Here is a 65939-nt window from a genome sequence, read left to right on the forward strand (position 1 = left end):
TTAGAGTTTTACAGTGAAGAGTTTAATGATATCTACAAGGTTCATGGAATCTCAAGACATAGGACTGTCAGGCACACCCCATAGTAGAATGGACTTGCTGAGAGGATGAACAAAACTCTTCTTGAAAAGGCTCGTTGCATGCTCCTACAAGCCAAAATGTCCAAAGTATTTTGGGCTGAAGCAGTTTACACTGCTGCTCATTTTGCCAATCGATCTCCAGCATCGGCGATTGACTTTAAGACTCCGAATGAGGTATGGTCAGGTGAACCCTCTAACTATTTATACTTACGAGTATTTGGGTATCCAGCTTATTATCATGTTAATGAAGGAAAGCTTAAACCAAGGGCTAAGAAGGCCATATTCGTAGGGTAAGTGGATGGAGTAAAAAGGTACAAACTTTGGTGTTTATCTCTACTCAAATTTATAGTTAGTACAGATGTTACCTTTGATGAATCCTCTATACGTGATCCTCGTAAAGTTTCCGTGGAGTTTTCAGCAAACAAGAACAACGAGCAGGTAGAGCTTCTGGTGGAGCTTACCAAGGAAAAGGGTCAAGAGACTCAGATTAAAGATGAGTCAAAAGATGTAGATCTTGAAGAACTTGTTGTCAATGAACCATACACAATTGCTAAGAGAAGGGAGAAGAGGCAGATACGAATACCGGAATGCCTTATAGATCAAGCAAACTTGATTGCATATGCATTCGTAGCTGCAGAAGAAAAGATTAAGGATCTGTAGCCCTCCTCGTATGTTGAAGCAACTTCTTGCAAGGATGCTTCACAATGGCAGTTAGCCATGACTGAAGAGATAGAGTCTTTTCACAAGAATCAGACATGGGTGTTAGTGAAAGGGCAAAAGGGGAAGAGGACAGTTGGATGCTGATAGTTATGCTGTAACTTATTTTGATAGTTATGTCGTAACTTATTTTGATAGTTATGCCGTAACTTATTTTGTTTTGATGATTTGACAAAAATGTATAAAGAACCATATGCACTAACAAGGAAGTTGAGGGAATATTATTGCTTAGTTATTTCAGACTCTGGGAGAGAATCAAGTGAGAGACCAGGCAAGGGATCAGGTCCTTGTTCGTACGAAGGTCAACATTACAGCTGTAAAGTTGTTGACACACACACACCGATACAGCAGAGCAACAGTGGAGTTGATGTGTCCTGATATGTCCTGTCACTCTCATCTTAACTCTCCTCTTATAAAAGCAATATATTCCAAGGAGAAAACCATTCTTGCACAAAAATGTAGATCTCAAGTGCAAGTCTCCTCTCTCCAAAGGGTGTACAAGAACAAGGCGTTAGCAGATCCAAGGACCTGTTCTCTACAACTGAAGATGTGTTGAGTCCAGGATTGTTAGGTCTTTTGTTTTTATTTACTATAAACTGTAAACCTACTCTTCTCTTAAAGGAAGTTGTGTGTAGGTGTCTTAAAATTCTCAAGCTTGCTTCTACAAGCTCTTGAGTGGTACACTAGGCTATATCTAGTCTAAGTGTATTAGTGGATGAGTGTCTAGAGTCAGTGACAGGTAGAATTCTCAAAGGTTGCCTTTGAGTGGTACACTAGGCTAGAGTTAGTCTAGGTGTATTAGTGTCCTTAGCTAGAGTTGGCTGAGTGGAGTTTCTTACAATCGGTGTATTGTAAGGGTGGAGGGACTATGAGAGTTAGTTCCTAGGTTGCTACTATTGCACGGGTGAGGAGTTATGGGAGTTAATTCCTAGTTGTAATAGTTGTAATATGATGTTGCTCGGTTAGTGGAGTTGAATTTCTACTGGTGTAGGTCGTGGTTATTAATCCCTTGAGCAAGGAGTTTTCCACGGTAAAATCTTGTCTTCTTTGCTTACTGCATTGCATAAGGGAACTGGTACTCAACCAGATCTCTTCATATTGTGTTTGGTGGACGCATAGCCTACAACAGATGCACATGGGTTTACAGAAAAAAAGAGGGAATTCCTAAAGTGGAAGATGCTAGATTCAAGGCGAGATTGGTTGCAAAGGGTTTCAGTCAAAAGGAGGGAGTTGACTACAATAAGATTTTCTCTCCAATCATGAAGCATAGCTCAATTCGCGTACTACTAGCATCGGTTGCACAATTTGACTTGGAGCTTTAACAGCTTGATGTTAAAACTGTTTTCTTATGTGGTGATCTAGAAGAGACAATCTATATGGATCAACTTGAAGGTTTCCTAGCTGAGGGAAAAGAAGATCACATATGCCAACTGAAGAAGTCTTTGTATGGTTTGGAGCAATCCCCTAGACAATGGTACCAGAGGTTTGATGCATTCATGACTACACATGAATTCTCAAAGAGTGCATTTGATAGCTATGTGTATCACAAGAAGATGTCTGGTAACTCAATGTTTTATTTACTGTTGTATGTTGATGAAATGCTTATTACTGCTAACTACATTACAGAGATAAATGCTTTGAAGAAACTGTTGAGTAAGGAATTTGACATGAAGGATTTGGGAGCTGCAAAGAAAATCCTTGGTATGGAGATTTCAAAAGAAGGGTGTTGTACATCTTTCTCAAAAGAGGTACATCGAATGGGTTCTCGAGAGATTCAATATGCATACGTGCAAGCCTGTAAGTACACCGTTAGCTCCTCATTTAACCTTTCAGAGTTACAAATGCCTCAGTTCGAGGATGAGGTGGAGCATATGTCAAAGGTTTCTTATGCCAACGCAGTTGGTAGCATTATGTATGCTATGGTATGAACACATCCAGATATTGCTCAATCTGTAAAAATAGTAAGCAGATACATATCCAACCCAAGAAAGAGGCATTAGGAAGCTGTCAAGTGGATATTGAGATATCTCAAGGGCGTTTCTGATGTTGTTTTGACCTTTCGAAAAGGTGGTGGAGGTATTTCAATTCTTGGTTATGTGGATTCTGACTATGCATAGGATCTTGACAGAAGGAGGTCCACAACTGGATACATCCTTACTCTTGTTGGCAGTGCCGTTAGTTGGAAATCAACTCTGCAGTCGATTATCGCTTTGTCTACGATAGAAGCAGAATACATGGCAGCAGCGAAGGAGGTTAAAGAAGCTATCTGGTCGAAAGGTTTGGTGGCAGAATTAAGGTTCAGCAGGAATCAACTCTAGATGCGATAGTCAGATTGCTATTCATCTGATTAAAAATCAGAGATTTCATGAGTGCACTATTGATGTGAGATTCCATTTTATTCGAGATGTAGTTGAAGAGGGAACTATCAACGTCGTGAAGGTTATCATAGACGATAACGCTGCAGACATGTCGACCAAGATAGTCTCGCTCGCTACGTTTGCATACTGCAAGGACTTGGTGGGAGTACACATCAACTGATGCAACTCCGAGAGAACAGTTGTTAGGTGGAGGTGGTATGTTCAACAATGGTTTAATTCTTTTTGTTTCTTGCAACGGGATTTTCCAGTAAGCTTAGAAGTTTTGGCCAGAGTTGTTAATACGCATGCTCCGAACGCAAACCAAGGTGGAGATTTAAAGAGTTGGTTTTTGTTATGTAGAAAACTCATGTGCCAATTTTAGTTGTATGACTTTCTATTGCTTGGATCCAAAGAATGCTCAATTACTTGGAGCCAAATGATGCATTGCTTGGAGCAAAAGGATGCTAAGATATGGAGGATAATTGAAATGTCCATGTAGCACACTTGGAGCCCAAGTCATTGTTTGCCTATAAAAGAAGAGGCAATTCTTCTTTGTTTATAATCCCAAAAATATATAAATCTTTTGTAGTGAGCAGAGAGTTCAGAGAGAAATTCCCTTAGATGTAATTGGGATCTCTCCCCTTTCTTTGTTAATAATATAAAGACAATTGTTCTCTGGTGGACATAGGATCATTTTGATCCGAACTACGTTAAATCTTGTATTCTTTCTTTTACGTTTCTGCTAACAACTTTGTAAACGACTTCTTCCTACTTTCTCCTTAAAATAAGACTAAAAAGGAAAGAAAAAAAAAGCTTCAGAAATACCAAAAGAAAATAAAACTTCAGACTACTTTCTCTTTAGGTAAGCTCAAACTTATCTCTAATCATCCTTTTCGGATTTGCGCAGATATGAAGGGTGAGCTATTGATTTATATAAATTACATATTTTTAGCTCGGACCTTATATATATGTTAAAAAATTACTACTATATAAATATAAATGATTAACTTTGAACCCAATAAAATTAAATGACTTTGAACTCAATAAAATTAAATCATGAGCGCCCCCCGGGTAATTTTCATGCAATACAGCAAATAAATAGTTGCATAAATTCAAACAAATCGATCTAGTTGTCCTCCTTGATTTTACACATTCTGATAATTTTCTTTTCTACTACCATGTTCAAGAATGCAATTCATATGATAATCTGAAGAAACCATACAGAGTTCAATACGTAGAAGATACAAGAGGTGTTTCGTATAATTACTAGTCGCTTATAGATGCATCTTCATCTTCTTTTGGTTTGTTTTTAAGGCATCTTTGTACCTTCTTCTTGTCGGTATAACAAAAACATTACAGTATCTATTATTTTAAAAACAAAAATAAGTAGTGAAAAACAAAAGATAACCAATCCAAAAATTCCAATTAAATAGAGAAGCATAAACATATTCGAGATCTACCTTTTTTTCTTCTTTGTTTTTTCAGTAAGGGTCCTTTTGGACATAAATTTCATTTCCTTTTTTAAAAGTTTTTTTTTTCTTCAAAAACCTGTTTAGTTTTATATTGATCAGTCAAAAAAAAAAAAATCAAGTGAAAAAAAAATATTCTCTCACAAAGCCCGATACTTTTTTCAAGTGAAATGCATGCTCACCACAATTTTAATTAGTAGGTGTTTAACCATAGATTTCAAATATTTTTAACTTTGTTTGGAATATATCAAGTTGGAGCCAGAGAGAAGTTTTGTTTGGTTATGCTTTTTATGAAGAATATTTGGAACAAATGTTCATGTTTAAATATACTTAAATACAACTTTAAAAGTTAAATGTGAATTAAAAAATAGGTTATGAGCTGTTTTTCAATTTTGAAACACAATTTTAAGTTAGATTTAGAATTTCTCAGGCCAAACACTAATTTTTAAAAAAAGTAAAAAAATATTCTGAAAAAATGAATAATTTTTATTGCCAACGGATCCTTAACGTTCAAATAACCATTTTTAAGTACGACAAGTTCCATTCTTTTTACTAATTTAAACTTTAGTTCCATCCGCCAGCAGAGCCTAATTTCATTCTCCCTTGAGAATTGAGACCCTAGCTATAAAAACCTAGTTTCAGACAATGCCATGTGAACATAAACTCTTGGTTTTCAAACCCTAAAACAATTACTGCTAACTTAAAACAAAAAGCAGGGAACATTGCCTGTATATATTAGAGGGAAAATAAATTTTGCCTGATATATAATGTACTAATAAAAGTAAGTAAAATTAGAAATAAGAAGAAAAAGGTAAGGGACACCATAGTAAGAGAAACAATTTCTGAGCGCCGCCAGTGTAATCATTCAGAGAGATATTGTTTGGGGTGGTGAAAAAAGCTTTTCAAGTTCCCCATAAAATCTTCTTTATTCCTTTGAAGAAAAATTAGCAATTTGGATCTGTCATCTTCCATTTTCTTGCCCGCAAATCCCGACTTATTGCTTTTGTGTTGGATTCTGACTTTTTTGATGGTGACCCCTTCTCTATTTTTTCATTATTTTGTTTTGAACTTAAATTATTATATAGCATTTACTCCCTTCGTTCCAAAAAATTTATCTTCTTTTGACTTAACATAAAATTTAAAAAATAAAGGAAAATTTTTAAAATGTGTGATTCAAAATAAGCCTTAAATATTTGTGTGATTATAAATCATCTCATAAAGTTAAATTGTTTTAAATATAGAAAGGGAATAATTTTTTTGGGACAAACTAAAAAGAAAAATAGGACAATCTTTTTGGGACAGAGGGAGTACTAGATAATTTTTACACCATCAAAGTATTTTAATGATTATAACAAATCGTCTATTTTTTCATAAATTAGCAAAATTAGATTTACTATGGATAGTTTACCTATAGTTGTGGAGTAATAGTTTATCGCGAATGTGAAAAAATCACTACTCCTCTGGTTCATTTTACTTGCCATAGTTACAAAAAATACTTTGTCCAAAAAGCTTGTCATTTGAGAAAATCAAGATAGAATTATAATTACTTTTTTACCTTTATCTTTATTTTAATAATTATGGAGAGAAATTAATGTAATGAAAAAAATAGTAGCATTAAATTGACATCAAAGTGTAATTTAATCTAATTATGCTTTTAACTAATATTTTCTTAAGGAAGGATCGTGCAAAAGACAAAACATGACAAGTAAAATGAATTAGAAATAAATTTTACTAGTTACTAAAAGAAATTTATCTTTTATACATCTCACGTAGAGAGAAAACCCCCTCAGTGTAAACGAGGGATAATTATCCCATGGGTTTAGTTTAATGCTGGCCCAAATTTATTTAGTATCAATGAATAGAAGATAAATATCTTTTTATTTTGACACCTCTTCTAATTTTTCAGGAACTTCGGTTCTCCAATTTTTTTTTTTATCCGAGCGCCAGCTTTGCCATGCCATTTTATCTCACGGCTTCGTCAGCATGGAGATTAATGAGTTAAATTGTCATTGATTAGTTACATTATGTAATAATTTATCTTTTTTAAAAAAGAAGAATTTTGAAGAGGATTCTTGAAATAACAGTAAAGTTATTTTCGTGTAATTTATTACAGGTTCAAACCATGAAATCAATCACTGATGTAAAACTATCTGTATTATATCCCTCTTTGGGATATGATCATTCCCTAACACTACGTGTATACGAGATGCTTTTATGCTTAATTTCTATAGTACAGGCTATTCATTTGTTTGTTTGCTTCTTTTAGTTGATGAAGACGTTCTTAGTTTCATAAGAGAGATAGAGGCGGAGCCAGGATTTGAAGTTTGTAGGTTCGAGATTATAATTCGTTTAAGGTATTGGGTTCTAAAATCACAATTTATACATATTCAACGAATTTTTTAAGACAAATACAGAATTTGAACCAAAGTTACTGAGTTCGGCCGAACCCGCAAACCGTATGGTGGCTCCGCCCCTGAAGAGAGGACAATATGTAATAAATTCCGGTGAATATCTTTTGCAATTGGTAGAAAGTTAAGTATCAATCAAATTGAAGCAATGTTAAAACGCCACATCTCGACGACTGTATCTTCTGTTTTGCCTCTATACCTTTTTTTTATTATTATTTTTATCTTCGCCTTGGAAATAGTTCAAAGAAATTACTGCACCGCGCTTTTAGCTGTCACATTCTACCAACTAATTTTTGGAACGTCGTTGAACCATTATTACTTAGTACAAATTATGGGTTGGTATGAATTTCTACATACCAGTTGGGCTTCATTTCATATCACTCGGGTTCAATTAATAGGTATATATTTAGTTTATTCAATTTTTAATACAAATAAATAATGTTGTTTCCTAGAGTATTTTTTTATATTTGCTAAAATAAAATGTGTGCCTGAAAATTAATTGGAGTTACACGCTAATTAATTTATTAGCGACTTCTCCAATGGACAATGCTGCATTGTTAATTGTTTGACATTCCATACATGCTGCATTGTTAATTGTTTGACATTCCATACATGCTGCATTGTTAATTGTTTGACATTCCATACACGCTGCATGCTTTAATAAAAAAATTAGATGCCTAGAAAACAATTGATGATTTTAATTTTTTTAAATTACATTAAGATCAAGGAAAGGAAAAGGGGAGAAAGAAAAATAATAAGAGTTGAACTCATACTTATTATTTGAATTTCTTTCATCAATTTCATTAGATTGATATGTTTATCCTTTTTGTGGGTACATTCTTGAATTTATCACGTACACTGTGTATATGCAAATTGACACTTTCTGTTTTCCACAACGAAAAAGGAGGTTAAATTAGCCAAACTAATGGTGCCTTAATTTTCTGAATCTTTTTTTTTTTGGAAGTTTAGGTGCATGGAAATAGCTGGTAATTTAAAATTTAGTGGAAGTGTTGAGATGTAATTTAATCAAATAATTAGAAAGTATGATATTTTTAATAAGTTAACTTTTAATTGAGATGATCACATATTTTAATATGATAAGAGCATTTAGAGGTCATCGGATAACTATAATAATTACTACACCCCCCTCCCCCAAACATTCTAGCGGTTGTGCCGCTCTGCCACTACCATGTACTGACGCATCTTAAGTTCTATTAATATAATATATCTTGTAAAAAAAAAAAAAAAAAAGAGGCCACTTGATTGAGTTTTCCGGCCATCCATTATTAAAAAGGAAGAATCACGTGATTGGCTTAAAAAAAAAATCGAGTCCGAGGAAGAAATGATCACACACTTCAATACATAAATCGATCATCCAAATGACATTTAAAAAAAAAAAAACATCCAAATGACATTGTACTCTGGCAAGATCAACGAGTGTTTGAAATAAGCCTGTCAACCGGTTTGGGTTAACCGGTTTGAACGGGTAATCGGAACCGGAACCGGTTTACCGGTTCTGGTTAATCGTTTAATACATACCAGTCCGGTTTTAATTTTTTGGGATCGGAACCGGACTGGTTAAACCGGTCAAAATTAAAAAAAAAAAAATGTAGCCGTTGGAACAGTGGGCTGGACCGTTGGCCAACGGTCCATTGCAAAAATGGTTGTTGGCAAACGGTTCCAAACTCCCCTTTTGCCCCCCCCCCCCCCCCCCCAAACTTTTTTTTAACACTTTAACCCATCCCCCACCCCTATATAAACTCCTTTCCATTTCCATTTTAATCCACACCAATTCACTCTTCTCTTTCTCTTAATCTCTCAAATCTCAATTATAGTTACTTTGCAACAATTAGCCACTTTAAATTTCTCTCAATTAAATATTATAAAGTCTTATTCTAGTTTCAATTATTAATTTAGCAATTATAATATTGTTGGTGGAGTTGGTGATTTTGCAACAATCCGAAGTAGCTTTGGTGGATTTGCAATTCTGGCCGCCTTCACTTTGTTGGAAATTAGTCCGGCAATTTGGTACCTTCGTTCCAACTCTATCTTTATTTTTCGCTATTTAATTTACGCAATTTAATTCTAGCAATTTAATTTGTTGCAATTTATTTTCTTGTGATTTATTTGAATGTGATTTAAATTAATTCTATTTAATAATGACGAAGAGATTTAGACGTGGTGTCGGTAGTAGTGGTATTATTAGGGGTGGGTTTAATGAGGAAACATTTGTGAACGAAACACCTAATTTAGGTATTGATGTTGGTGGAAATAATCCACTTTTAGATCATGAGGCAATGCAACAACATTATACTGACACTTTTAATGAAATTGATGATGATGACGAAACACAAGCCCCCGAAAATCCCATAGGAAATACAGGTCCTACACAATTACATACACAAGACAAACCGCCTACAACTCGTAAGTCAACCGCTAACATCTGGGGATTTATGACTAAGAATAAGGAAAGACAAACAGCTCCATGCAATATATGTAAACAAGAATTTGTTTTTAAGCAACAAACTAGTAAGGATGGTGGAACGGGTACACTAACGAATCATACGAAAAGTAGACATAAGGATGTTTGGGGAGAGCAAACGGGTTCAAATTTAGGGGGTATTCAAATGACGATAGACCCACGAACCGGTAAAATTTTTAAGTATAATAAGAAAAAAAAAGTGTGTAGAAATAGCTAAAATGACTGCTTTTGATGCTCTACCATTTTCCTTTCCTTCGGTTTGGAGTTTGTTACTTATATTCAACGTTGTTATAATCCGTTATTTGAGAGTATTCCTAGAAGTACTTGTAGAGCGGATGTTATAAATTTGTATAAAAAATATAGATTTTATTTGCGTCATGTATTTAATTCTTTAAATTGTAATGTTTCTCTTACCGCCGATTTGGGTCTTAGTCTTAACAAGTTGGATTTTTTTGCTATTACATTTCATTGGGTTGATGATAATTGGGTGATGCAAAAAAAAAAAAATTATAGCTTTTTATATGATGAAGGGAAAGGTCGTCACGATGAAATTTTTTTAGCGGATTCAATGTCTATATGAGATTTTTTAACATTTATAGAAAAACACTTTGTCTTGCTTTAGATAATGCTTCTAATAATACAAAGGCGGTTGATCTTTTAAAAAGGGAATTAAACCCTCCGCTAAAAAATATTTTTCATGTGAGATGTAGTTGTTACATTTTAAACTTGATTGTTAAATATGGTCTTGAGTGTTTTGAAGATTCTATTCAAAAAGTTAAAAATGCGGTTGCGTTTCTTTTTTGTAATGCTAATAGGGCAAAACTGAGAGATTTTAAGAATTCTTGTGTGGAGAATGGCCTTAGACCTAGGAAAATCCAAGTAGAAGTTAAGACTAGGTGGAACTACACTTACATTATGTTACAACAAGCATATGAGTATAGGATTCCCATACAACAAGTTCACAACCATTTTAATATGAATAATGATGATTGGTTAAATATTACCGATTGGGAAGATGTTAAGGAATGTGTTAAACTCTTACAAAATTTTTATAATGCAACTCTTGCTTTTTCTAGACAATTTTATCCCACGGTAACCGAAATTTTAGCCTACTTAGGTGAAATAGCTAGAGTTTTACAAGAGTATAAAAATAAATCCGGTTATCAAGCGGCTATTTTTAATATGACAACAAAATTTAAGAAGTATTTTTTTCCCATCCCAACTTTATTTATATTGGGTTCTCTTTTTAAATCCTTGTTTAAAAATGTCTTATACTAGAGCATTGGTTAATCAAATTTATATCTTTTTAAAAGTTGAAGAGGAAGTTGAACCATCTTTAGCTGAAGCCGAGCTCGCTATTGATGCCGAGTTTAGAAAAGTTTTTAGTCATTATTCTAATTTGGAAGAAAATGCTACACCCGTTGCTCCATGCCCTACTACTTCTCAAAGTAGCAAAAAGGGCTTGTCGGATTTAAAAGTTTTACATTCACATCCAACTCCTTCTTCTAATACAAACTTTGATGAATATCACCTTTATTTGATGCAGCAAAATGTGGATATCGACCAATTAGATGATTTGGACGTCTTAGCATGGTGGAAGAAATACAAGGCGAGTCATCCGATACTTTCAAGAATGGCTGGAGATATCCTTACGGTTCAAATGTCAACCGTGGCTTCGGAGAGTGCATTTAGCCAAGAAAGACAACAAATTGGAGACCATAGACACTCATTATTCGGATTTAGCATGCAAGTACTAGTGTGCATTCGCGATTGCATTAGATGGGAGCGACGCAACCAAAACTTAGAAGCGGTGGAAGGCGAAGAGGAAGAGATTGAAGATTTGATAGCAAGTGGAGCAGACCAAATGGAAGACTTTGAAGATATCTCCATGACCGAATATGATATGGCGGATATTAACCAAATGATTGACAATTTTTTATTTTATTATTCTACTATTTCTTTGCAACTCATGTATTATTTACAAGTTAAAAAAAACTACAACTTGCAAATAAATGTTATCCATGAATGAATAAAATATATGACTCATTGAGTTTTCTTCTATTTACTTGTGTTCATATTTTTACTTATATTAAGTTAGGAATATACCTAAAATATACTAAGAATATACTTATAATATACATCTACTTAAATTAAAAACTAAAAAGTTATATACTTAAAAAATAACTAAAATATACTTAATTTATAAAATAGGAATTTATAAACTTAGAAAAAACTTAAGCTATAAATAACTTAAGTTATAATACATATAACTTAAACACACACACACACACACACACACACACACACACACACACACACACATATATATATATATATATATAATTTATATAACCTAAGTATATTGATATATATAAGTATATTCTTAGTATATTTTAGGTATATGTAGTATAACTTAAGCATATAACTTAATATATATATATATATATATATATATATACGTATATGTTGTTAGTCAGTAAATATATAAATTTTACTTATAAACTTATATAACATATGTAAATATACCTACAATATACTAATAAATACTATTATATATATATATATATATACTATACAAAAAAAAAGGAGAGGTTTTGTAACGTTTTGGATCGGACCGATTCGGTTTCTAGTTTGAAACCAGTAAATCAAAACTGGTGGCCGATTCCGGTTTTTAGACCCAAAACCGGCCGGTTTACTAACCGGTTACCGGTTCGGTCCGGTCCAAATCGGTTGTCAGGCTTAGTTTGAAATTTCCCAAGAAAGTAGGGACCTTATATTCAAATCAATAATATAGTTTAACCGATTATAGTGAATCTAGTTTTCCCCCCTACATTGCCCATCCATCATTACTATTAAAAAGTTAGTTGTAGTTAAGTTTAAATAATCTAAGCTATAAAAGTCCTTTACGTTACTCTTCTAACTATCATGTAATTTTTGATAAATCAAATTCATTAAACTACTCATATTATTTTCAACTTTGATATGTTGTTTTTCTTTATCAAATAAATTTTAAGCTAACTATTTAGAGTACTACTATAATTGATATATACATCATAGTAATATTTTGAGCGTTTACTGTTATATTTTTTGTCAAATATATTCAACAGTATTCAACCATAAGTAACTATTTACACCAGTAGCTGATTGGACTCTAGACTAGAGTCAGGTCATAATAAAAATAACCAATATTTTAAACTATGACATGTTCTGTTGTAATGTCTTATCCCAATTTCTTACCTTGTAGACGGGATACAAATTGAGCAGTTTCATCCAGTTCATAAACTTATTTTTCAATAGGAGTTGAGAAGAGAGAATAGTTCACAGAATCGGACATATATACCTCTACTGTTACGTAGAGTAGGCCAAAGACAATGTAAATGGAAAATACTCTAGATAGTTTCCCATGTTAAAAACAAGTCAATAAATACTGTTATATAAAATGAAATCAAGTTTAATTAGTACTCCCTCCGTTCATTTTTACTTGTTCACTATATAATTTTTCATTTTTCTTCGTTATTTTTAGCCTTAATATTAATTACTTATTCCCAAATTATTATTTTTTAAAGGATATGCAAAGTCCAAACTGAAGAAGTAAAAGTAAACTGATGGATTAACATTATGCACTGTACCCGTAAGAATTATACTCATTTAACACGTAAAAGGTTATTATAAGTAACTTTATTTAATACTACTAACACTGATTGGTAAACTTGAATTACAATTAGTAACATTTATTACGCTATGAGTGTATATCTATAAATTTAATTTAAATCGAATTTGGTAAAGGGAAAAAGATACAGTAGTTCCTTTGTAGAGTACTAGCTGTAGTATTTACTTTCTATTTAATGCCCGTGGGAACGCGTAAATTCTCCTTTATAGATGCAACCCGCAACACAATGCCATTATAAATACAAGCTCAAGTCCAGAGTCCCCATACATTCTCTTCTGCAAAACAACCTTGTCCCCAGAAAAACAATATTCTCTACAGAGTTTTTTCTTTTTTGCATTGTTTTCGCATCATTTTAAAAAAGATGGAAGATGCCATGAGGAGACTTAATCAAGAATCTGATCATCTCCCTCTTCAAAACACCACAAACTCTACTACTACTAAAAGATCATCATGTGCCACAAACAAAAGATCACTCAAAGACGGTGGTGGTTCCTCCGTCGGCACCGTGAGGTACCGTGGAGTCCGCCGCCGTCCATGGGGACGTTACGCGGCGGAGATACGTGACCCACAGTCTAAAGAAAGAAGGTGGCTTGGTACTTTTGACACTGCTGAAGAAGCTGCTTGTGCTTATGATTGTGCAGCTAGAGCTATGCGTGGTGTTAAAGCTCGAACTAATTTTGTTTACCCTCCTCCTAATTCTATTGCTCAACCTACTTCTACTAACGATGGTTTTCTTAATATTCCTTCGTTTAACTATACTAGTTTTAAGCAGGGTTCTAATACTCTCAAGGACTTGTCGAATAGACAGTTGTTTCACTCGACTTATAGTTCCACTAGTCCTTATGGCAGGGGTGTCAATGGTACGGTTAGTTCAACGTGTCAGAAAAGCAATGATTCTTCTTCTTTAAACATGCTATTCTTTCGCGAACTTCTCAACTCAAATTCCTCCAACAACAATACTTCTTCCTTTTCGTCAAACATTGGTTACTTGAACACAAATACTATGCCTAATTTGTATGAACAACTGCCAAATTTCATGTTCAATCGCAATACTACTAGTGGCTCTTCTTTTTTACCCACTAACAATGTTGTTATTCCCAGCTCATCCGTTATGACTACTGTGCCAAAATTCGAAAATGTTGTTCATAGTACAGTCAGCAGTACTACTTGTATAGATGATTCTACAGGCATGGATTTTTTTCCATCTGAGCCATCTGATTCTGGATTACTAGAAGAGGCCTTAAATGGTTTTTTCCCGAAGCCCAAGTCCATCAAGTCAGAGCCATTGTCTTACTCTTCTAATGTTTCTACTATAGGAGAATTATCTGGACTACTTCCTAATTTTCCACAGCAGATTAACGATGGTTTAAACAGTGATTTTGGATTTTCATCACAAACGACGTCATCTTTTCCAGTGTGTAATCAAGATTATTTTCCAGCAAATCTTCAGGTGTCACCAGGAGACAACATGATGGGAGACATATTTCAGTATCCAGACCTTCTCAGTATATTTGCAGCTAAGCTGCAAAATGCTTGAACTTTTAACTGCATGTTGCAGGACTCTATCTAAGCTAGTGATCTAACGTACTGGTTTCTGTTGTATGGTACTTTAATATTGTTGACAAGAAAGTTTTTATGTTGCTAGTATTATCTGGATGTAAGCTGTTTCCAGTTTAAAAAATTAGGGTTTTGAAGAGAAAAAAACAAAGCAGAAGAAAGTAGCTGTTGAATTGTACAACTTTGAAGTTGTATGTATTAGTGTTACTTTAAGGTTTATTAAGAATTATAGCAGTGTATTATTTTCTTGATATGTTCGTTCAGTATTTTTTTTCCTTTGCCATTGTTCTAGTAGCTGCGGACTTTGAATCTATTGAGAATGTTTTTCGTGGTTCCGCTTGCCACTTGGCTCATATTATACATTTTTTTTCTTTTAGTTAAACCTATTTCTGCTTAAATATTTTATGATGATTTGCGGATTTTACGTAAGTATAGTATTGGTTTTTCAAGTGTTGTTAGACTCTTTGGTGGTAGACAAATACACGTGTGATGATGCTTATTTAAGTTAATATATAAATTTTATTTTATTACAACCATAAAAAAAGTAGAAGAGGGGATTCGTTATATTTTTGACCAGATCTGCGTTTTTGGGAGTTTAATCCGCTGGGTATTGGGAAGGTGGTCGGGGTGGGAAGATTTTCTTTTCTGTAGGATGGATGTAAAGTTTATTGGGTGTAAAGTGTGAAAGGAGATGGCATAAAATGTGTTTGTTCGAACAAAAAAAAAAAAATCCGTTGGGTTGACTTTCAGTTGCCAAATACTCCCTGCAGATTAAAAAAAATAAAAAAAAAATAGTTCATTTAATCATTTACACCATCCTTAACAAAATACTAATTTCTAGATAAAAATAATTTTTTTGATTAAATTATTTCTAATTAAATAAATATTGCAAATTGATCATATATAATATTTAATAGGGATAAATATTAAAAAATCAAAATTAATTTTTTTTAATTTGATAAGTGAAAATTTTTTTAACTCAAGAAAAAAGGTAAAGTGGACTTTTTTTTAATCCGGAAGGAATACTGTACTTCATGTCTTTTTCTTTTTCTTACAATTAATTTTGTATTCCTATCTTTGGGATCATGGGCTTTTGGTGTGTGTTCATCTTGTCATGTTCTTGTTTCGCCGGAAAGTCACCTTTTAAAAAGGAAAAAATACCGCTCCCTTGGTTTAAAAAATAATATAAAGGGTTTAGAGTAGGAATATCAAATTTTCTAACATTTTATATCTTTTCAAAGTAAGATATGCAAAACAACAATAGTTACACTTTATTTCTCAATTTGAGATCAATTATATGAATTTTCATAAATATTTAACTTTAAGAACAATAATTAAACTTTAGTCTCGCAATTTGAAACCGATTGTATAAAGTCTCATTGACATTGAGTTAGAATTATCGGCATATCTAGTAGTGTTAAGTACTCACTTCCTTCATTTTCACTTGTTCATTATATTAAAAATAGGTGTCCATTTTTATTCGTTCAATTAGAAAAATCAAAAGCTAATTTATTATTTTATATTTATATTATTCTTATTATTAAGTATTATTCATTTTCCAACATTTAGAGGACTTATTATTGAGTGAAATAAAAAAAAATATTTTATTTATTATTTTTAAATGTTGTGTCAATTCAAACAGGAACAAGTAAACACGGACGACGGAGGGATTACTATTTTATGAATAATTAACAACGACAGAATTCAAAGCATCTTATTTATTCTCAAGATTGAATGCGAATAGCTCAGGACCATTAAAAATTGATTAACTAATTAGCTTTATCTGACACGAAGCATGCACACGGCGAAAGTGGATCAACTGCTAAGTCGCAGATCTAGACCTCCATTCATAATCATCTGTTTTAATCAATTGATTACCCTATAATTAATATATGCATTGAGGTCATGTTAAATTAAGTCACTGTAGTAACAACCAAGTACTAGCAGTAATTAATAATTCACATTTGAAACTATAATGTCACAAATTCTACTTTTAAAATAGAGTTGATATCAATCAAAGAAGAAATCATGAGATGTCATCATGGTAAATAATTGGTTGGTAGAACAGCGGATTAATTATGGTCCCTAATCTTTCTATAAATGTTAACATGATAGTATGCCATTATACACCTTCCGTTCACTTTTACTTGTCTAGTATTCTAAAAATACATTTTTCACTTTTAGTTTATTAAGATAAGACAATTTTTTTTTCTGTTTTACCCATAGTATTAAGTACTCATTTCAAATCAATTTCCAAGTCTATTAAAACAATACACCAATTAATATGGGTATTATGGTAACTTATACACTTCATTTATTATTTCTTAAGGGGTAGGCAAAGTTCATAGTGGACAAGCAAAGGTGAAGGGAGGGAGTTTAAGGGAAATTCTCGCTGTGCTTGTTCTACTTGATCTTAATGCGTGAGTTTAAAATAGAAAAAAAGAACTTGGTGACCGTTTTTGGTGAAAACAATAATGTTACTAAACAATGGAATTGGCTGTGGATGAGATCGAATTGGTTGATTTATAATCGAATGATGGTATTTAGCTGAGTCCGGCGCCAAAATGGCACTTTTTTGGACGTTGAAGACAAAAATGGTATGTCTTTTTTTTTTTATACCAAAAGGGGCATTTCGTTGGTTATTCAACGAAATGTTAACCCCATTTAACATTTTCCGTCAAATGTTAAAAAAAAAAAAATGCATTTCGTAACATAGTTGGCGAAATGCAATATTTTTTTTATTTTTGTTTTTAACATTTGACACCAGCTAACATTTTGGTGTCAAATGTACAAAAAAAAAAAATTGCATTTCGTTACATACCTGGCGTGTTATTTTTTTAATCCTTTATTTTGAATATAAATCTAATTCAATTAGATAAAAACATAGTTAAAAGATATAGGAGAAAGAGTAGTTGTAAATTGGTGAAAGAGTAGTTGTAAATTGGTGAAACTTTAGATAGTCATAACTTTGCGCTCGGATATCCGATTTATGCTATTTTTTTTTTTTGATTTTGCATATTTTTTCGAGATCTAGCCGTGCAAACGGTCGTAAGGCGGTTTGGCCAGGCCGATTTTCTAGAAAACCTCTTTTTTCCCTTCCAATTTTAATTTCCCCCCAAATTGGCGGGAAATTTTCAGTTTTCTTTACTTATAATATGATGATGCGCAATAGACTTCAACATAAAAATTTCGGAGTAATGTAGCTGTGAATGTCAATTTCACTTATGTGGTTTCAATTTTTGAAAATAAAGCTGACTAATTTTCTCGACATATAAAGTTCTATAATAACCTTACAAAAATATAACACTTAAACCTAAAGTTTCCAAAACTACTGCAGTAAAATATTGCTTTATACAAAAAATAATCTGTAACGTGTGTTTTTTTTCTAAGTTTCCTAAAATAAAATTATGAAAATATAAATTTTTGATGCAATTTTATTCTACTATACCCAATTTTTTTTTTTTTTTTGTTTTTTTAGAAACCTAGCGAAATACAAAAATAAAATAAAAATTGTATTGCATTTCGTTACATAAATGGCGAAATGCAATAACACAGTAAAAACAAAAATTGCATTTCGCCATGTATGTAACGAAATGCAATGCAATTTTTTTTTTTGTTTTTGTATTTCGCTAGGTTTTCTAACTAAAAAAAAAAAAATTGCATTGCATTTCGTTACATCCATGGCGAAATGCAATAACACAGTAAAAAAAAAATTGCATTTCGCCATGTATGTAACGAAATGCAATGCAATTTTTTTTTTTTTAGTTAGAAAACCTAGCGAAATACAAAAAAAAAAAAAAAAAAATTGCATTGCATTTCGTTACATACATGGCGAAATGCAATTTTTGTTTTTACTGTGTTATTGCATTTCACCATTTATGTAACGAAATGCAATACAATTTTTTTTTTTTTTTGTATTTCGCTAGGTTTCTAAAAAAAACAATTGGGTATAGTAGAATAAAATTGCATCAAAAATTTATATTTTCATAATTTTATTTTAGGAAACTTAGAAAAAAAACACACGTTACAGATTATTTTTTGTATAAAGCAATATTTTACTGCAGTAGTTTTGGAAACTTTAGGTTTAAGTGTTATATTTTTGTAAGGTTATTATAGAACTTTATATGTCGAGAAAATTAGTCAGCTTTATTTTCAAAAATTGAAACCACATAAGTGAAATTGACATTCACAGCTACATCACTCCGAAATTTTTATGTTGAAGTCTATTGCGCATCATCATATTATAAGTAAAGAAAACTGAAAATTTCCCGCCAATTTGGGGGGAAATTAAAATTGGAAGGGAAAAAAGAGGTTTTCTAGAAAATCGGCCTGGCCAAACCGCCTTACGGCCGTTTGCACGGCTAGATCTCGAAAAAATATGCAAAATAAAAAAAAAAATAGCATAAATCGGATATCCGAGCGCAAAGTTATGACTGTCTAAAGTTTCACCAATTTACAACTACTCTTTCACCAATTTACAACTACTCTTTCTCCTATATCTTTTAACTATGTTTTTATCTAATTGAATTAGATTTATATTCAAAATAAAGGATTAAAAAAATAACACGCCAGGTATGTAACGAAATGCAATTTTTTTTTTTAACGTTTGACACCAGCTAACATTTTGGTGTCAAATGTACAAAAAAAAAAAAAAATTGCATTTCGCCAGGTATGTGGCGAAATGCAATTTTTTTTTTTAAAAAACATTTGACACCAGCTAACATTTTGGTGTCAAATGTTAAAAAATAAAATAAAAAAAATATTGCATTTCGCCAACTATGTTACGAAATGCATTTTTTTTTTTTTTAACATTTGACGGAAAATGTTAAATGGGGTTAACATTTCGTTGGATAACCAACGAAATGCCCCTTTTGGTATAAAAAAAAGAAGACATACCATTTTTGTCTTCAACGTCCAAAAAGGTGCCATTTTAGCGCCGGACTCGTATTTAGCTCAGCTATTTTTAGGTATAAATCCCGTTTCTTGTTTAAATGAGAAAAAACAAATACAATTATGAGCAGAATTTACTTAATAAAATTAATTCTGTATTTAATATAAAAATTCTTGGATTTCTAGATGCATCCCAATGTAAGACATTCAATTTGGAAGACTAATCGTACCGAATTTATATGTGGTCGACGAACAATAATTTAATGACACAATTTTTGCACAAGTCCAATGGGTGCAAAAATGACATAATTTAAAGCGATTAATTAGTCAAAGGGGTCCACATAAGCCTTTTAGTATAAAGATATACGTGATAATGCGAAAATAGGAGAAGAAAGAATTCGAAGGACGGAAGAAGGATTAGGTGATCTATATATAAATACTTACTCGCTGTGTTAAAAAAAATTTGTTACTAGCGTTTTATATTTACATTACTTTAAATAATTTAATTTTAATATTAAGAAGCTAAAGTCAGAATAGATATCACTTAATTAACAGAGTTTAAGTTTCATATATAGTGTAAGTAAGTTTACACAAAAAAGTCATATTTGCCCATAGGTAATCAGTTTTATTTCGAAAATTATGAATCCGACATATTTAGATGGCTTATCTGTAAATATTCTTTGAATGATTTAATATTATAAAAATTATTTAAATTGCTTAAACTCTAAGCAATAAATGTATATATACATAATACATGTCTTGCATTTATTAATTTGTTATAAACATCGGGCATGAATAAATTTTTACTTGCAAATCACCGATGCTTTCGTAACAAAGTAGTCAAAACATTTTTATCGTTTTTGACTAAGTAGGCGTTTGGCATAGGATTTTGGGAGCCTGATTTCAAATCATCGTTTATTTATGAATTTGCACAAAATTTTAATTTCAACTTTATATCATGATTTCAATTCCAAAATTTCTCAAAAGTTGGATTTGAGATTCCAAATTGTGATTTCAAATTTTTTTAAATGTAAAACGTGACTCATATGTTTATATTTTGTAAAAAAAAAAAAAAAAGATCCATATTGTAGATATATTTTATAAATGTAAAACTTGACTCAAAGTGATAATGTTGGATCATCTGCTAGATCATTTTACCGGTACATGCATGCTCGACTTGAATAGCTTGTCCGTACCATGAGAGAGGATTATATTAAATAGTAGTTACACTGCAACGTATGTTCAATTTTTCTTTTCATTGAACTAAAATTCGATAAATATATGTTGTATTTTTAAAAAGTACTTTTGGTGGGGTTTTTTTTTTTTTTTTGGTGTAATTTGCGCCTCAAGGAGGCACTGCCTTTTATTTCATCAAAAAAGAGAGTTGGTTACAAAAGCAGAGGTTAAGCAGTAAGCTAAACCCTGAAGCTTAAGCCTAATGGATATAGGGAGAAAACATTACAATTAAAAAAATTTCCAAAAAAAAACTTTGTTATGAATTATGATTTGCTCATGTGGTAAGATTCAATAAGAAATTATTTTTTTACCCTTCCTCCTTAGGAGTTCCCTTGGTGACTCAAACTCACAACCGTCGGGTTGGAGGCGGAGGGTGCCTATTGTATGAGCAAGCCCTCTTGTCAACTTAAGAAATTCAAATTGCATGTCCAAACAAAACTTCAATTTCAACTTCAAATCAACCTGATTTTAAATTATGTTCAAACAAAACTTAAACTTCAAATCAACCTGATTTCTAATCATATCCAAATTGAGCCTAAGAGAAATGAATACAAAGATCCTGAAAATATACACCCATGCACTCAACGTACACTTCCTTTCAACCAACTGATCAACTCATATAAGCTTATTCTATTTAATATTCTTTTGAATTTACATGTAATTTGATTTTACATTTTATGGCCTGATAATTATCATTTATTTCACGTTTCAAAATTTGTCTCAAAACACTTTCAACCGACTCAACGTAATAACTTATTCAAATAACAACCATGCAATGCATGACAAGCTAGATATATTTTATTGGAATCGACGGATAATTTATGCTTCTAATTTCCTTTTACTTTAAAAAAATAGTAATTAGATCTCATCCAACCTATACTTTCCAAGTATTAAACTCCACTAACATTGAGATTATTTTTCCCTTCTATTACACAAGGGCTCGAATTTAGTCTACACCTTTTGTGTGAGATACACGCAATAGTATCAATAGACTATATGCCTCAAAATCGAGATTGTTTCCAGAGTGAAGCATTCATATATTTGTCCGTCAGGGCAATTTAGATGCTCTACAAGCATCATTGCATGTATTAATATATTAGTATATCGGTTTGTGACGACGAAAAATAAAAATAGAGAGAATACTGTATCGTTGCACCCATATTTCTTTTCTATAGGCAAATGTGGCAAGTGTTAATTGCTTGATCATATTCATGGATGTATCTAAGTGGTCTTAATGAACATGATTAGAGGTAAATTACGGCAGTAACTCCTGGGCCAAGGGAAATCAGTTGTAACAGGTAAATTAAAGTTGGGTGGATATAGCTAGTGGAGTGAAACAAGCTAAAAATCAGTAAAGCAAGCTGTAAGTTGGAGACAATATTCATTAGGATGCAAAATAATGTGACCTACATGACCTCAGCATAGGCAAATAATTTTCCAAGTACCACGTACTCAACAGCTCTTTAATACACTTGTAATATTGAAGAGAAATATGGAGTATATTTCCCAATATAACCAATACTACATTGAATGCACTCATAGTAATGCATGCTAGGGGAAATTTAGGAACTGCTTGTGCTGCCATCCCAAGAGGTGACACTTAGAAACCCTCTTACATCATTGTGTTGTAACTTGTAAGTTGTACATGCTATTAGAATTTGGGTAGTGGTACACATATAATATTATTATATGTATACACATGTACGTGTTATCACTATATAACATTATACTATATCATTGTTTTCGATTAAATGTTGGTAGATGTATGGAATTAAATAAATTGCTGCTTGGATTTAGTGATATAGTTGGGTACTTCAGTTATGTTCCAACAATACAGTTGCTGAGGCTTTTGTCCCTCTTTAATTTTGCAAGCTGTGACATAATGCTGAGATATTATTATACATACAGATATACTAGTTGGCCATACGAAGTACTGACAAGAAAAGCCATGGAGACAATATTATGTTGAGATTTCTTCTTCACCATTCATATTGTCATGTGTGTCGTCATCTGTCGAGAACTTTTCGATGGGGTCTTCGTATTCATTAAGAATCCACCAGATAACTGAACATCACTGATGATTGTGTTCCATGATTTAATACCCTGACAAATACCATTAGGTTGCAAACGCGAGAAAATACATTTCCACATCTACTAAGTAGGCGTTTGGCCATGCGATTTGGATTCATAATTTCATATTTTGATTTCATATCAGTATCTGTTTATGAACTATGCAAAATATTTCAACTTCATGTCATGATTTCAAATTTCAAATTTCAAATTCTCCAAAAAGTAGGATTTGAGATTTCAATATTTTTTAAATGTAAAACTTGAGCCTTAAGTTTCTATTTTAATTTGTAAAAGAAGATCCATAAGTTGGTAGATATATTTTTTAAATGTATACTTGACACAAAGTAACAATGTTGGTTCGTCTTCTTAGTCATTTGATCAGAAATGCATGTTTGGCGTGAAGAGAATGCTCGTACCATGTGGGAAGATTATATTAAAGAGTAATTACACTACAACTCATGTTTAATTCTCCTTTTTATTGAACTAAAGTTCGATCAATAGATGTTGTATTTTTTTCAAAATGTCTTCTAGTAGCGTATTAACTTTGTTATGAACTATGAGGTGCTCATTTGATAAGATTGTACGAGAAAAAAAAATATACAACTTAAGAAATCCAAATTGCATGTCCAAACAAGACTTCAACTTCAAATCAACCTGATTCCAAATCATGATTTTAAATCATGTCCAAACGAGGCCTTAAAACAAGCTGAAATTGTGTTATTAGGTGTAAAATTTATTTGTTCTGCTATTAGATGCTCTGAAAGTACAAGAGGGGGTGAATCCCTTTTTTTCTTGGTCAACTAGACTCATGGTTAGTCGACTCTAGTTAGGCAATAAGAAAATTGCAGCAAATAACATAATGTAAATTGCAGAAAAAGTGACGGGCGATATCTTATACTGGTTCGAATTTAATGTGAATTCTAGTCCAGTCCTTTGATTGCAAGAGGGCTATCTTTGTAAGCTCCTTGAAGTTGTCATGGACTATGCATCATTATAAATAAAGACCGATACAATTAAGAGTACGACATCATTTGAGGCCAACAACTTAGCAACATTATTAACGGAATTGAGAAAGAGTTTAAAAAGTAGTTAATTATTGGACGGCTCAGATTAAAAGGTGATCAAGGGTGGAGATTGCATCAAGGCTCATATATAAAAAGCTGACATCATAGATGGAGAGGGCATCTGAAATCTAGTATTTTCCCATTCTTCTGTCGTGTTCTTCCTCTTCTAAATTTCTATTCTCTCTCTTCTCATCTTTCTCAAATCCTACTCTTCTATCAATCCTATCCTCTCTTCCATTTCTCAAATGATATAGTGTTGTTGCATAAGTTCTAAATCGTGTCCTAAGCTTCAATTTGAATTCCATTTTCAGGTATGTTGTTGAATCTGGCTGGAGGTTGCTGAGCTGAATTGGATTTCTTTTTTTAGTTGTACTAAGTTATAGTTCAAGTTTAGACTATTATTTAATGTTGGTTGAGTTAGTATTGCACTGTTTTCCCAATTTTAGTTGTAATCTGACTAAGTTGAGTTGAGTAATATTGGTGTGTGGTTCCTAAATTGTTTATTTTCAATTAAGTTCATTACATTTGGTATCAGAGCATCAACTTTGATTATACCTGTGAAGATGACTGGGATTGAAGCTACTAGATCAAAACAAGGTAAAGAACTCTTTAAGAAACTAGAAAGGCAAATTCAGGCTAATGAAGTAGAAACTGATCTGAAATTTGGGGCTATTGATGATAAACTCAGTAATATGGGAGCAGCTCATTCTGAGATGAAACAATTGCTAGAAGAAACCACCATAGCTCTTAAATGATTGTTTAATAGGATCAGTGGGAAGACAAGTACTGATTAGGTGGAGAGTAGCAGGGGGGATGGGTTGTTACCCAGGCCTAAGTCAGCTGAGGTTCTAGAACTGAACACTAATGAAAATGGGGGATACCACCATCCAAAACTACAGCTTCCCACGTACAGTAGAGGGGAGCCTAGAGCATGGATTAGGAGGTATGAGAGGTATTTTGCTGTGTTCAAGATCACTGACCTAGTTAAGAAGTTAGAAAGGGCTACCTTGCACTTAGAGGGTGATGCTGAAGCTGGATACTTCTCATTCACTCTCACTAGAAGGCAAGTGAAGTGAGATGAATTCTATGAAGAACTGATCCTTAGGTATGATGAAGAGGGCAGTGAAAGAGGGGTGAATGAGTTTAAAATACTAGTTCAAACATCAACTGTGAATGCATACTTACAGAAGTTTGAGGATCCCAGAGCCTTAGCGTTGATGAGAAATTCAAGGTTACCAGAGGATTTCATATTGGTTTGTTTCATTGGGGGGACTCAAGGAAGAGATCAGTGAGACAGTATTATTGTATGAACCCTATACATTGACACAAGTTGTGTCTTGTGCAAGGAAGCAAGAGAGGATTATAAATGCTAGAGAAAATAGGAGCAAATGGTTACATAAGGGTGATGTTGTTCCCACATCAAATAGGAACAATGACAGGAGCACTTCCACTAAAATGAAGCCTTCTGATATTAGTAACAGACCAGAGATAAGACCAGATTATAAGAAAATCCTAGGGGCATGTTGGAGGTGTGAAAGGTACCATCCAGTTCATGTGTGCAAGGATAAACAATTAAACACCATTACTGCTGAGGAGGAAGTTCAAGTTCCCAAAGAGCAAGAAGGGACTCAGAAGATTGAACTACTGCCTCAAGAACACGAGCAAGAAGAGGTGGAAGAAGAAGAGGTATGCTTAAATTCAATGTCAGGCACCCTTGTGCCAAACACATTCAAATTGAGAGGTCACATTAAGAAAAGGACATTTCTAATACTAGTAGACTCAGACAGCATACATAGTTTCTTGGACAGTCAAACTACAAAGGAATTGGGACTGGTTTCTCAGGTTGACACACCTTTGAGAGTTACTGTAGCAAATGGACAGCAAATGTATAACCACTATAGTGTTACCCAAGTCCAATGGAAAGCTAGTGGGATAGAGTTCAATGATGAGTTCAGACTGCTTAATTTAGGAAGTTGTGACATGGTGTTAGGTGGTGATTGGATGAAAGCACACACTCCAGTCACTTTTGACTATGATCTTTATGTTTTGAGAATCAAACAGAAGGGCAAGATGGTGACACTAAAGGAAGACACTGGTCAAGGTGAGATGCAACAAATAGCAGCTAGAACTATAGGCAAGCTAATTAAGAAGGGTCAAGCACTCATTGCACACCTGTTCACAATGGGATGAGTACACAGTGGAGAATAAGAGACTATTCCTTCAAAGGTAAACCATGTACTTAGTGATTTTGCAGGGGTGTTTGAGTAGCCTAAAACTCTACCACCAGCTAGAGATTATGACCATACCATCCCCATAATACCTGGTGCAAAACCAGTATCACTCAGACCTTATAGATACAACCACTACTAAAAGACTGAGCTAGAAAAACAAGTATCAGAAATGCTGCAACTGGGCATCATTTAACCTAGTCATTCTCCTTATTCCTCTCTTGTATTGTTGGTAAAAAAGAATGATGGAAGTTGGAGGTTCTGTATTGACTACAGAGAACTCAATAAGATCACTATTAAAGACAAGTTTCCTATCCCTATAGTGGATGACTTGTTGGATGAACTAGGAGGCTCTGATATTTCTCCAAGTTGGATTTGAGAGCAGGCTACCACCAAATTAGAATGAATCCTGAAGATATTCCAAAAACTGGTTTTAGAACCCATCATGGGCATTTTGAATTTAAGGTGATGCTCTTTGGACTCACAAATGCACCAGCAACATTTCAGGCAGTCATGAACTCCCTGTTTGGTGATTACTTGATGAGGTTCATAGTAGTATTTTTTTAATGATATTTTGGTATACAGTAAAACCTTGGAGGAACACATTGAACAGCTAAAGCTCACTCTCAATATATTGCAGCAAAACCAACTATTTGCTAAGAGATCAAGGTGTACTTTTGCCAAGTCCCAAATAGAGTATCTGGGGCACTTCATTACATCTGAAGGGGTCACTACAAATCTAGGGAAAATAGAAGCAATGCGGAACTGGCCAAGGCCCAAGAATCTTAAAGGATTGAGAGGATTCCTGGGGTTGACAGGCTATTAAAGAAGATTTATCAAGAATTATGGTAACATAAGCAAACCCTTGACCACACTATTGAAAAAGAACTCCTTCTTTTGGGATAATGGAGCTGAAGAAGCTTTTGAACAACTCAAATTAGCTATGAGTACTGCACCTATACTAACTATGCCAGATTATACCAAAACTTTTGTTGTTGAGACTGATGCAAGTCATAAGGGGGTTGGTGCTGTCCTCACCCAAGATAACAAACCTATAGCATTTTACAGCAAAGCACTAGCACCAAAACACTTGGGTAAATCTGTCTATGAGAATTCATGGTTGTGCTAGTAGCTTGGACAAATAGAGGCATTACATACAGTGAGGACACTTTATAATTAACACTGATCATTTCAGTCTAAAGTACCTAATGGAGCCAAAGGTGACAACAACCATTCAGCAAAAAGGACTTACCAAGTTGCTTGGTCTAGACTATGAAATTCAATATAGGAAAGGGGTTGAGAACAGGGTTGGAGATGCTCTTTCTAGAGTAACAGAAGATAGTGGAGAAATTAATGCCATCTCTGGTGTGCAACCAAGTTGGATGCAAGATATAGAGAGCAGTTATAACAATGATGATCATACACTGAACTTAATCTGTCACGACTCGGCTGGGGGCCATGACGGGTACTCGGGGCTGACCACCGAGCACCACTCATTCTACTACTCATCATACTCATTAAGCGTACATTCATTAATCTCACACTTCTATTCATAGGAAAAATCATTTTTCATTTGGAAACATAAATACTTTTATACACATAAGCCCTTCGGCTATCAAAATAATATACATACAACAATAACATCGTGAGACCATGCTACCCACACATACGTATCTACGAGCCTCTACTAGAGTACTAGACATATGGATGGGACAGGACCCCGTCGTGCCCAAAACATATATGTACATAAAATAGTAAATCAATGGCACCTCTGGAATAATGGAGTGCTCTTAAAAGTCTGCTTATCGGCTTCTATAAATCTGGGTCTCCTCCCTGCTTACCTGTGGGCATGAACACAACGTCCAAAGAAAACGGACGTCAGTACGAATATTGTATTGAGTATGTAAGGCATGAATGAAATGAACATATTAGAGAAATCATAATACATAAGGTGAAGATATAACCTGCGTAACTCTTAAGGGTGGATACCTTTCATGCCTATCTCATATATAATCACAGTACATGTATCATCGTAGCGCATACATCATCGTATCATACATATATATATCATAGTACCATAGCTGCTCATACACATTAAACATTATCCGTATTCGGCCACGTAGTGGCTCGACAATATCACATACATGTCTCTCGGGCTTTTCATACATTTAAATACATAGTAGTATCGTACCCGACTATATAGGTTCGGTGTCTTACGTACCCAGCTATAATAATACCTGGTGTTATACGTGCCTAGCCCTACCAAGGCTCAGTGTTGTCCGTGCCTGGCCCTACCAAGGCTCAGTGATATCCGTACCCGGCCCTACCAAGGCTCAGTGGTATTCCGTACCCAACTGCAGTGGTACGCGCGCATCATCGTATATATATATATATATATATATATATATATATATATATATATATATATATATATATATATATATATATTCTATCCGGCCATATAAGCTCGAGGTTTCATAATAGCCATACATAGGCACATATACATAAAAGCCCATAAATATCTTTAGCGTCATCACTATTATCATCGTCATCATTATCATCATCACTATCAACATCGTCGTCGTTATCATCGCATATATCTCATAAACTTATCATAACTTTTCATAGAGCGTGTATTTGAATTTAAAGACAATCTATGAAAATCGTATCATATTCGTAGCATGAACTTCGTAAAAATATCGCATGATAGACTTTATAATCTCTAACTTAGGATCATCATTATCATCATTGTATCTATGGCATATATCTTACCTTTATCTCATATGGAATCCCCTATGAACATAGACTCGTAACTTTTTCGAAACATTGGTCATAGGACATGCATTAGAGCTTATAGACAATCTATAACAATGTCGGGGTGACATAAGGTCGAGAACCCCCGATTACATTATGGAGTAATCATATTCATCGTATCTCACCTTGAAGGAACTAACATTTTAAGGTGAGTGTACACCATGAACAACATCAAGGGATCGTAAGTAAGATCATTAACTTCGTGAACATCATATATTGCTTTATAATCTCTAGGCTTATACTTACCATCATCATTTTCGTATTCATGACACATTTCTCATCTTTATCTCATAAGAAGCTCTTTATCAATGTTGACGCATAGTTCCCGGAATGTAAGAAAGTCATGGAGAGGTAGGGAAACAATATCATAGGAATCATATAAGGATCATTAGCTTCGTAGGGATATCGTATCATGAGCTTTAGGACTTCTAGGCTTAGATTCATCATCGGTATTGTCATGCTCGTAACGTATCTCTTTTATTTATCTCGTATGAAGCTCTTTATACTCGTAGATTCATAATTCCCGATATGTAGGAAGATCATGGAAAGATGGGAGGATTCATACCATAAGAGTCATGCCTTAGAAAGAAAGGACTAGCCTTACATACCTCTTTCGTTTAACAATTTCCATCGCTTGATTGTTCTCGTTCAATGCTCACGTTTCTACCTTCAAGAGTATTCGCATTCACATTAGCTAATCGATTATATGAACGTGCTTACTAAAGCTAGAGAAAATTGGGCAGCATTTCCTTTGTTTATACAACCTTCCCCATATTGCATATCAACTCCCAAACATTTATAATAGCATTCACAATATCATAACCAACAATATTCATTCATCTACATTACTCTCATTTCACAATTCCACTTCAATTCATCCATAATCATGGTCATAGTATACTAGTAAGTTTTCTCACATATAATGCTTATCCCATGTTCTTAAGATCATTTATAACGTAACCATATCACAATACATCAAGAATCATGACTCAATTCAAGCTATTACTCAAAATGACACTATTCCCACATTCATGACCCATCTTTCTATATTCTTCTACAATCCAAGTGTTTCAACTTTCAAATACCTTAAACAACATGGAAATACCATAAATCTTACCTTAGATGGTGTAGGAATGAACCTTGGGTGGAAACGCCTCACTTGAGCAAAACCCTAGTTTCACCTTCACTTGGATTCCTTGCCTTGGATGAACTTTAATGGGTTTCTTACACTTGATTTCCGTGGTTTGATGTAGTTGATCACTAATATCCCTTGAATTCTTGTGGGAGAAGTGTAGAGAGATGTTTTAGAGAGAAGGGGAGTGAAAGGGGAAATGAAATGAAATGAACTTGGTCCCTTATTAAATACACAAAATCTGTCCCGACATGAACATACGGACCAACATACGGTCCGAATCTTTTATACGGGCCGTATGTCTGACCGTATGTTTGGTCCAGTGAAGGTTTCCAATCTGGGCTAAATATACGGCCTAACATACGGCCAGTATAATTTATACGACCAGTATGTTGGGCCGTATAATGCCCAGCTATTCCAATTTCGTTCTCATCGACTCGTCTGATCTCCAATCCTTATGGAACCTTCTTAACACTTGTTTATCACCTCATTAACAATCTAAGGGACGTTATAACTCTTCTCCAAAGCATCATTAACTCGTTACTCATAAATCCTTTTCGATACATAACGTATGCCTTGCCTCTCTTAACAACTTCCGTCTCCTACTTCACATGTCTTTGAAATCTCATTTAGAATTATCAAATGTTATTTCTTACTTATCAAAACGTCGTATACGTCGCGCCCTTCGTCAGTCTATTCACTGTGCATGAACGGAAAATTTTCCGAGGTGTAACATAATCACTAGCCTTTCTGTAAATGCAGCTGCTCATGACGATTATATTTATTCAGCAGGAGTCTTGAGGTTCAAAGAGAAGACTTATGTAGGAAGAACTACTGCTCTCAGGCAACAGATCTTACACACCATGTATTCCTCAGCTTTGGGTGGTCACTCAGGCCAACAAGGTACACTAATCAAGAGATTACAACTATATTTCTTTTGGCCTGCTATGAAGAAGGATGTGCAAATAATAATGTCCTCTTGTGACATTTGTCAAATGAGCAAAGATAAAAATGTAGCTGATCCAGGATTACTACAACCTTTAGAAATCTCATAGCAGGCTTGGAGTGATATTAGCCTTGATTTTATTGAGGACTACCAAAATCACAAGGTAAGGATGTGATACTAGTGGTGATTGATAAGTTCACAAAGTAGGCACATTTCCTTAACTTTACAATATCCTTATATAGCTATTCAAGTAGCAGACCTATTCATCAAGGAAATCTATAAACTTCATGGGTTCCCAAATTCTACGGTATCTGACAGAGATAAGGTATTCACCAGTGCTTTTTGGCAGCATCTTTTCAAAGCAGTTGGTACTACATTGTATATGAGTTCAGCTTAATGCTGAGACTGATGGTTAAACTGAAAGGTTAAACAGGTGTCTTGAAAGTTACTTGAGAGCCATGACAATGAACAAACCCAAGGAATATTCAAACTGGCTTCACTTGGCTGAATGGTGGTACAACAAAAACTACCATACAGCCTTACAGAGTACTCCCTTCCATGCTTTATATGGGTATGATCCTCCTCAACTCCCACTAGGTCCTGTGCTTGACACTCCTGTTCAGTCTGTGCAAGATTTGATTCAACATAGAGTGCAGTTTCAACAAGTATTAAGGGATCATCTCATACAAGCACAAGCAAGAATGAAGTGGTATGCTAATTAGAAGAGATCAGAGAGACAGTTACAAGTTGGTGATTGGGTTTACCTCAAGCTACAGCCCTCTACAGCCCTATAGACAGACTTCCATAGCACTGAGGAGGAACCTCAAGTTGTATCCCAAGTACTATGGTCCCTACTTATTTGAACAAAAGGTGGGGAGTGTTGCTTACAAGTTAAAATTGCCTAACACTGCATTAATACATCCAGTGTAGGTCCTAATGTCACTCCTGAGCTACAGTTGTCCTTGGTTGGGTCTGATGGTCAAATGGTAGCTCAAGCAGCATTGATACTCCAAATAAGGATGGTGAAAGAGAACAATGCAGCTGCAGTCAAGGTCTTGATTCAACGGGAGAACCTTGCCCCAAAAGAAGCAACTTGGGAGGATTGGTCATTCATCAAAGCTCAGCTTCCTGAGTTTGTACAGAAGCTTCAACAACATTCTTGAGGACAAGAATATTTTGAAGGTGGGTGGAATGTCATGGACTATGCATTATTATAAATATAGACCGATACAATTAAGAGTATGACATCGTTTGAGGCCAGCAACTTAGCAGCATTATTAATGGGATTAAGGAAGAGTTTAAAAAGTAGTTAACTATTGGACGCCTCAGATTAAAAGGTGATCAAGGGACGAGATTGCATCAAGGCTCAGATATAAAAGGCTCACATCACAGATGGAGAGGGCATGTGAATTCTGGTATTTTCCCATTCTTCTCTCGTGTTCTTCCTCTCCTAAATTTCTATTCTCTCTCTTCTCATCTTTCTCAAATCCTCTTCTCTTCTATCAATCTTATCCTCTCTTCCATTTCTCAAATGATTTAGTGTTGTTGCATAAGTTCTAGATCATGTCCTAAACTTCAATTTGAATTCCATTTTCAGGTATGTTGTCGAATCTGGCTGGAGGTTGCTGAGCTGAATTGGATTTCTTTTTTTAGTTGTACTGAATTATAGTTCAAGTTTAGACTGTTATTTACAGTTGGTTGAGTTAGTATTGCACTGTTTTCCCAATTTCAGTTGTAATCTGACTAAGTTGAGTTGAGTAATATTGGTGTGTGGTTGCTAAATTGTTTATTTTCAATTAAGTTCATTACGGAAGTCTTGTGTACAAATTTCTTTATGGTATTTCTGATTTCCACTTTCTGACTAGTTTGTATTTTTTTTCCTCTTTAATTTGTATGTTGATACAAGGTTTGTCCCACCTGCTTCTTCTCTCTCTCCCACTCTTTTTTTCTTTTTTTTTCTTTTTCTGACAAAGTAAATTACTCTACAAATTACAATACTTTGCTAAGAGCAATACACGGATTGTGATTTGCTGGGTAGGTAATTGTATATCTCTTTAGTAATTTGGTCTTGACGTGTATAAATACTTGTAACTTATCCATTGAGGTAGATCTTGTGATTGATATGATTCGAACAAACATGACAACCCAAAGTATTTGATACTTGTAAGAACTTTATTTGATAGAGTTCTTTTCAAGAATAATATTGGAGTTTTTGTCTGTAGTTGCTTCCTTTTTCAGTTATGTTGTTCTTTGATTGCTTCCTCGTAATTTGTGGCTTCAACCCCCCGTTCCCCTTTGCTTGCTAGGTATAGGAATTGATTTTTTTTTTCCCCTTTTTTTGGCGTCAGTATAGTATGGCACAAGCTTGGATGTTCTCGTGGTGTGTTCCTTGATTTCCTCGGCAGAATCTTGCTTCCCTTTTGTGTAACCTCTTGATTTCGCAGATCCTTCTTTGATTGATCTAGTTTCCTTTTCGCTCTTCCTCTTCAATCTTTTGTTACTTTCTTTGTGTGTGCTTTGTGCGTGATCTTTGTTTTCCTTTTTCGCTCTTCACCTTTTGTATGTGGTGCAATGCATAAAATTACAATTAGATGTATTGTTATCATTAAAAGTGAGTTCTAACAATCTCCCCCTTTTTTGTGATGACAATCAGGGGCAGAGCCAGCTCTTCGGGTGTGGGTTCGGCCGAACCCAGTAGCTTTTGTTCGAATCATATATTTGTATTAATTTTTTTGTCAAATATATATAAATTATTAATTAAGAATCCAGTAATTTTAAAGAATTAGAATCCCGAACTCACAAGCTTGGAATCCTGGCTCTGCCTCTATAAAAATATGATGGTGAGCAAATGACTTCACTGAATCAGCTCTCCCCCTAAAGTTGTTCCCCCTTTTTGGCATCAATCAAAAAGGGCAAAGTACATGTTTAACTAGTGAGAGAGATATGTAAGAGTATAGTCAAATAGCATAGAACTAGGCAGTTATCAAGTAGTCAAGTAGAACAGAGTAGGGCAATTATTAGGCAGTTAATCCAGAAGATACAAAAAAATAAAACACTGCAGTCAACTGGACCCAGGTCTATGCAAAAAACAGTTATAGAGTTTAAGCATTCCATTAACATAGCCAAACTAAAGCTTAGATAAAAAGTAGATGAGAGTCTTGAAACATTGTCTTTCAAGTTCTCAATTCGGTAAGTGATTGAGGTTGATATGTCGTCAATGTGAATATGAATGTTCTTTAGCAATTTGGCAATGTCCTTGGCGTTTGCTTCAGGTGTGAGGTGTGTTGCACCCTATTTTAAACTGGTTAAAATAATTGACAACTTATGACTCTATTCCCGGATATAGAAAAAGTTCAAAGTCGTCACGTCATATTTTAAGGTATATTAGGAACCTATACGTCATGTAATCTCTAACTCTATTAGTTTGCTAAACTATTGAAATTCTAGGTAAAGGTTTCTACTTATTATATAGGATCGGTATTAGGTCTCCCTTAGAAGGGTTTTACTTCTTCTATAGGAAAGGTATTAGGTCTTCCTTAAAATTTATCTCACATAGTTACCTGAATTAGTCTAAATATGTGGGTTGAAAAGGGAAGGAGGAGGGGGGGATGGATGAAGAAAATAACATTAGAGTTAATAAAGTATAAAGGGGTAAGTTATATATTTGCCGAAAATTAAAAAGTATATATGAAATATACATATGGTGTATACATGTGTGATTAATGAAATAAATAAAAGGTTAGGGGAAATAATAATATGCTTGAAAACTTTTAAGGTAAGAAGCTCTCAGCTTCAGATTTTCCATCAAACGTATCCCTTTTGAACTAACAGTCCAATTATGTATGGATCTTCTCACTCCCCTTTGGTAAAATTTGAAAAACTAATGTAGACAATGAAATTTTAAGATGGTATATAAAATATATACATTGTAGACTATATGTAAATATATACCTCATTTTGATCTTGATCTTTTAAAACTAATAACTTGGGCCAAGTAGCTTGGCCTTAGAAGAAGGGGATGGATCTTCTCACTCCCCTTTGGTAAAATTTGAAAAACTAATGTAGACAATGAAATTTTAAGATGGTATATAATAAATATACATTGTAGACTATATGTAAATATATACCTCATTTTGATCTTGATCTTTTAAAACTAATAACTTGGGCCAAGTAGCTTGGCCTTAGAAGAAGGGGAAAAGAACATCAATTCCCACCATACCTACAATAATTATCCTTTCATGCCTTCATTATTTTCATACCCCTAAAACTATTTACTCTTTCTACAATTGTAGCTTTTATAGGTAATTGCCTATTTTTTCTTTTTTTCTTTTTTCTATATCGCTACTTTTTTTCCCCCTCCCCCCTCCTTTTTTGGTCATTTATTTTTTTCTTAAATCATATTTTTTTTTTCATCATAATCTGATTCCATATTTAATTCCAGCTCCTTTCTTTTGTTTTTTTTTTTATATTTTTTTATTTATGTATTTCATGTTTCTTTTTTAATTTCATTTATTTCTTTTCTTTTTTATCTCCATAATCTAATTTCATTCACCTTTTTTGCTATTTTTATTTATTCTTCTTTTTAAATTTTTGGTGATTTTCATTTACTTTTTTCTCCTTTTCTAAATTCATTTTTTTCAAATTATTTTTTATTTATTTTCATAATCTAATTCTTCATACCTTTTGGCTCCTTATTTTTATTTTTTATATCAATAAAAACAATAACTAAAATATAATATTTTTATTTATTTTTTATGTCACACCCCAACCTTGGTAAGGTGTGACTGACACTCGACACCCTACGGCAACCGAGCGAACCAACTGTAACTCACATTTTCTGTATCTCGAAGACAACATAAGACCAAGGTACTATAAGCCCTAGGAGCACAAGCCCAAAAGATAACATACTTACGTCTTCAAACTAAGCTCGAGTGCATGTGCTGGTAAGGCTATCCATAATAATGATACAACATAGTACAAGTCGTGATAATTATAAGATATCTAACTGTGCATATCTGTCTACGAGCCTCTACAGGAGTACATGACATAAAATGGCCGGAACAGAGCCCCGCCATACCCATGCAAATGCATATGTAGCCATGCTGACTCACAGGGCAACTCCGAAGCAGTGCCACGACTCTGCCTGCTGAGCTGGTATCCTTACTGAAAGATCCGTCAAGCTGTATTTCAAGATCTGCGGGCATGAAACGCAGCGCCCCCAACAAAGGGACGTCAGTACGAGTAATGTACTGAGTATGCAAGGCGGAAAGTGAAACAAATAGTCATATACTAAAGATGAGAAGAATAAGAATCAACCTAACATTTCTGAATTACCGATGGAAATCTAGCATGTGTATACATACCTCTTCATCTTCTTGCGATCTTTACTAGGTCTGTATACCCTACCATAGTCCTGGTTACCTTATCATCAAACGTTATCTGGATGTGTTGCGGTGTGCAACCCGATCCATATATGATACATGTCTCTCTCTACACCTTCGCATGCTTAACCATACCTATGTACAGTACTGTGCCTTTATCTTTCTAATCATCCTATACTAACTGCCCAACTGATCAGTGGTAACTGCCCGACCGGCTGCAGTCCGGTGGTAATCGCCCGTCCGATTATCGCCCAACGGTAGAGCGCAACTACTCGACCGATCAGCGGTAACTGCCCGACCGGCCGTAGCACCGTGGTAACTGCCCGACTGGCTGCAGTCCAGTGGTAAATATATATATCTGCCCAACTGGCCGTAGCACGGTGGTAATAACTGCCCAACCAGCCGTAGCCTGGTGGTAAACACATATCTGCCCAACCGGCCATAGCCTGGTGGTAACATCTGCCCGACTGGTCGTAGACCAGTGGTAATTATAATCAACATCATAACTAAACATCTACTAGTAATCTCTATGCCCTTCCCGTGGTCATCACTTAACCGTAGGGTCTACATAATCACATAAAACTTATAAGCACAACTCAGGTCATTAGTACTTCTTCCCGCTTGACTAACCATTAACCAAGTCTTAAGATACAACCTAAACCTCTCTTCGAACAGTAAATACCTCATTAGAGATCCTCTGCTAGCACTCTATTCATGTCTTATAAAACATTCCTTAAGACACCTTCCTAAACTCGTTGGACTGTTGGAACTATCGTCATCGCTATCTCTCACCTTGAAGGAACAAGTATCGTAAGGTGAGATCAATCACAATGAATAATTCCAAAGGTCATGAATAAGCTCAATAATATCATAAGGATCATGAGATTCATAGGCTTCTAGCATTTGTGGAAGCAACGATATTATGGATATAGTATAAAGGTTTACAACAAGGAATCATGCCTTTAGAAAGAAAAGTTTAGCCTTAACATACCTGAAATCTTGCTTCTTAACCTTTCCACTTATCTCCTGACTTGTAATCTACATATAAAATTGTTCATACTATTATTAGGCTCACCATCATACACTTGTCTTAAGCCTTTAATTAAAATCCCTTTAGAATCTGCCGAAATTCGGGCAGCATCTCCCCTGTTTATATGTCTAACCCGAAATCTCAATTCAGCAACCAATAACAACAACAACAATACCAACATCAACAACAATATTATCAGCACCAAAATATTCCATAAAACATCCTACGCGATGTTTGTCCAATTTCTCAACCAACAACTTTATTATACAACTATTTCATTACTCTATCTTCGTAAATAAACCAAAAGTAATATTAATAAGGAGAGATTCATACCCTATTTTTGTTAAAACAGCGATATCTTTAATATCCACCTTGAATCCACCGCAAGACCATACTAGAATCACATCTATGCATTTATCCGAGCTTCGATTAATACTCCGTCACTTAAAAATTGCTTACTTTTTGTTTCCCTCTCTCTCTCTCTTCAAAAATCTGGAAATTTCTAGGCTAAATTTGGTGAAAAAAAGGGGGTTCTTACCTTTTTTATAGAGGTCAAATTCGGGTCGGGTACTGTAGCATTTTACTGTAGCAAGTCGATTACTGTAGCAGTGCTGTAGCACGCGTTTCTGCTCTGTCAGCTGAACTTGTAACGTCCATAATTCTCTACTCCGATGTCCTATCGACGAGAGATTTATTGCGTTGGAAACTAGACTCGACGAACTTCATTTTGGGCTTTTGTTTCACCTTAAAACACTTCATATGCTAAGAGATATTCGTCCCCCAAGTTGGACCAAAATTGCTCCTCATATTTTCTCCAAAGTCCGACAAACTTAATTTCTTTGATTCACTTGCCCGCCAATCCTTTCATAGCTTACTATATGAACTTAAATCCTTATAACCATAAGTTAAACACATATAAGCTCACACACCTCCTGAAAGGTAGCTCGAATCTCGACATACGAAACTACGGGGTGTAACATTTTATTTTTATATATCTCAAAAAATAATTTATTCTAGCATATAGTAGATTAAATAAATGGTATCATATAAAAATAAAAAATATTATATTTATATCATACGCTGATAGGGTATCACAGGGATTGATTCATTCGCTCAAGAAAAACAAAGCTCAATCCTTTATGATAACCACATGGTATATATCATATATTGATAAGGTATCATAGAGATTGGTTCATTCGTTCAAGAAAAATACAACTCAATTCTCTATGATACTCACATAGTATATATCATATACTGACAGGATATCATAGAAGATAGATTCATTCCTTCAGAAGATACTACTCAGTACTTTATGATACCCACATGACATACCATAAATTGTCACGGTATCATAGAGGATTGGTTCATTCCTTCAAGAAAAACACAACTCAATCATCTATAATATCCATATGGTATATATGTCATATACTAATAGGGTATCATGGATAAATGACCCACGTGATATATCATATGTTGACAAGATATCATAGAGGACCGACTTATTCTTCAAACAAAGAGCTTAATCGTCTATGATACTCACATGGTATATATCATATACTCATATGATATCATAGGGGTTGGTTCATTTGTTCAAGAAAAACACAACTCAATTTTCTATGATACCCACATGATATATATCATACACTAATGGGGTATCACAGAAATTAGTTCAATCCTTTAAGAAAAACACAACTCAATCCTCCATGATACTCACATAGTATATATCATATATTGATAGGGTATCATAAAGAACTGATTCATTTCTTAAAGGCAAAATACATCAAATGCACCCAAACTATACCTGAAAAGTCGAGTTCACACTTTAACAATTCGGGCGACCTATTACACCCTTAATCATGTAAAAAGTGAATTTAATACTACCTTGATACACATATAACCAGTTGCATAAAGGGAGGTGTGACACACTCGTTGCCACATCAGTGACATGTCAACACCACGTTGGATATCTTTTAAATTTTAATTTTATGTTATTTTCCTTTTATTTATTCATTTAATTTTCTTTTGTTAATTATATTTACATTAATTAATTCTTAATTAACCATAAAACCCTCCCATAATTACATCTTCTCCATCATTAAACCATCTCACCACCTCATTTCACTAGAGCCACCATATCCGCCACCACCAAATTTGCCACCACCCATATCACCACCACCATATCCGCCACTACCACCACAATCAATTTCACCACCACCATATCCATCACCACCGTCAAACCCACCATCAAACCCACCACCACAAAATAAAAAAAATTAACCATAAATTCCACCACCCACGACCAAATCAACCATTAAATCGCTTCACAACTACTGCCACTATAAGAAATTGCAAACAATCACCACAATTCAAGATCCACAACTAAATTCACCACTGAAATTACATCACCACCATCCAAAATTCAATTTTGTTCCCCTTTTTTTGCAATAAAATTAAGTTTTATTCACCATAGGTTGTGCTTGTGGGTGGATTAGGATCAAATGTGCATTGAAAATTTGGCGTTTGGACAATTATTCCTCCGCCGACGCTTGGAATCAGTGAGCTGCAAGCTCTTTTTATTTTTATTTTTTATGAAGACTTGCAAGCTCCATTATTCACTGTTATAAATATTCTCCACAATTATCTCTTAACTATAAATCTCGACTCTTTTAATCTTCCACATCAAGAGAAAAAGAATCTTCCTTGTATTTTATCTATCTAGTCCAAATCCAGACCTACTGTCTCGTTTTAGGTAGGTAGACGAAGGGTTTGGAGGTGGCGTGAAGGTGGAAGAGAAGAGGGAGGCGGTATAGTGGAGATTAAATAATGAAGAAGAAGGGTTTGGCGCTGGGGGTTGGAGGCGGCGTGAAGGTGAAGGAGAAGAGGGTTGGTAGTGATGAAATGGAGGAGGACATGAAAATAAAATCAGTTTTTATTAATTTCTTTTTTTTACTACTTCACTCTCCTATTATTTAAATATAATTTGTATTCGTGTCACATCAGCTTCTAGGGTGGTATTAAATTCATTTATATGATGTTCGGATGTATAATAGGTCGCTTGTATAGTTTAAATGTGATATCGACATTTTCGATATAATTTAAGATCATTTGATGTATTTTGCCTTTATTAAACAAAAAAAAAAAAAAAAACTCCTCAATCCTATATGATACATACGGACAAGTTCATTCCTTCAAAAGAAAAAAAAAATTAAACAATAGAGTTTAAGCTTATTTTGATATTTTATTTTCGTTTAAGCATATTTTATTGATATTTTATTTTTGTTTAAGCAAATTTTATGTGTAAAAAAATATAAGAAATAGAGTTATATTTAAGATATAAATTAAATTATTATCATTTTGCGAAAGATTTTTTTCATATAGAAATATATTTTCTATTAGTTTAGATTTTAATAAATAAGCTAGTGACTTTAGTAATTATTTTTAATTATTTTTTTAATATTTTTATAAGACTAAATATAATTAACTAATACTTATCTTTAGAACTAGTAGGAAAGCACGGGCCCAACATTAAAAGCCGTTGGCCCTTGTATGTCCTAAAATTTATTAACCAAGTGACGTGAAGCTTCTCAATAACGAATTGTTGTTTCACTCCAATAAATTTCAGAAAGTTTAGAACTTGCTATATAGTTATTTATGATTTTCCTGGTTAATGTAACTCTTAACAATAGGTTTATTGGATCCTAAATAACAAACATATGAATTCAACCACCAAAGACAGCTATTATCTCATTTAGTTTGTCCAATAAACATTTGAGAAGGCTGATCGAACTGAAAATTATATCTCTTTCAAATAAATAATGAAGTACAACTTAAGAAGATGGGCTATCTAAAAGACTTTGACAGGCGTTGGTGGAAGACCTTTCCTCGGAAGTGCAATTTTCCAATGATACCAATCTCTTAAGAGAAAACAACAGTATACAATCAGACACCAATGGAGTAAATGTTAAGAGGGCTAAAGAGCCCCATAAAAAAGGGGGAAGACAACATGCAATCAGAGAAGTTTTTGCAGATCCCCAATATCTTCAGTCACGACAATCATAACCATCACCACCTGTACAGCTTTCATAACAGTCATAACGTAATTTTTTTCTCCTTGAGTTCACTACTGGGTTTATTGAACTCTTCTCTAGTTTTTAGAACGTTTCCAGTAGTTTTATGCTATATATATATATATCAAGTGCTAGCAGCTAAATTAGCACCTTCAGTAACTAATCATGTAATAAAACAATGGAACTTTACTAAATCCAACTAATAGCTACACAAACATGGCATTTGGTCACCAAAAGAAAGAAGAAAAAGGAGATCAGAGCCTCCTACCTGAACATACAAATGCATTATTAAATGTGGCATCCTCTGCTCAAAATATATGAAAGGGATCGCCAAACATCTAAATCATTAACACTAACAAAGATTCACATATCATGTAAATTTAGAGTAAAATATAATTAAAATATACCACATTTTTTAAACTGAAAATAGCTTTCAAGTGTCAACAATTTCAAAATTTCCATTCTGTACAAAAAAATAATAATTAAAGCTCATATATTATCTCCAATATCAGAATTCTTCATATCATGCTTCAGGTGCTTTCCTAATATTTGTCGTTCTTTTCTAATATAGAGAATGCAATTACTTTATCACATACTATTGATAAATATCTCCATCAATAAATAAGGTAGAACGCCAGAGAAAAAATGTCAAACATTAAAAGCTAAATGCATTAGATATCAACATACCATCATATCATAGACAACAGGTTTAGATTTAAGGCATCGGGAAATTCTTGTGATTCCAGTAAGTGGTTTCGATAGTCGATCAAAGAGATCTTTGCACCTCTGCGCCATATATGGCAACTGTTAGTGCGGCGGTAGAGGATAACTAATAACAGAAACCCAAAAATCATAAAATGTTAGGAGTAATTAGAGGATAGCTCCTTAGTTTTTATTATCCAAATAAGTAACCCTCACCTCAATCAATTCAAGTAGTTAGCTTGAGCAGCTTTAACAATTTCCTCTTTGTTTATCAGCCACGATAAAGATATCAACACTCTTGAAACCAGTTCAAGATAGATCAACAAAAGAACACAGGAATCTCTTTTTTCTTAGCCTGCTGGTAAATTAGAATTTTTTTAGTAGTTTTTTGGTGACATAGTTCAGACCTCAGATTTCTCTCCTCTGTTCCTTTTTTCAGTGTTGCTCTTGACTGCTCCATGTAATTACACGCTGTAACCAAAAAGAGGAAAACAATCAAAGAGATAATAGGAACGTGATATTTGATTAGCATTGAAGCGTGGGTCTCATCTTAAAGCTGTACATCGAAAACTAAAAGGAGCCCCCACAAAGATCTTCATATTCATGCCTGCATATAAGACATTTCTTCATAGCTATTGATCCAGAGTACGATATAAATTATAACTATCCCAAGTGTCTAGCTAAGGTTTTCAAACATATGGTTGTAGAAAACCACATTGAGCCGCATGAGCTTTGTAATGCTACTATGCATCATCTAAACAGCCACAACCAGAGCCTATCTCAGCTAGAGTCAGAATGTCCATCACATGTGTTTATAAATCATGGGTTGAGCCAATGAAAAACCTTTTCCTGAATGGCCTAAATTTGTCAAGACCTTTTCTTTACCAGTAACGTTCTCAAATCTTTAAATATTAGCAGTAGTTCAGAATCACCATCACATTTTCTCATCTTAATGTAAGTTCTCGCGTTAAATGATTCGGTTGTACGCACTACAATGTTAATCCCCAAACAACAGTTCATCTCAAGTGGTTACAAAGTGAAAAAAGATAGTAGTACTGGTTAGTTCTTACTGTAATACCAGAAGAGATGCATGAGAAGAAAAATGTACCAGTAATCTAAACCTACGATGTAATATAGAATGTCGAATAAAACAAAATTTATGTGGCAATTAGGGTCCATCACCTTCCACAGACATCGTTGTCACTACTATAAGGTCCATGAGAAACTGGATAAGAAAAAGCAATCAGCAGAAGCTTTCCACAAGAAACCATTTTTCGAATCCTGATTGTGCAATTTCTAGGAACTGAATAACAGGGGAATGTATAACTGTAATGCTTTATCATCTAAAAGATGAACAATGGCAGTGTCTATAAATACATGCAATTAATATTATCATAGATCAAGAATATAGCTTTGATTTGCACAAATTAGTAATGTATGCTTGTCCGTGTTCTCGACTTCTAATTTTTCAGAATATCAATAGGTGTTTAGCATACATTAGATATTAAAATGGGATAGGAACAACACCAGGTCCTTTTTTGGTGTAGCAAGATAGATATATTTGATAAGTAGCAATTGTGTCAAAAGTTCCTCTTGATAAATGTAAATCACGTTAGATGGACTGCTTCTTTTTTCATTTCTGAAACGACTATCATTTTGAGGACGCTAATTGCCTCTAAGATGAAGGTCTTCTTTTCAAACTAATTTAAGTATTGTACGTGTCCATAATCTGTTTCTCCCAAATTCCAGCAGGTCTAATATGTTAGGAGTACTAAATAAGTCAAGATATCGCCATTACAATGAAGCTCTTCTAAATCACTCACCTATGAGGGTCGAATCACCTGCATAAAATGAAAGTGAAGAACTGCAAAATATAACCTAGGAAAATAATCTTCAATCTTTCTGATGCACTAAGGTTTAAATATCAAATATGTATGAGGAATTTTATTTTTGATGAAGTAAGACGATAATATGTATGAGGAAATTTAGACCAAATTACTGATATATATGAAGAAATTCCAATACCAAACTACTGAAAAAAAACATATATCCATCAAAAGAATAGGACATGTTATATACCCAGCAAATAGCGATTACCAACAAAGAAAGTGCAACAAACAAATAAAAATTGCAATGAAAAACTCACCAGAACGAAGTGAACACCGCAAATCCAATAGGCAATGGTGCCAACATCTGCATATTAATTAGACGAATAGTCCAATTAAAAAACACTAATTTCAACGTCAATACATCAAACACAAAATATTATTAGTACTAATTAGTAGCAGCAGTACTTACAAGGACATGAGAATCTCGGGCACTACGTTTAGCTCAATTATTGGCACTGTCGTTTTCCAATAATTGAGACCACAGATAGGGAACTGCGAACTTACTCGAGGAAAATGATTACTGATGGAACTTCTATTTGAAACCTGGCTTCTTCTCTGCTTTGTCGGATTTTACAATAACCACGGAGAACTCGATTAACAAAAACAAACACATGCATGGATTTCGTAGCACAAGTTGGAAGCGTAGAACCCCAAACCTGCCTTTTTCACACTATCGAAGATCATCAAAAGAAAAAAATCACAAATGGAAAGAGTGACGAATAGAGAGAAACAACTCAGAAACATATAAATTCAACATTGAAAGACCGAACAGGTCCAATAGAAGTAATGTACCTTTGGGTTGCCGGAGCCCGGATGATAGATTTCTACGTTAGAACACCTACTCAAAAAATCATTCCCACCAGAAAAAGAATGACTAAAAAATTATTTAGGACTTGAGGCATATTGTCAAACATCTTCGCTGCATCAAAGTTCTTCCCCTTTTATTGCTATTTTTCTTTGTGATTGTAAATTCAGTGTATTTCCATAGAGAGTTTAACAAACAACCACAAGCATGTATGAAATTCAGTAAGAAATCGTTAACGCAGAGTGAAGATCATATATGTAGAAATCAAAAAACAAAAATCACACACGATTCACTAAACTAAAATGAAAAATAAAGGAAAATCGCAATGAGAATAAGGAGGAAGGCAGATTGTAGATGAAAATTTTCTTAAGAAGATAGAATCACATGTTTATACGCTTATGAGAAAATAACAGAGAAAGAACTTCGCAAAATTAAAAAAAAAAAAATGCTCTGAAAAACGGAAACCAAAATGTAGAAATGTTAAAATGAATCCAATATTCAAGGACAAAAGCAGTAGCAAGCAAAGCAAATGCATAACATTATTTAGAGAAAGAAAAAAGATAGTTGTTCAATATCTAGGATAACAACCAAGTCAAGCAATGGCCAAAAAGAAATATTATACACCAACTAATGGAGAAGAAATGAAAGAGAAATAGAACAAATCAAAAAAATAAGGCAGAGAGAAGATGGTACCTTACGTGTAACTCTTCAATGGGGAAGACAAATTAACAGAAAAGAAGTAGCTAGAAGTGAAAGTGTAAGAGCCCGTTTGGATGGGCTTAAAAAAAGTGACTTTTATGTGTAAAGTGCTTTTAGAACTTTTAAGTGCTGAAAGTTATTTTTATAAATAAACAGTTGAGTGTTTGGATAAAAGTGCTTATGCTGAAAATAAGTTGTTGATGTGTTTGGTAAATAAGTGCTGTAAGCACTTATTTTCTGTCAAAATGACTGAAATACCCTTAAAGCTGTTAATACCATAATAAGTTGATTTCAAAGATTTTTAAACTCTAAAGTTGATTCAAATCAAAAGTAATTTATATTTTAAAATCACTTCTACTATAAAATGTTTATTTAAGTTAATTTTTTATAAATACATATTACTTAAGGGGGGTGCATGAGCTAGATTTGTTCTGAAGTTTAACCTAGTGAATCAAGAAGGCTAGGTTTGTGCTATAAGATGCAAAGATGAGATACTGGGAAGGCTTGGTAAATTTACTTGTGCAAATTCGTACAAACATTTATTTGCCATTTTGCTTCTTTCACCATTTGCCCCTTTTATTTTATCTGGTGTTCTTCATTTTATTTGTTTCACTTGTTCTTTTAGCTTTCATTATTCCACTTCAATTCACACTAATGGAGAAATGTTCCATTGCTCAAGTGTTTTAAGGAACTAAAAAACGCTATACACGCAGAAAAATTAAGGCGTTTCTACTTGAAATATAACACAGGTGGTGATTTTGCATCAACACATTTTCAAATGTTACTTCAGTATGTCAAAAACAAACTCACAACAAACTAACAGAAAATATATATTTTCACATGAGAAAATGTTCACCTCATTTTGCAAATGAAACAGAGGATCCAAAAAGGGGGAAAAAAGAAGGAAACACTCAATACCGATCCACTGCACAATGACTGGGAGTATTGCCAATACACATTACAAATATGTATCTCATTTGGATACTACAGTTGAAAATCCGAGATCCACTTCCTGAAGCATCTTCATCTTAAAAGCAAAACTTCTTCTTTTTCTGCAGAACAAGGCATGGATGCAAATTAGCAACAAAACACAAATTATGAAACCACGCGAATACACCAACTTAATAGCACAAAGAGGAAAGTGCACTCACGTTTCTATTCAGAAATCTTGTTTTCTCATAGTAGTTTTTCTTATAGGCAAGTAAAAGAAGTTACATATTATGGTAAAAATTTCAATTCCTAATTAGGCTAGGTCCTACACTGATGATGTTCAAATACCAGGCAATAACAAGAACTCACTTGGAACTTGGCAGCTTCTTGACCATCGATGTAAGCGAGAAGTTCTTCTTGCCTCATCAAAGCCTCATGTAATGCCTGTTCAACCAGAAACAAGCATTAGAAGAAGGAGTTATCGACTCAAGACCAACGGAAAAAAAAGTTTGTAACATGGAAAAAAACTGTTACTTTCAACAATCCAATTACATTTAATAAAATGCTTATGCTGCCATTCACAACATACAATTTTATCTCCCACTGGCAAAAGCAAACCAGACCACCCCAAACCCTTTCTTCCCTCTCCTTATCTACTTACTATTCCTTTAGGCCTCAACAAACAGTTCAAAGCACAACGTTTATAAGAAACTAAATGCCACAACAAAATTGACCTCGACAAACAGTTCAAAGCACAAAGTTTATATACAACTAAATGCCACAACAAAATTTTAAATTGCAAACTACGTTACTTAAACCCATATGTTAGTCAGCAGATATGTAAACAGAATTGACAGTTGCACAATCATATAAACAGAAAAGATGCACATTAACATGCTCATAAACTGCTACCTTCTTGGTTGCAATTAACTCAGCTTCTAGGGCATCTACTCGGCACACAGCTGCATTTAGCAATTCCGCTTTCTCATAAGGCATCTCAGATGGCTTTTCTTGAAGTGTATTTACTTTGTCTTCAAGTTCACCCAGTCTCTTGAGAACAACGGAGAGCAGTTGAGTTTCTGTAAAAGCTGGAGTGGGTGAAGGGGGTCGAAACTCCTCTTTAGGGCTAGCATCAAAATTAAGTCTTGAACAGGTTGGTCCTCAACAGTCGATGCACCTTGAAGTTTCTTGGTAACACGGCATGTAAGTGAGCGGAAAAGCATCAACACAGTCATGAAGAAGGCCATAAGAAGTCCAAATACTCGAGCATGAAGACCTTCTACATGCTTTTGGGAGTCTGCTGGTGGAAGCATCACTGGAAAAGGTAAATAGAGATGGAAATCATGTCAATAAAAATTGAAATGTTTATCCAGCGCGCAGGCAGCAGCCGCAGGCGGAGCACGCAGGCAGCAGCGCAGGCGCAGTGCGCAGGCAGCAGCGCGCAGGCGGAGCGCAGGCAGCAGCAATAAAAGAAAAAAAGAAAGACATATAGAAAAATGTGAGAGATGTACCTTAATTTTTCGCTCCCACCAATCATCATCTGCCATAATTGTATTTTTCGTGGCATCCCATCCTAAACCTGTCTCCCCTCTCATCAACTTCTTAAAAAGAATCCAATCTTTTTTCATGTTATCCCAATGATTTTTCATTTGTTTTTTTATCATAGTTTCTTCCCGTGGCTTTGTTGAATTCTTCAACAACATTATTCCATCCATCTCTATTTAAATGAGTGTGTGGTCTACGTCCTTGTCTAATCTCATTTTCACACAAATCTACAAATTTAATGTTGGCATCATCATCCCACTTAGCATTACTTCGTGCTTTACTAGTTTCCGGCATGATTGAATGTAAACAATCTGAAGAAAGGAGAAATAAACGTTCATGAACTCTGCCACATCATAATGTTGGCAGCATGGATTATCGCGTTTAAAACTAGTGCTACTTCTCTGTTAATATCACCTTACTATTTTGTGTTAAAGATTGCATATGCATCTTGATTCTTCAAAGACCAATAAAGCTTCAAACTAATAGTCAAATTAAGCTGTCATTATTCTGCACCTCCACATAAGCTTAAGTCCAAAAGGCAGTTGAGCTATCTGTGTCATCCTCTTAAGCAATCCATTCAGAATTGGTCTTTTTCTCTGTATTCACTTAAACTTTTCTGAATTAAAAACCTTTAAAATAAATCACCGATAAATTGGTACAATGGTACAGCATTAGTGATACCATTTCAGCAATAACTAGGATTTTTCCTAATGTGTCTTTAACAGACAAAACACCAAACTTCTCTATAATAGTGACCAAAAGGAACACTTTAAAACCAACAAAAGAAGAAGCAGCGAAGAAGCAATTTCTTCGAAACCAGCGAACTTAGATACTAAAATCAAAACACAAAATCAGTGATTAACAACGAGCTTAACATCAAGGATTCTACTGAGAGATTCAGCGTAGAAAAAACACAAGTATGCAGAAAAAATTCACACGCAAGATGAAATAAAGCTAAATTACAATTTGTAGAGAAAAATCAAAGAATAAGGAAGAAGAATACCTAGATCAGTAGAAACTTGAAGAACTCAAGCTATTTTCAACATTGATTTTTACAACTTTACATTTTTTAAGAACCCAACGATTTGGGGAAATTTCTAGAGAGAGAAAGAGAGTGTGGGAGTGAAGAAAGTTTTGGGTTTTGTAGAAGATGAAGAACACAGATCGTGGAGGCTGCTATGTTGTAGAAGATGATGAAGAGGCTGCGTTGTTGGAGAATGAAATGAAAACAGATGGTGAATTTTAGGGCTTGCTAGGAGGGTATTTTGAGAATTAAAATAAAATATAAGGGATATAAAAGTAATTTTCATGGTCAACGAAAATGGCTTTAAGCCCTTCCAAAAAAAAAGTTAGGAATCCTAACTTTTCATTTTTGGGCAACTTTAAGCACTTTATGGCTTAAATTTAGCATTAGCCAAACACTACAATAAGCTAAAAAGGGCTTATAAGTTGGTTTGACCAACTTATAAGCCCATGCAAACGGGCTCTAAGTCACTTGGCTTATGAAGGGGCCTCAATTGAAGAACGAAATTACTAAAATGCCCACGAATAACATTCATTATTACAAAATTGCCCTTGTTCGTCCAACTGTCATTTCTAATATAGAGAGACCAGAGGGGCGTGACCTGTGCTTACATTTTACGTTTTAAAGCGATAGATGTTCCAATATAGAGAGACTAGAGGGGCGCGGCCCGTGCTTACATTTTATGTTTTAAAGCGATAGATGCTTTGCAGTCATTCGGTGAACGATAGCAATAAAGAATTTGATGAAAAACAAAATAACATCAGTAATGTCTAGTAACATCTATTGGTATTGGACTTATCCAATCAAATTCAAAACAAACATTCCATTATAAGTGATTATCACTTTAAAGTACAAAAAAAGAAATTCACCGATAGAGAACAAAAGCTAAATGATTTCATTTCCTTGAAGATAACTTTATTCTTCACCTTCAAATGAACCACAACAGCAAAGCATCCAACTTCAAATGAGCAGACCTGGAAATCATATAGCAATGGCATGAATGAGCGAACAAATAAATAAGTAAATTGGACTAATCACAATGACACTGATAGGTTGTTAAGTGGAGTGCCTTTAGCAGGAAGAATAGGAGCAGATCAAGGGCTGGAAATGCATTTTTATCTAAAGCCTGTTTGGACCACAAAGTTCAAAAATCTTCCTTTCTTTCTTAAACTCCATGCCTAGTCAAATGGTGCCACATAAATTGAAACAGAGGGAGTAATAGTTATTCCAATACAAAGAAAGCTAAGAAACCACACTGCATAAGGATGACTTGACAACTATGTCATCTTCAATTTTCGCAAAAGAAATCAGTTATTTACAAACAAAAGCATTCAAGCATTATGTTGACATCCATAGTATCAATCATATTGACCAAACTTTTATATGATAAATCTCAAGCACTATAGGTACCACATTTGTTTTTCTTCTTTTTATAATACACTTAAGCTACTAATTTGTATACCAGAAAAAAATGAGGAGAAGAAACAAAGAAATTGAAACAAAGAGAGAACAAAGAGCAATATTGACTTACTTTCTGAACCTCCAATGCAAGATCTTCCATGATTTGTTGTGAGTCACAGCCAACCCATGAAACAATAAAGCATATCTGTTACATGCCGGTACAACTTCATGAGCTTTGTTAAGCTGTTGTGACATAGTTAAACTTTCATAGCTACTATCTTTGCCAGCTTGAGAACATCCATCATTTGACCGCAAAGCATCCGTCGCTTTAAAATGTAAGTAAATTCGAATAGCGAGCTTCAAACTTTCCCCTCTCAGATTTGTATATATGTTGACTAATCTTGGTACAATGAATTAAGAAGTAGTAAACTATAAGGTTCGTGTAGTAACTCTGACAGTTGAATATCAAGTCACACAAAGAAAACATGAAAAACGTGAAAAAGATGATTCCCAACTAAATTAAGAACCAAAAAACAGAGAATTAATCATGAATAACTTGAGAAGATGAGCAAAGGTTCCAAAATCAACAACATCGAAGGCTTACCTTAGCCACCAACAATCAAATATAGATAAATGCACATGCAAACCAATATACCAAGCCAACAGAATTTAAAGAATAGTGAAAGTGGAGAATGATATCTTAAAAGTGGGCACTGGGTTGAGGGGGAATAGAGAAATCAAAGATGAGATCAGTGGTATATGGGTGATGAAAGGACAACCGAGCCGTTGTGGACACTTGGGGACTTAAACAATGAACACGCAAAAGGTACACCTGTTTGTCCTTGCTCAGAGTACAATTTAAGTTGCTTCGGTACAAATTTTTAGTGCTGCGTTCATTCTCCTTTTCTTTTTACATTGCCTTCCTGTTAGCGTCCAAATACACAATAGAAGACACAGCCCAACGTGAGTCAGACTCAGTTGGTTTTCAGATCCTCCAAAAATACATTACTTTTAAAACAATGTAGGCAATTAAGAAAATTTGCAGTAAAGCTATTAGCATCTACCATGCTTAGTATAAGGAGAATGAAATCAATGAAAGAACAAAAGCAAAAATCAGTTAAAACACAGTAGTGTACTCATATAGTAGGTTCTTATTGGCACTTGAAAGAGCACAGTTAACATTGCTATATTGAACCAAAAAATCTATCTATAACTGCAGTGTAGAAGCGGTTTTCATCAGAGCACCATAAGAAACATCTTGAATGGACTATTATATATTTCAGTAGCATAAAAGAACAGTTAGTTATTTGTGATGTGGCAAGTGAAACAGACGTAAAAATTGTTTTTTTTTTTTTTGAAAATGAACAGACGTAAAAATTGTAGATGAAGTTAATTCCAAGGATGACTTGTCGGCCGTGAACCCTAAGACGAAAACAGAGGTACAAAGCATTTACGTTAATTTGTTATAAACTGATCACATATATCAAAGGAATATCCACTTACCTTGCAACAATATGGCAAGAACCACTCCAAGAAAATGAAGATAAATCATCATTCATCGGGTAAAACCAACCTAGTATTAGTACATGCTAATCATATCAAGAAAATTGCCAGCCTAATACAAAATTTTCATGAACAACAGAAAAGATTTTATACTTTAAACTGTCAAGTAATAGTGCAAAGAGTTCTATCAAAATAGCTAATACCTCAAGAAGAGAAGTGGTTTCCTCTTACCCGGGAGTGTCATCAAAATTTCTCGAAAGGTATTTGTCGTGGCCATCTCATTAGAGCATGCACCATCGTCAGTGTTGGGACAAATACATCAACCAGAAGATGGGAAAGAAATCAAATAGATAAATAGAAAATGGTAGAATAAATTGATTAATAGAGTAAATGACAACTCCCTAAATTTGGAATGACAAATCGAATATAACAAAATATATAAATGAGAAAGAAGGACCCTTTTGTCTATCTTAACCTCTCATGCCTTCATTTTCTAGAAGCTTCGCCTTTTGTTCTCTGCCTAAGCCGAATAGCATCTACATCCATGCTCAACCTGAAAAGAAGTGCAAAGACATATAAGTCTTAATATTGGAGCTAAAGCACTCAAAGAACATCAAAATTAGTACTAGACATAAATAGAAAGTGGAGAGGTCTACAATAAAAGGTTATCAAGTAGTAGAATGGGGATTGCAGGTGGAATACGAAGAAGACTACGCATATCAAATAAAGATCGAAAGGACCCCCAAAAAAAAAAAAGAATACGAAGGTCAAAACGAACAGTAGCTCGAGTTAATTGTGGTAATAATGTTACAGTTGTGGCACTGTAGGCATCAAATACAAACTCTACTGCAACCTGGATGAGATCATCAAATAATGAGGCAACTCTCGTTAAAACTACCTTTTCATCCTACAATGTTAAGAAGTAAACACAAGACAACCTGAAATGAGTTAAGCTCATACATTCTGCTTCTCATTCTCTAATATCACATAACCAAATACAACACCATAAAAATAAATTCGTCCAGAGTAAACTAAAACAAATGTTAGGTAGGATTAAACAATAGCTCGCTAAATTTTTGTTCAGCAAAAAAAACATATCGACATTCTTCATGAGTTAAATGAGGGACAACTTGAGTGCCAGATTGACGGTTTCAAGGAAAAGAAATCAAGGCATAACCTTAGAAAATGAAGGGACCAGCATAAGTAATGGCAAATATTCTCGAGAATGGTGGTGCTAATTTCTGAAAAAGTCACTCCCCTGTTCTCTGTTTTAAGAAAACTCCATGTACACAATGATATAAAAATAAAAATAACAATAAAATTATTACCATTACAAATCATGTTGAAGGGGTCAAGCCCCATCAAAAGAGCCCACGGAGTAGGATGAAGATTTGATGGCATGCTTCTGTTTGGCATTATACCCAAAAGAGGAACTAACATATACCCTGCAAATGGGGCACAAAGTGAGTACAGTAACCAGACAAAGAATGCAAAAAAAAATCTCATAAAAAAAGAGCTCCCACTTTAAAGATGACCACAACAAAGAGAAACTATCCGTAAAATAAAGAACAATATTTTTACACTAAAAGTACCATTTTACACAACCAAAATCAGAAACAAAAAACAGGCACCTAGATATTAGTTTCCAAACATTCATATCAAAATCAGATAGAATTCTAGACATGCAAGTAGAAATTCTACAAAAGAATAGAAAAACAAACACAACTAAGGCTAGAATATAACGAAGCTTCATTTTAACAGTTTTAGTTAGGAAAATACAGTAGAATCTATATACGAATCCCTAGAACACCAAAAAACTGCACTACTATTAATGCGAAGCTTGAAGCTAATTAGCTAAGTATATATTTTTAAACATGCATGAGTAAATCGGAAAAAATTATTGATATGCATGTAGAAAATCTGCAGGGAACAGCCTGAACTAACCAAAAAATTTGATAAATACCTTATTAAGATGACAAAGGTTTCCTGAAGTTTGAGCAAGAGATAAGATGACAAAGGTTTCCTGAAGTTTGAGCAAGAGATAATTTTATCGGAGAACGTCGATTGTTTCTTAATCACAAGATATATTCTTATTGTCAGTGAGCGCTCCGAGAAGAGCATGAAAAGCCAGTGGGAAAGCTGATTGCAACCAGTACCTCTTGAGGTTGCTTATCCCCTGGTTATTTTTTAGATGAAGGAACATAATAATTTTCAGATGTGATTAGAATAAAGTCTAATTAAGAAAAAAAAAAACGTAGAATAAACTCTCCAAAACAATGAGAAAAACTATCAAATTTACCTAACACAGCGAAAATACCAAGTTATTTGCACAGAGGGTACCATGGGCACTGACACATTAATCCAAAATATTTTTTTTTTGGGCCGAAAATACTTTATATAGACAGGATAGAATGCACTTCAAGAACCACGTGAACATAAAGCGACCAATATGTTTGGGAGATTCCCCAGTGAAAAATTTCATTAAATGCTTCAAATAAGTCGGTTGTAGAACTTAAAGCCCTCTATATCTAAATTTTTTTTTCGCACTCACAAGCATCATGATACATGATACTAAGTAGAGCATAGTAAATATCATTTACTTCGAGTAATCAAGTTCAAGTTCAACCAAGTAACTCTCTTTTTATATTCTCTGACTAAACTGTTTGACATATTCCGCCATACATAATGCCTTTCCATAGTTAGTTTGGCGTATCATAACAGCTCTGACATGGTTTTAAATCACTACACAATATCACTTACATAATTGAAAAAGTATATGGAAAATAAAGAAATTAAAGGAAAACAAAATAGATACAATAGAAATCACACCTGAAACTATAGCCTTTTAACTTCATCATGGAAACAGAATTTCAGAATTGGAAATTTCGGAGTAACTTATTTCAAGCATTGACGTCATTTTTCTAACTTCTCATCAGAAAGAGCCTCTCTATCTTCCGAGATGGGGGTAAGGTCTGCGTACATTTTACCCTCCCCAGACCCCCACACTGTGGGATTTCACTGGGTATGTTGTTGTTGTTGTTGACGTCATTTTTCTAACTCCTCATCAAAAGACACTAGCAAACTATGCCCGTGCGATGCACGGGGCCCACATGATTAATTTGATTACTTAATTTAGTTAGTCTTTATATGCAAATGATACCGTGATTCTCCTTAGTGAGTCTCTAGATTTTTTTTCTTCTCGTCTTATTTTTCCCCTTAATTTCTCAATTGTTGTTAAAATTTATCTCATTTTGGTTATGTCCGCCTCTCTTTATATTTAGTAAGTTGACAATTCAAATATCCTACATGTCAAGTTTATAATCACAAGATTCAAAGGATATTTTATTATATTATACACATTTTTAATTTAGGAACACAAGATAGTCTATCTTTATTTCTTAAACCCCGTGTCTAGTTAAACACACACTTAAATTGAGATAGAGGGAGTATATGCCAAATGAAGGAAATGAAAGGACAATTGAGACACTGCGGACACGTGGGGAACTTAAAATGTAAACACACAAGAGGTAGTGTTAATGTTAAACTTCTGAAATGTACACATGTTAGTCCTGGCTTAGAGTACAATTTCAATTGCTTTTTGTACAACTTATTGGTGTTGTGTTCGTCCACTTGGGCATTTGTTGTTAAAAAATAAAATAAAAATTGCCTTATTTTGGATATGTGCGCCTCTTTTTATATTTAGTAAGTTGACAATTTAAATATCCTACATGTCAAATTTATAACCACAAGATTCAAAGGATATTTTATTATATTATACACATTTTTAATTTAGAACCACAAGATTTGAAAGTCTATCTTTATTTCTTAAACTCCATGTCTAGTCAAACATAGACACTTAAATTGAGACAGAGGGAGTACATGCCAAATGAAGGAAATGAAGGAAATGAAAGGATAATTAAGACACCGCGGACCTGTGGGGACTTAAAAAGTAAACACACAAGAGGTAGAATTAATGTTTAACTTCTGAAATGTACACATGTTAGTCCCTGCTTAGAGTACAATTTCAGTTGCTTTTGTACAACTTATTGTTGTTGTGTTCGTCCACCTTGGGCGTTTATATATAAGAAGAAGAAAAATATAGAATAGAAAAATAGACATATATTTTTAGTAATGTGGCCAAGTAATATGGGATGAAAGGAGTACTTCATTTTCATTAATTCTTAAAGAACGTAAAAAGTCAAGTATAGTAATGTAGCCAAGTAATATGGGACGAAGAGAGCACTTCATTTATTAATTCTTAAAGAACGTGAAAAGTCAAGTAATGTGACCAAGAAATATGGGATGCAGGGAGTACTTCATTTATTAATTTTTAAATAACGTGAAAAATCAAAAGTGAACAAGTAAAAGTGCACGGAGGAAATAAATATGTGTCGGATAATTAAAATTGAAGTGCATACATATATACATGAGAAGAGAATAAATATTAAGTAAGAACGCGAAAAGTCAAAAGTGAACAAGTAAAAGTGCATGGAGGAAATAAATATGTGTCGGAGAATTAAAATTGAAGTGCATACGTGTATACATGAGAAGAGAATAAATATTCAATACTATGACATATATCCACGTGGGATTTATTAATTCTTAAAGAACGTGAAAAGTCAAAAGTGAACAAGTAAAAGTGCACGGAGGAAATAAATTTGTATAGGTGAAATAAAATGGAACTGCATACGTCTATACATGAGAAGAGAATAAATATTCAACAAGAACGTGAAAAGTCAAAAGTGAATAAGTAAAAGTGCACAGAGGAAATAAATGTGTCGGAGAATTAAAATTGAAGTGCATACGTCTATACGTAAGAAGGGAATAAATATTAAGTATTATGACATATGTCCACGTGGGATAAAAAAAATAGTTGGATAAAGTGTACAAGTTATATAGCTTACGGTACAAGCATTCATTGCGTATACAATTTGTAAAGCTTTTGGTACAAGTTGGCGCAGCTGTGTTCGTCCATCTTTCATGCTTATATATAATAGAAATATACTACTAGAGAATTGCAAAGAAGAATAAAATAAGCAACAAAATGAAAAACTAAAATCAAAGCAAAGAGGAGCAATGAAAAAATTAAGAGGAGAAGCGATTAAGCGAAGAAGCAATCCACAAATGAAACTCCCTAGTGAGTCTTCATATTCTGTTTCTTTTCCTCTTATTTTTCCCTTAATTTCTCAATTGTTGTTAAAAATTTATCTTATTTTTGTTATGTCTGCCTCTTTTTATATTTAGTAAGCCGAAAATATTTTTAATTTAGAACCACAAGATTCAAAAGTCTATTTTTATTGTCTAGTCAAACGTAGACACTTAAATTGAGACAAAAGGAGTATAAACCAAATGAAGAAAATGAAAGGACAATTGAGACACAACGGACCTAAAAAGTAAGCGCACAAGAGATAGAATTAATGTTAAACTTCTGAAATGTACATATGTTAGTCCTTGCTTAGAGTACAATTTCATGTGCTTTCTATAATAGAGTAATAAAATGAAGGTAAAAATGAGATACACGCGTACAGATAAGTATTTGGTGAAGAAAACCCCTAGAAATCAAGGGAAGAGCTGGTACGTGGCAAATTGAAGGAAACATGATTTGTGAGTGTGTACAGGTGCTGTGCTGAAATAGAAATACAATACACGTGGGTATAATGTAAAGAGGCATAACAAAATTAAATGACCAATGAAAAACAAATCCGACTCTTTCCATCGCAAAGACTCAATTTCATCATATGTTTTTAATTTTTAAACTCCATTTTTTAATTATAACTAAAGTGATGGTATATAAAATACTTTTTGTATATGTTGCTATATATAATAACAATTAGAATATTTTTAAAAGTTATTTTTAAAATACAAACCTTAAAGACTGACTAATTCAAGTGAATAAACATGTTCGGCCCGTGCATCGCACTGGCATATATTGCTAGACTGACGAATAAAGAGAAGACAAAAGCTCAGCAAAAGTAGCAAAGAAGTGGACACAGAAAGACTACTTAAGAACGACACAACATTAGGAAGAAGGGAAAGCCAAATATATTCCACACAAACAAAAAGGTAATTAGGTGTCAGTTAAAAGAGGAAAAGTGAACGGTTGTAAAATTGCATGCATACAAGTGGTTAAAACAAAAGGCTAAAAAATAAGATAGGCCCAAGTTTGTGGTACAACATAGACTATCATTTGTACAACTCAAGATTGCCGTGTTCGTACACCCAACTCTCACTTCTAAATAATAGATAATTTAACTCAATAGCACATACAAAAGTCACTGAAAATTCAGTGTAGCAGCAAATTAAACCATATCGTTGTCTCCTTCTCCTCTAGGACACTTGTTTTCATGCCTATCCTTTTATGCCAAGAGTTATGGTTTCCATTCTGCAAACTGTTAAAACTTAAGACAACAATCCTAAGACCTCCAATCTTCTTAACGATTATTTAATTTCTTTTTTCGAGAATATAAAACCAGAAGAACAAAAACATGTCAGGTTATAACCATTGAACAATATGCCTTATTTCGTATGAAAACTAATGAATGTAAGAGAATGTTATAGTTTTGTATTTTATAACTATTGAATGTCAATTATAGATGCTAAAGTAGCTAGCATCAAATATTCTTACATAATTTCATATGAAAACTCATGAATTAATAAAAGAGAGTTTAGTTAAATTCTATCAGAGAACGTCGACTGTTGAAGCAAAAGAAGCCAGCACCTTGAGTTCCGCATTTTAGTTTCAGATTGACACTTATTTTATTACTTTTTCACAAAATTATGCAAATATGTTTCACAGGAACTATATTGAACATCAATACTTGCATATAACATATTTAGCGGTGTGGAAATATAATAAGCAATTTTCAGAAGACCAAAACATAAGATACCATTTCTTTTGCAGTTGTAATTTTAATAGTATAGACTGGGAAATCATCGGTAGAGATTAATTTCATTAGCTTAAACCATGAAAATCTATTCTTGTTGAACTTCATCATGTATATATCTTGTATGATGTGATGTCCAGTTGAAACCTAAAACGTTTCAATTACCAAAATAATTATCAATTTTCTTTCAGGCATATCCTTAGATTTATCTGTATCATGTCAAGTAAACTAAGAATTACGACGATTAAATAACTGGGAAAAAAGTAAAAATACAGCCATTAGGAAACAAACTATCACTAACTATAAACCACTCTTATAGCATATAGATTTAGATATAAAAGACCATGATCGATATTGTCACGACCTAATCTTCCAACGGCAAGTTTGATACTTCAGAAAAAGAAGTGCAGTTCAGGAAGCGAATATTTGTTCAAAACAGATAAAATTACAGACATGCACATAAATCCAATCCAGCAAAAAGTCACCAACAAACAAGTGCAATTAACAAAAGATTAATCAGACCATAAAAAATTAGAACCAAAAGGGAGAATCTATGAAATAAATCCACAAAATGGAAAAGCTTTGAAAGAAATCCATTGAAGACCACAAAGAGGCACAAGGTAGACAGGTGCCTTCCCAAAAACGAAAATTGATGTATTTTATACACGTGTCGGTAAATAAATAAATTCAATCACTTTATGAACCAACCTGCCATGGCCATAAGAAAGAACTGAGAAAAACTCCATGGAATCGTAGAATTGAGAAATGGAAAGACAAACCCCAAATTTTAGCAGTAAGGTACAGTATATCGAAAAATGAAGAGTGGAGCGTCGCGGAAAATATATGAGAAAATGATAGTGGAAATGGAAGGTCAAGAAAATGAGGATGAAAGGGCTGTAGTTGAAGAATAAATTACCAGAAATACCCTTGACAAACAATCATAATTATCCTTTTGCCCTTCTTCTTCCCATCTAACTGTCATTTCTTTAATAAGAAGAAAAATATCTTTAAAAAGAAAATGAAAGGACAAAAAAAGAAAGGGACCAAAAGAATAATTATAAAAAAAAAAAAAAAAAGAGTTGAAAAAAGGGTTAAGAAAGAACCAGAAAACAAAGGAATTATTGAAACTAAAAAGAAAGCTAATCTGCACACGTAGTCAAAGCACGGACAAAATGGCGAAGTCAATGCATGCTTGGCTAATGGGTGCTTCGGGTAGTTTATTTCTGGGCTTCGGAACTTTTTTAACCAAAAACAAAATTGGAACCAAACAAGCCTGTTAAAAAAAAAAACTAAAGTAGGTGAAAGGGCCAAAGTGTACATTTACACTTTGGTCCTTTCACGCACCGATTCTGTGCGTAAAATCTCTTTCCCCCCGACCCCAACCTTTATTCTTTGAAAATCAAACTCAAAATTAAGCTTTTTTTCGTACTTTGACCGAAAATTAGTCACGTTTTAAAATACCGGAATATAAATATTTTATATAGAACTTAATTTTTTTTAGTGTACAATACTATCGGCTCATTACATCAAGTATACATATACATTTGGATAGTCATTTTAGGGGTTGTAAAGTGCTCCAAAGTATGTTTGAAAACTTGTTATATTTAGGTTTAAGTGTCATATTTTATAGGGTTTTGATTAATCTCTTTTGTTTTACTCCCAAAGCTATGAAAGTACTTTTTTGGTTAAAGAAAGATAGAAAAGAAAAATTACTCTGCTTTGTATAAGTTTTTGTTTTTTCCTTTTATGTCTTTTTTATTTTGTTATTGTATTGTGTAATCTGCACCTTTTGAATTTGCAAAAATAAATATAATATTTAAAAATAATTAATACGAGAGGTTCATAATAATTGAAAAATATTTCATTCCATTAGCAACGAAATACATCATTTGATTGTAATAACGGGTTAGCTTATTTTTTCCCAATTTACGGATATGCTTCTTGTTCGCAATCATAGAAAACGGCGTGGCTGGCCAATAAGCTTGATTACTAAGGGGATGGAAGTGGCCGGAATATGCTCTAAGGTATTTTACGACCTTATATTCCTCCACCACATAATCATTTATATTTCTGGCCATTCTCTCAAAGCACTTGACTGCATGAGAACATGGCATGTGGTACGTTTGTCACTTACCGCAAGTGCATGATTTTGTACGCTCAGTAACAATATGTTTGTTTCCTCCTTTACCGTCGTAATAACCCGTTCTAACTTCATACACTCGTTGAACGACGTCATACTCAGTCATTTGGTGACCCTCTGCCTTTCTTCTATGGTTCTCCATCTTTTTGTAGGGCTTTGGCATCCATGTTCCGTCCTCGGCTAATATGGCTCTGGCCTGCCTTGTCCTATCCGCAAATCGCTCCACGACCTGCTTGAAAGTTAGTCTTACCATTGCGGTGACAGGTAGTCCTCGAGTAGATTTGAGGAGTCCATTAAAAGACTCCGAGCTATTCGTTGTGAGCATGCCCCATCTCCTTCCTCCATCAACATAAAGCGTCCATTTTTCAACTTCTAATTTCATCAACCAAACATATGCCTCTTCACTAACTTCCCTTAGCAGCTCCATTTTTGCAGCCCATTTTCTTTGTTGATGCTGCATCGCAGCTGTCACGACCTAACCCCGTAGGCCGTGACTAAGTACCCGAACTGGGCACTCGTATACACTCCCGTTAACTACATGTTCAGTCCACAACAACACCATATGGAATTCATAACGACCAACCCATGGTCTCAGATTTGTCGCATAATTATACATATAAAAGCAAGCCGACAAGGCTGCCATCACATATCAATATCATATGCAAGTCGACAAGGCTGCCACTATAGATGAACACCATACCACAGCACATCGTATAGACACAGCTGGACAGAACCCATACACAACCCACACATATGTCCACAGACCTCTAAGAGTATCAACAGTAACATAACATATGACGGGACAGGGCCCCGTCGTACCCTTAAACAACATATGCATATATTTAGATCAAAAAGGATCTATACCAAAGTCTGGGCTCCGGAACAACGGAACTCTCCAAGATAGCAGAAGGGAAGTCTTAAACTGGCGGTTCACCAAAGCGCGTATCTATACCTGCGGGCATGAAACGCAGCCCCCCGAAGAAAGGGGGTCAGTACGGAATATGTACTGAGCATGTAAAGCATGAAATACAGTAAACAGGACCATAACTGAATAAGAAGTATAGATAACGAGTACAATAACCAGAATACCAAATACTTGCTTTTGAAACATAACTCATGCATGTCAATATCATATATCATATCCGGCCCCATTATGGAACTCAATGAACATGGTCGCCACCCCGTCTCTGGCACCATAACACAGCATACTCCAGAATATAATATAACTCCGTAACACAGCATAACTCCGTAACACAGCATAACTCCGTATCACAGCATAACACCATAACACAGCATAACACCATATATATATATATATATACCGTACCCGGCCCTCTCGTGAGGGACTCGGTGAACAATGCAGTGGAAGTGTGCACGATAACATACCCGGCCCGGGACTCGGTGAAAGATACATTGAGGTATGCACGAGAAGAGTAGTGAGAAACTATATGCAATTCAAAACGTTTTTAAGGACTCAATAGAATAGTCAACACGAACCATCGTTCGCAAATTTAAATAATAGTCATATCATTTACCTTTCAGATGTCCCTGTGGATTATATCAATATGGAACTTTGAAATCATATGTACATGTCAAAATATATATATAAAGTGTAAGTTATGAGATTCAAGATCATTAGCCATCCTAGTGGCTCTAGGAATAGGAATTCCTTTGGAATCATATATATATCGTATATTCATTTCACAACGATCATGCCAAAAATAAAGAAGGTTTAGCTTCACATACCTTTAGCGCTTATTTGTCACACAATATGTATACGCTGCCCAATAATACTTCAACCTATATTAAGACGCCAACAACTATGGTTAAGCTACGGGGAGATTCAAAACGTATTCTAACGTTAGTAACTCCTTTCTAGATGTTTAGACGACGTTTTCTCTTGTAGCCAAACCAACTACATACAACCAATCCCACATCAATAATTATACATTCAATACCAATCCGGACAGCCCACACAACATTCCAAACAGTCCGTATTCACAACATTCAATAGCGATTCACATATGGCTACTACATTCTCAAGTTATTCGTAATAGTTTGTAGCCTTAACGTTTGCATGTAACAAAATTATAATAGCCCATCCAACATAAAACACGATGCATAATCTTAATTATCATTAATCTTCCAAGCTCAATAAGAATAACCAAAACGTGTCAAAACAGCCCGTACCTTACAACACTAGATGATAGTGTACATGCGATTATGACACATCCAATTTATTCTTGTTAGTCTATAGTCATAATGTTTCGTCGAAACGATTCTATAACAGCCCAACCACTATGACATCATGATGTATACTCTTAACTATAATTATTTTTTCCAACTTAATGAAAACAACACGTCCAAAACAGTCCCTAACCAACAACACGTCCAAAACAGTCCCTAACCGACAACATAACAATGTTCGGAATTCTTGCAAACGTTTACGAACATACTAAGCAAACCACATATGATTCTTACACATTATTTCATGTCTTCTTTTCATATAATTTCGGTAAGTTATGACCAGCAATCACATGACAACTACATCATCAATTCATACGCAACTAAGCTACATCGTCATCTCTATAATCCTTACAACAACTCACAAACGACTTTAGTTCCAACTCCAACCATTAAACACCTTTATTTCCATCATAAAATTCATGAAATTAACTATCAAAATATCAAGTAAAATCAGTTCACTAACTTCCACACAAAACAGTCCACTACATGGCTTAACCATGCTTCAACATCACACACATAAAATCATGGATTCAATTATTTTCATACTAACACAACTTCACCTTTAACCTTCCAATTCTTTTCATTCTTTTTACCATGCAATCTATGATAGCAACAACCATAATTACTAATGAAAATAATTCCACCATTTCCACTAAAACAGTCCCTACGGCCACATTAACATTCCAACACCAACATTCATGATTTTATGCATGCAATTCATGTTCACCAAGTTACAACCATACTTCAACATCAACATATATAAGTTCATGTCTACTATCATTTTCCAACATCAACACACATCATTTCATGCATGAAACTTATATTCACACATCTACATCACCCTTAACACATGTAAAAGAAAGTTAGATCTTACCTTGACAATTCGACTTCTCAACTTGGCTAGAGTTGTGAATTGAAATGATAATGGTTCTTGTTACTCCAATGACTATATTCACGTTTCTAGGGACCTTATAAAGGGTTGAAACACATTGGAATTTTTTTTTTGGATCAAGACTCAAAGAGCTAAATTTCAGCCCTCTTGGCCGAATGGCTTTCCTCTCTCTCTCTAGGTTTTCTATTTTTGTGTTGTGAAGTTAAAATGAGAAGATGATCTCTCTTAGTCTTCCATTTGATTAAACTAAGATTCCTACAAGTTGGACACAACACATGCTCCACTCATGACATTGACCACTCAATTAACTTTGCATTAAATTTCATTTCTTTCCCTACTACTTTCGGCTAGGTGTTGGCCGAATGTCCCTTCTTTTTTCCTTCCCTTTTAATTGTTTACAAGACAATTGCATGTGTAGTGAATGAATCATACACTACCCTTTGTCCCTTGCAATCATACAAGGATGAATGGTCAATATTTAAATGTGCTATGACTCATTCAACTTGTATGTCTTCATAAAATAATGCATGCCTTCATAAAATAATGAATACCTTCAATATTCAAATGCATGCCTCAACTTTTTCTCCCCCTATTTTCAGCCATCTTGGCCGAACCTCACATGAAATTTTCTTTCAATTTAGTTGTCCACAATACAATGTAAGTGTAGTGGATGAATCAACATTAAATGCATATTTGTATGTCTTCCATAATAGCCTTGTTTTAGATGACTTTGAGTCATCTTTTGGACATGGCATGTTAATGTTCATATTGGCTCATTGTTGCCACTAATTTTTACTTAACACCACAATTAAGTAGTTCCTAATTTCCAACAACATTCTTATACTAAGTAAAATTTATAACCGATTAGTTCTTGTTTAGAAATTAAAAATCTGAGGTTTCTATCTCACGTCGATTCCTTCGCGAATAACTCGACGTATAAAATACGGGGTCTAACAATTTTTGTCGGAACAACGTTCTCATAGTGACACCCTTGCGACGCGACTACCAACCTTCGCTCAATAAAAATGTCATAACTTTTTTTTACGTAGCTCCGTTTGAGCTGGGGACCTACCGTTGGAAAGGTATTTCAAAGACCTACAACTTTCATGTTTTGAGTTTTCTCCGAATCGCAACACAACTATCCAAAAAATGGGAAATTATAAGAAGTCCTCCAGACTTTGACGAATTTAGAAACCTTTAAGAACTTCACTTTTTGGGTTCAACTTCGAAACGACTGTTTATCACCCGAATTCATCACGAATGGATCCATATAGCTAAAATATCATCTTAATACTAGTTTTACACATTCACACCTAACCCAAATTTACGGAGTGTAACATTATCACCCTCTCAGGATCATTCGTCCTCGAATGAAAGTCATAGCCTAAGATATTCACTATGCCTCAAGCTTCTCAGAATTCCTAGAGTTTGAAAGACAAACTATCCCTTAAAGAACACATAACTACTAACTTCCCAAAGAAAATGATGTGATCCTCACAAGGATTCCCCACAACTATATTCCCTGAGCCAGCACGCAAAAAAAAGAAATTCACACTTCTTAGTTATACCTTCACAAGGACCCAATAACTAAAAGGTTCAACACATACCTTTAATAGGAAATTGGTGGGGGTATCTCTTCTTCATGCCCCCATCTTCTTCCTAAGTTGCTTTTTTAGTATTAT

At 34.2% G+C, this 65939-nt stretch overlaps 1 protein-coding gene and 2 long non-coding RNA genes across 19 annotated transcripts; 1 reads left to right on the forward strand and 2 right to left on the reverse strand.

Annotated features, from left to right (window-relative positions):
* Window positions 1–13447: 13447 nt before the first annotated feature.
* Window positions 13448–14953, forward strand: LOC132642609 (ethylene-responsive transcription factor ESR2-like). Its single transcript, XM_060359707.1, has one exon. It carries the CDS (start codon window positions 13543–13545, stop codon window positions 14716–14718), a length of 1176 nt encoding a protein of 391 aa, XP_060215690.1. The 5' UTR covers window positions 13448–13542; the 3' UTR covers window positions 14719–14953.
* Window positions 14954–27788: 12835 nt separating this feature from the next.
* Window positions 27789–45798, reverse strand: LOC132641143 (uncharacterized). 8 transcript variants are annotated; one of them, XR_009582716.1, is made up of 6 exons: window positions 45686–45798; window positions 44980–45025; window positions 44597–44857; window positions 44445–44491; window positions 42515–42769; window positions 42072–42382 (listed from the first exon to the last, which is right to left on the reverse strand). It is a non-coding gene; the product is annotated as an uncharacterized LOC132641143 (long non-coding RNA). The 8 variants fall into 8 exon arrangements; XR_009582713.1 differs by lacking the exon at window positions 45686–45798 and adding an exon at window positions 27789–28067 and having other exon boundaries at window positions 42284–42382; window positions 44597–45679; XR_009582714.1 differs by lacking the exon at window positions 45686–45798 and adding an exon at window positions 34788–36312 and having other exon boundaries at window positions 42284–42382; window positions 44597–45679.
* Window positions 45799–46508: 710 nt separating this feature from the next.
* Window positions 46509–60049, reverse strand: LOC132641144 (uncharacterized). 10 transcript variants are annotated; one of them, XR_009582725.1, is made up of 9 exons: window positions 59687–59884; window positions 53423–53539; window positions 52095–52647; window positions 50722–50986; window positions 49170–50164; window positions 48133–48998; window positions 47534–47936; window positions 46991–47065; window positions 46509–46743 (listed from the first exon to the last, which is right to left on the reverse strand). It is a non-coding gene; the product is annotated as an uncharacterized LOC132641144 (long non-coding RNA). The 10 variants fall into 10 exon arrangements; XR_009582726.1 differs by having other exon boundaries at window positions 50722–50991; XR_009582723.1 differs by having other exon boundaries at window positions 50722–52164; window positions 52326–52647; window positions 59687–59881.
* Between the last annotated feature and the right edge of the window lie 5890 nt (window positions 60050–65939).

Source organism: Lycium barbarum, chromosome 5 (assembly GCF_019175385.1).
Source record: "Lycium barbarum isolate Lr01 chromosome 5, ASM1917538v2, whole genome shotgun sequence".
In the NCBI taxonomy this organism is placed as follows: domain Eukaryota; kingdom Viridiplantae; phylum Streptophyta; class Magnoliopsida; order Solanales; family Solanaceae; genus Lycium; species Lycium barbarum.

Bases quoted from the DNA above. Each gene is read 5' to 3' on its own strand.
- LOC132642609 (XM_060359707.1), top strand. From the start codon at position 13,543: ATGGAAGATGCCATGAGGAGACTTAATCAAGAATCTGATCATCTCCCT.